At 44.6% G+C, this 72,089-nt stretch overlaps 4 protein-coding genes across 6 annotated transcripts in view; all 4 read right to left on the bottom strand.

Moving 5' to 3' along the window:
* Positions 1 to 27,886, bottom strand: part of LOC106606860 (SH3 and multiple ankyrin repeat domains protein 1-like) — a 141,265-nt gene extending 113,379 nt beyond the window's left edge. The window contains 1 exon segment of the mRNA XM_045721291.1: positions 27,800 to 27,886. The gene's annotated coding sequence lies outside the window, so the exon portion shown is untranslated.
* Positions 27,887 to 37,722: 9,836 nt separating this feature from the next.
* On the bottom strand, positions 37,723 to 50,343 carry LOC106601577 (uncharacterized). 2 transcript variants are annotated; one of them, XM_014193886.2, is made up of 10 exons: positions 50,001 to 50,343; positions 49,487 to 49,619; positions 49,073 to 49,238; positions 48,706 to 48,815; positions 48,426 to 48,589; positions 48,065 to 48,084; positions 47,685 to 47,821; positions 45,893 to 46,059; positions 44,360 to 45,640; positions 37,723 to 39,973 (listed from the first exon to the last, which is right to left on the bottom strand). In XM_014193886.2, the coding sequence occupies exons 2-10, from the start codon at positions 49,597 to 49,599 to the stop codon at positions 39,777 to 39,779; spliced, it is 2,355 nt and encodes a 784-aa protein (XP_014049361.1). In that variant the 5' UTR covers positions 49,600 to 49,619; positions 50,001 to 50,343; the 3' UTR covers positions 37,723 to 39,776. The 2 variants fall into 2 exon arrangements, with proteins under 2 accessions (XP_014049361.1, XP_014049360.1); XM_014193885.2 differs by having other exon boundaries at positions 37,723 to 45,640.
* Positions 50,344 to 51,343: 1,000 nt separating this feature from the next.
* Positions 51,344 to 53,173, bottom strand: mt (metallothionein). The gene is given in 3 exon segments (NM_001141338.1): positions 51,344 to 51,531; positions 52,779 to 52,838; positions 52,954 to 53,173. Coding segments are annotated over 3 exon segments (180 nt in total). The 5' UTR covers positions 52,979 to 53,173; the 3' UTR covers positions 51,344 to 51,436.
* A 2,463-nt stretch (positions 53,174 to 55,636) lies between these two features.
* ppp1caa (protein phosphatase 1, catalytic subunit, alpha isozyme a) lies at positions 55,637 to 67,907 on the bottom strand. Of its 2 annotated transcripts, none has more exons than XM_014203342.2 (8): positions 67,744 to 67,907; positions 67,383 to 67,493; positions 58,536 to 58,667; positions 58,060 to 58,290; positions 57,862 to 57,966; positions 57,358 to 57,581; positions 56,627 to 56,761; positions 55,637 to 56,440 (listed from the first exon to the last, which is right to left on the bottom strand). In XM_014203342.2, the coding sequence occupies exons 2-8, from the start codon at positions 67,435 to 67,437 to the stop codon at positions 56,324 to 56,326; spliced, it is 999 nt and encodes a 332-aa protein (XP_014058817.1). In that variant the 5' UTR covers positions 67,438 to 67,493; positions 67,744 to 67,907; the 3' UTR covers positions 55,637 to 56,323. The 2 variants fall into 2 exon arrangements, with proteins under 2 accessions (XP_014058817.1, XP_014058818.1); XM_014203343.2 differs by having other exon boundaries at positions 67,383 to 67,490; positions 67,744 to 67,892.
* Between the last annotated feature and the right edge of the window lie 4,182 nt (positions 67,908 to 72,089).

The raw sequence follows: 72,089 nt of genomic DNA, 5'->3' as shown, positions 1-72,089 counted from the left end.
CCCCTCCACTGTTACTATAAATACTGCCACAGCCCCTCCACTGTTACTATAAAAACTGCCACAGCACAGCCCCTCCACTGTTACTATAAATACTGCCACAGCCCCTCCACTGTTACTATAAATACTGCCACAGCCCCTCCACTGTTACTATAAATACTACCAGAGCACAGGCCCTCCACTGTTACTATAAATACTACCACAGCCCCTCCACTGTTACTATAAATACTACCACAGCCCCTCCACTGTTACTATAAATACTGCCACAGCCCCTCCACTGTTACTATAAATACGACCACAGCCCCTCCACTGTTACTATAAATACTGCCACAGCCCCTCCACTGTTACTATAAATACTGCCACAGCACAGCCCCTCCACTGTTACTATAAATACTGCCACAGCACAGCCCCTCCACTGTTACTATAAATACTGCCACAGCACAGCCCCTCCACTGTTACTATAAATACTGCCACAGCCCCTCCACTGTTACTATAAATACTACCACAGCACAGCCCCTCCACTGTTACTATAAATACTGCCACAGCCCCTCCACTGTTACTATAAATACTACCACAGCACAGCCCCTCCACTGTTACTATAAATACTGCCACAGCCCCTCCACTGTTACTATAAATACTGCCACACCACAGCCCCTCCACTGTTACTATAAATACTGCCACAGCCCCTCCACTGTTACTATAAATACTGCCACAGCCCCTCCACTGTTACTATAAATACTGCCACAGCACAGCCCCTCCACTGTTACTATAAATACCGCCACAGCCCCTCCACTGTTACTATAAATACTGCCACAGCCCCTCCACTGTTACTATAAATACTGCCACAGCCCCTCCACTGTTACTATAAATACTGCCACAGCCCCTCCACTGTTACTATAAATACTACCACAGCCCCTCCACTGTTACTATAAATACTACCACAGCCCCTCCACTGTTACTATAAATACTGCCACAGCCCCCTCCACTGTTACTATAAATACCGCCACAGCCCCTCCACTGTTACTATAAATACTGCCACAGCACAGCCCCTCCACTGTTACTATAAATACTGCCACAGCCCCTCCACTGTTACTATAAATACTGCCACAGCCCCCTCCACTGTTACTATAAATACTGCCACAGCCCCTCCACTGTTACTATAAATACTGCCACAGCACAGCCCCTCCACTGTTACTATAAATACTACCACAGCACAGCCCCTCCACTGTTACTACAAATACTGCCACAGCCCCTCCACTGTTACTATAAATACTGCCACAGCCCCTCCACTGTTACTATAAATACTGCCACAGCACAGCCCCTCCACTGTTACTATAAATACTGCCACAGCCCCTCCACTGTTACTATAAATACTACCACAGCATAGCCCCTCCACTGTTACTATAAATACTGCCACAGCCCCTCCACTGTTACTATAAAACTGCCACAGCACAGCCCCTCCACTGTTACTATAAATACTGCCACAGCCCCTCCACTGTTACTATAAATACTGCCACAGCCCCTCCACTGTTACTATAAATACTACCAGAGCACAGGCCCTCCACTGTTACTATAAATACTACCACAGCCCCTCCACTCTTACTATAAATACTACCACAGCCCCTCCACTGTTACTATAAATACTGCCACAGCCCCTCCACTGTTACTATAAATACGACCACAGCCCCTCCACTGTTACTATAAATACTGCCACAGCCCCTCCACTGTTACTATAAATACTGCCACAGCACAGCCCCTCCACTGTTACTATAAATACTGCCACAGCACAGCCCCTCCACTGTTACTATAAATACTGCCACAGCACAGCCCCTCCACTGTTAGTATAAATACTGTCACAGCCCCTCCACTGTTACTATAAATACTACCACAGCACAGCCCCTCCACTGTTACTATAAATAGTGCCACAGCCCCTCAACTGTTACTATAAATACTGCCACAGCCCCCCTCCACTGTTACTATAAATACTACCAGAGCACAGGCCCTCCACTGTTACTATAAATACTACCACAACCCCTCCACTGTTACTATAAATACTACCACAGCCCCTCCACTGTTACTATAAATACTGCCACAGCCCCTCCACTGTTACTATAAATACGACCACAGCCCCTCCACTGTTACTATAAATACTGCCACAGCCCCTCCACTGTTACTATAAATACTGCCACAGCACAGCCCCTCCACTGTTACTATAAATACTGCCACAGCACAGCCCCTCCACTGTTACTATAAATACTGCCACAGCACAGCCCCTCCACTGTTACTATAAATACTGCCACAGCCCCTCCACTGTTAATATAAATACTGCCACAGCACAGCCCCTCCACTGTTACTATAAATACTACCACAGCACAGCCCCTCCACTGTTACTATAAATACTGCCACAGCCCCTCCACTGTTACTATAAATACTGCCACAGCCCCTCCACTGTTACTATAAATACTGCCACAGCACAGCCCCTCCACTGTTACTATAAATACTGCCACAGCCCCTCCACTGTTACTATAAATACTGCCACAGCCCCCTCCACTGTTACTATAAATACCGCCACAGCACAGCCCCTCCACTGTTACTATAAATACTGCCACAGCACAGCCCCTCCACTGTTACTATAAATACTGCCACAGCCCCTCCACTGTTACTATAAATACTACCACAGCACAGCCCCTCCACTGTTACTATAAATACTACCACAGCACAGCCCCTCCACTGTTACTATAAATACTGCCACAGCACAGCCCCTCCACTTTTACTATAAATACTACCACAGCACAGCCCCTCCACTGTTACTATAAATACTGCCACAGCACAGCCCCTCCACTGTTAGTATAAATACTGCCACAGCACAGCCCCTCCACTGTTACTATAAATACTGCCACAGCACAGCCCCTCCACTGTTACTATAAATACTACCACAGCACAGCCCCTCCACTGTTACTATAAATACTGCCACAGCCCCTCCACTGTTACTATAAATACTGCCACAGCACAGCCCCTCCACTGTTACTATAAATACTACCACAGCCCCTCCACTTTTACTATAAATACTGCCACAGCCCCTCCACTGTTACTATAAATACTGCCACAGCCCCTCCACTGTTACTATAAATACTGCCATAGCCCCTCCACTGTTACTATAAATACTGCCACAGCCCCTCCACTGTTACTATAAATACTGCCACAGCCCCTCCACTGTTACTATAAATACTGCCACAGCACAGCCCCTCCACTGTTACTATAAATACTACCACAGCCCCTCCACTTTTACTATAAATACTGCCACAGCCCCTCCACTGTTACTATAAATACTGCCACAGCCCCTCCACTGTTACTATAAATACTGCCATAGCCCCTCCACTGTTACTATAAATACTGCCACAGCCCCTCCACTGTTACTATAAATACTGCCACAGCCCCTCCACTGTTACTATAAATACGACCACAGCACAGCCCCTCCACTGTTACTATAAATACTGCCACAGCCCCTCCACTGTTACTATAAATACTGCCACAGCACAGCCCCTCCACTGTTACTATAAATACTACCACAGCACAGCCCCTCCACTGTTACTATAAATACTGCCACAGCCCCTCCACTGTTACTATAAATACTGCCACAGCCCCTCCACTGTTACTATAAATACTGCCACAGCACAGCGCCTCCACTGTTACTATAAATACTGCCACAGCCCCTCCACTGTTACTATAAATACTGCCACAGCCCCTCCACTGTTACTATAAATACTGCCACAGCCCCTCCACTGTTACTATAAATACTGCCACAGCACAGCCCCTCCACTGTTACTATAAATACTGCCACAGCACAGCCCCTCCACTGTTACTACAAATACTGCCACAGCCCCTCCACTGTTACTATAAATACTACCACAGCACAGCCCCTCCACTGTTACTATAAATACTACCACAGCACAGCCCCTCCACTGTTACTATAAATACTGCCACAGCACAGCCCCTCCACTTTTACTATAAATACTACCACAGCACAGCCCCTCCACTGTTACTATAAATACTGCCACAGCACAGCCCCTCCACTGTTACTATAAATACTGCCACAGCACAGCCCCTCCACTGTTACTATAAATACTGCCACAGCACAGCCCCCTCCACTGTTACTATAAATACTGCCACAGCACAGCCCCTCCACTGTTACTATAAATACTGCCACAGCCCCTCCACTGTTACTATAAATACTGCCACAGCCCCTCCACTGTTACTATAAATACTGCCACAGCACAGCCCCTCCACTGTTACTATAAATACTACCACAGCCCCTCCACTGTTACTATAAATACTGCCACAGCCCCTCCACTGTTACTATAAATACTGCCACAGCCCCTCCACTGTTACTATAAATACTGCCATAGCCCCTCCACTGTTACTATAAATACTGCCACAGCCCCTCCACTGTTACTATAAATACTACCACAGCCCCTCCACTGTTACTATAAATACTGCCACAGCACAGCCCCTCCACTGTTACTATAAATACTACCACAGCACAGCCCCTCCACTGTTACTATAAATACTGCCACAGCCCCTCCACTGTTACTATAAATACTGCCACAGCCCCTCCACTGTTACTATAAATACTGCCACAGCACAGCGCCTCCACTGTTACTATAAATACTGCCACAGCCCCTCCACTGTTACTATAAATACTGCCACAGCCCCTCCACTGTTACTATAAATACTGCCACAGCCCCCTCCACTGTTACTATAAATACTGCCACAGCACAGCCCCTCCACTGTTACTATAAATACTGCCACAGCACAGCCCCTCCACTGTTACTATAAATACTGCCACAGCCCCTCCACTGTTACTATAAATACTGCCACAGCCCCTCCACTGTTACTATAAATACTACCACAGCACAGCCCCTCCACTGTTACTACAAATACTGCCACAGCCCCTCCACTGTTACTATAAATACTGCCACAGCCCCTCCACTGTTACTATAAATACTGCCACAGCACAGCCCCTCCACTGTTACTATAAATACTGCCATAGCCCCTCCACTGTTACTATAAATACTACCACAGCACAGCCCCTCCACTGTTACTATAAATACTGCCACAGCCCCTCCACTGTTACTATAAAAACTGCCACAGCACAGCCCCTCCACTGTTACTATAAATACTGCCACAGCCCCTCCACTGTTACTATAAATACTGCCACAGCCACTCCACTGTTACTATAAATACTACCAGAGCACAGGCCCTCCACTGTTACTATAAATACTACCACAGCCCCTCCACTGTTACTATAAATACTACCACAGCCCCTCCACTGTTACTATAAATACTGCCACAGCCCCTCCACTGTTACTATAAATACGACCACAGCCCCTCCACTGTTACTATAAATACTGCCACAGCCCCTCCACTGTTACTATAAATACTGCCACAGCACAGCCCCTCCACTGTTACTATAAATACTGCCACAGCACAGCCCCTCCACTGTTACTATAAATACTGCCACAGCCCCTCCACTGTTACTATAAATACTACCACAGCACAGCCCCTCCACTGTTACTATAAATACTGCCACAGCCCCTCCACTGTTACTATAAATACTACCACAGCACAGCCCCTCCACTGTTACTATAAATACTGCCACAGCCCCTCCACTGTTACTATAAATACTGCCACACCACAGCCCCTCCACTGTTACTATAAATACTGCCACAGCCCCTCCACTGTTACTATAAATACTGCCACAGCCCCTCCACTGTTACTATAAATACTGCCACAGCACAGCCCCTCCACTGTTACTATAAATACCGCCACAGCCCCTCCACTGTTACTATAAATACTGCCACAGCCCCTCCACTGTTACTATAAATACTGCCACAGCCCCTCCACTGTTACTATAAATACTGCCACAGCCCCTCCACTGTTACTATAAATACTACCACAGCCCCTCCACTGTTACTATAAATACTACCACAGCCCCTCCACTGGTACTATAAATACTGCCACAGCCCCCTCCACTGTTACTATAAATACTGCCACAGCCCCTCCACTGTTACTATAAATACTGCCACAGCACAGCCCCTCCACTGTTACTATAAATACTGCCACAGCCCCTCCACTGTTACTATAAATACTGCCACAGCCCCTCCACTGTTACTATAAATACTGCCACAGCCCCTCCACTGTTACTATAAATACTGCCACAGCACAGCCCCTCCACTGTTACTATAAATACTACCACAGCACAGCCCCTCCACTGTTACTACAAATACTGCCACAGCCCCTCCACTGTTACTATAAATACTGCCACAGCCCCTCCACTGTTACTATAAATACTGCCACAGCACAGCCCCTCCACTGTTACTATAAATACTGCCACAGCCCCTCCACTGTTACTATAAATACTACCACAGCACAGCCCCTCCACTGTTACTATAAATACTGCCACAGCCCCTCCACTGTTACTACAAATACTGCCACAGCCCCTCCACTGTTACTATAAAAACTGCCACAGCACAGCCCCTCCACTGTTACTATAAATACTGCCACAGCCCCTCCACTGTTACTATAAATACTACCACAGCCCCTCCACTGTTACTATAAATACTACCACAGCCCCTCCACTGTTACTATAAATACTGCCACAGCCCCTCCACTGTTACTATAAATACGACCACAGCCCCTCCACTGTTACTATAAATACTGCCACAGCCCCTCCACTGTTACTATAAATACTGCCACAGCACAGCCCCTCCACTGTTACTATAAATACTGCCACAGCACAGCCCCTCCACTGTTACTATAAATACTGCCACAGCACAGCCCCTCCACTGTTAGTATAAATACTGTCACAGCCCCTCCACTGTTACTATAAATACTACCACAGCACAGCCCCTCCACTGTTACTATAAATAGTGCCACAGCCCCTCAACTGTTACTATAAATACTGCCACAGCCCCTCCACTGTTACTATAAATACTACCAGAGCACAGGCCCTCCACTGTTACTATAAATACTACCACAGCCCCTCCACTGTTACTATAAATACTACCACAGCCCCTCCACTGTTACTATAAATACTGCCACAGCCCCTCCACTGTTACTATAAATACGACCACAGCCCCTCCACTGTTACTATAAATACTGCCACAGCCCCTCCACTGTTACTATAAATACTGCCACAGCACAGCCCCTCCACTGTTACTATAAATACTGCCACAGCACAGCCCCTCCACTGTTACTATAAATACTGCCACAGCACAGCCCCTCCACTGTTACTATAAATACTGCCACAGCCCCTCCACTGTTACTATAAATACTGCCACAGCACAGCCCCTCCACTGTTACTATAAATACTACCACAGCCCCTCCACTGTTACTATAAATACTGCCACAGCCCCTCCACTGTTACTATAAATACTACCACAGCCCCTCCACTGTTACTATAAATCCTGCCACAGCCCCTCCACTGTTACTATAAATACTGCCACAGCCCCTCCACTGTTACTATAAATACTGCCACAGCCCCTCCACTGTTACTATAAATACTGCCACAGCCCCTCCACTGTTACTATAAATACTGCCACAACCCCTCCACTGTTACTATAAATACTACCACAGCACAGCCCCTCCACTGTTACTATAAATACTGCCACAGCCCCTCCACTGTTACTATAAATACTACCACAGCACAGCCCCTCCACTGTTACTATAAATACTGCCACAGCCCCTCCACTGTTACTATAAATACTACCACAGCACAGCCCCTCCACTGTTACTATAAATACTACCACAGCCCCTCCACTGTTACTATAAATACTGCCACAGCACAGCCCCTCCACTTTTACTATAAATACTACCACAGCACAGCCCCTCCACTGTTACTATAAATACTGCCACAGCACAGCCCCTCCACTGTTAGTATAAATACTGCCACAGCACAGCCCCTCCACTGTTACTATAAATACTGCCACAGCACAGCCCCTCCACTGTTACTATAAATACTGCCACAGCCCCTCCACTGTTACTATAAATACTGCCACAGCCCCTCCACTGTTACTATAAATACTGCCACAGCCCCTCCACTGTTACTATAAATACTGCCACAGCCCTCCACTGTTACTATAAGTACTGCCACAGCCCCTCCACTGTTACTATAAATACTACCACAACCCCTCCACTGTTACTATAAATACTGCCACAGCCCCTCCACTGTTACTATAAATACTGCCACAGCCCCTCCACTGTTACTATAAATACTGCCACAGCCCCTCCACTGTTACTATAAATACTGCCACAGCCCCTCCACTGTTACTATAAATACTACCACAGCACAGCCCATCCACTGTTACTATAAATACTGCCACAGCCCCTCCACTGTTACTATAAATACTACCACAGCACAGCCCCTCCACTGTTACTATAAATACTGCCACATCCCCTCCACTGTTACTATAAATACTACCACAGCACAGCCCCTCCACTGTTACTATAAATACTACCACAGCCCCTCCACTGTTACTATAAATACTGCCACAGCCCCTCCACTGTTACTATAAATACTACCACAGCACAGCCCCTCCACTGTTACTATAAATACTACCACAGCACAGCCCCCTCCACTGTTAGTATAAATACTGTCACAGCACAGCCCCTCCACTGTTACTATAAATACTGCCACAGCACAGCCCCTCCACTGTTACAATAAATACTGCCACAGCCCCTCCACTGTTACTATAAATACTGCCACAGCCCCTCCACTGTTACTATAAATACTGCCACAGCCCCTCCACTGTTACTATAAATACTGCCACAGCCCTCCACTGTTACTATAAATACTGCCACAGCCCCTCCACTGTTACTATAAATACTGCCACAACCCCTCCACTGTTACTATAAATACTACCACAGCCCCTCCACTGTTACTATAAATACTGCCACAGCCCCTCCATTGTTACTATAAATACTGCCACAGCCCCTCCACTGTTACTATAAATACTGCCACAACCCCTCCACTGTTACTATAAATATTACCACAGCACAGCCCCTCCACTGTTACTATAAATACTGCCACAGCCCCTCCACTGTTACTATAAATACTACCACAGCACAGCCCCTCCACTGTTACTATAAATACTACCACAGCACAGCCCCTCCACTGTTACTATAAATACTGCCACAGCACAGCCCCTCCACTTTTACTATAAATACTACCACAGCACAGCCCCTCCACTGTTACTATAAATACTGCCACAGCACAGCCCCTCCACTGTTAGTATAAATACTGCCACAGCACAGCCCCTCCACTGTTACTATAAATACTGCCACAGCACAGCCCCTCCACTGTTACTATAAATACTACCACAGGCCCTCCACTGTTACTATAAATACTGCCACAGCCCCTCCACTGTTACTATAAATACTGCCACAGCCCCTCCACTGTTACTATAAATACTGCCACAGCCCCTCCACTGTTACTATAAATACTGCCACAGCCCCTCCACTGTTACTATAAATACTGCCACAACCCCTCCACTGTTACTATAAATACTACCACAGCACAGCCCCTCCACTGTTACTATAAATACTGCCACAGCCCCTCCACTGTTACTATAAATACTACCACAGCACAGCCCCTCCACTGTTACTATAAATACTGCCACAGCCCCTCCACTGTTACTATAAATACTACCACAGCACAGCCCCTCCACTGTTACTATAAATACTGCCACATCCCCTCCACTGTTACTATAAATACTACCACAGCACAGCCCCTCCACTGTTACTATAAATACTGCCACAGCACAGCCCTCCACTGTTAGTATAAATACTGCCACAGCACAGCCCCTCCACTGTTACGATAAATACTGCCACAGCACAGCCCCTCCACTGTTACTATAAATACTGCCACAGCCCCTCCAATGTTACTATAAATACTGCCACAGTCCCTCCACTGTTACTATAAATACTGCCACAGCCCCTCCACTGTTACTATAAATACTGCCACAGCCCTCCACTGTTACTATAAATACTGCCACAGCCCCTCCACTGTTACTATAAATACTACCAGAGCACAGGCCCTCCACTGTTACTATAAATACTACCACAGCCCCTCCACTGTTACTATAAATACTACCACAGCCCCTCCACTGTTACTATAAATACTGCCACAGCCCCTCCACTGTTACTATAAATACGACCACAGCCCCTCCACTGTTACTATAAATACTGCCACAGCCCCTCCACTGTTACTATAAATACTGCCACAGCACAGCCCCTCCACTGTTACTATAAATACTGCCATAGCACAGCCCCTCCACTGTTACTATAAATACTGCCACAGCACAGCCCCTCCACTGTTAGTATAAATACTGCCACAGCCCCTCCACTGTTACTATAAATACTACCACAGCACAGCCCCTCCACTGTTACTATAAATACTGCCACAGCCCCTCCACTGTTACTATAAATACTGCCACAGCACAGCCCCTCCACTGTTACTATAAATACCGCCACAGCCCCTCCACTGTTACTATAAATACTGCCACAGCCCCTCCACTGTTACTATAAATACTGCCACAGCCCCTCCACTGTTACTAGAAATACTACCACAGCCCCTCCACTGTTACTATAAATACTGCCACAGCACAGCCCCTCCACTGTTACTATAAATACTGCCACAGCACAGCCCCTCCACTGTTACTATAAATACTGCCACAGCACAGCCCCTCCACTGTTACTATAAATACTGCCACAGCCCCTCCACTGTTACTATAAATACTGCCACAGCCCCTCCACTGTTACTATAAATACTGCCACAACCCCTCCACTGTTACTATAAATATTACCACAGCACAGCCCCTCCACTGTTACTATAAATACTGCCACAGCCCCTCCACTGTTACTATAAATACTGCCACAGCCCCTCCACTGTTACTATAAATACTACCACAGCACAGCCCCTCCACTGTTACTATAAATACTGCCACAGCCCCTCCACTGTTACTATAAATACTACCACAGCACAGCCCCTCCACTGTTACTATAAATACTACCACCGCCCCTCCACTGTTACTATAAATACTACCACCGCCCCTCCACTGTTACTATAAATACTACCACAGCACAGCCCCTCCACTGTTACTATAAATACTGCCACAGCCCCTCCACTGTTACTATAAATACTGCCACAGCCCCTCCACTGTTACTATAAATACTGCCACAGCCCCTCCACTGTTACTATAAATACTACCACAGCACAGCCCCTCCACTGTTACTATAAATACTAACACAGCCCCTCCACTGTTACTATGAATACTGCCACAGCCCCTCCACTGTTACTATAAATACTGCCACAGCACAGCCCCTCCACTGTTACTATAAATACTGCCACAGCCCCTCCACTGTTACTATAAATACTTCCACAGCCCCTCCACTGTTACTATAAATACTGCCACAGCCCCTCCACTGTTACTATAAATACCACCACAGCACAGCCCCTCCACTGTTACTATAAATACTACCACAGCACAGCCCCTCCACTGTTACTATAAATACTGCCACAGCCCCTCCACTGTTACTATAAATACTACCACAGCACAGCCCCTCCACTGTTACTATAAATCCTGCCACAGCACAGCCCCTCCACTGTTACTATAAATACTACCACAGCACAGCCCATCCACTGTTACTATAAATACTGCCACAGCCCCTCCACTGTTACTATAAATACTACCACAGCACAGCCCCTCCACTGTTACTATAAATACTGCCACATCCCCTCCACTGTTACTATAAATACTACCACAGCACAGCCCCTCCACTGTTACTATAAATACTACCACAGCCCCTCCACTGTTACTATAAATACTGCCACAGCCCCTCCACTGTTACTATAAATACTACCACAGCCCCTCCACTGTTACTATAAATACTACCACAGCCCCTCCACTGTTACTATAAATACTGCCACAGCCCCTCCACTGTTACTATAAATACTACCACAGCCCCTCCACTGTTACTATAAATACTGTCACAGCCCCTCCACTGTTACTATAAATACTGCCACAGCCCCTCCACTGTTACTATAAATACTACCACAGCACAGCCCCTCCACTGTTACTATAAATACTACCACAGCACAGCCCCTCCACTGTTAGTATAAATACTGTCACAGCACAGCCCCTCCACTGTTACTATAAATACTGCCACAGCACAGCCCCTCCACTGTTACTATAAATACTGCCACAGCCCCTCCACTGTTACTATAAATACTGCCACAGCCCCTCCACTGTTACTATAAATACTGCCACAGCCCCTCCACTGTTACTATAAATACTGCCACAGCCCTCCACTGTTACTATAAATACTGCCACAGCCCCTCCACTGTTACTATAAATACTGCCACAACCCCTCCACTGTTACTATAAATACTGCCACAGCCCCTCCACTGTTACTATAAATACTGCCACAGCCCCTCCACTGTTACTATAAATACTGCCACAGCCCCTCCACTGTTACTATAAATACTGCCACAACCCCTCCACTGTTACTATAAATATTACCACAGCACAGCCCCTCCACTGTTACTATAAATACTGCCACAGCCCCTCCACTGTTACTATAAATACTACCACAGCACAGCCCATCCACTGTTACTATAAATACTGCCACAGCCCCTCCACTGTTACTATAAATACTACCACAGCACAGCCCCTCCACTGTTACTATAAATACTGCCACATCCCCTCCACTGTTACTATAAATACTACCACAGCACAGCCCCTCCACTGTTACTATAAATACTACCACAGCCCCTCCACTGTTACTATAAATACTGCCACAGCCCCTCCACTGTTACTATAAATACTACCACAGCACAGCCCCTCCACTGTTACTATAAATACTGCCACAGCCCCTCCACTGTAACTATAAATACTGCCACAGCCCCTCCACTGTTACTATAAATACTACCACAGCACAGCCCCTCCACTGTTACTATAAATACTACCACCGCCCCTCCACTGTTACTATAAATACTACCACAGCACAGCCCCTCCACTGTTACTATAAATACTGCCACAGCCCCTCCACTGTTACTATAAATACTGCCACAGCCCCTCCACTGTTACTATAAATACTGCCACAGCCCCTCCACTGTTACTATAAATACTACCACAGCACAGCCCCTCCACTGTTACTATAAATACTACCACAGCCCCTCCACTGTTACTATAAATACTGCCACAGCCCCTCCACTGTTACTATAAATACTGCCACAGCACAGCCCCTCCACTGTTACTATAAATACTGCCACAGCACAGCCCCTCCACTGTTACTATAAATACTTCCACAGCCCCTCCACTGTTACTATAAATACTGCCACAGCCCCTCCACTGTTACTATAAATACTGCCAGCAGCGAGTCTATTATTAATGCACAATGCCACCCCAACCAATCCAACACCACAAATGTATCATCACTGCTAAACTATATAAGCCTCCGCCACCACTAGTTCTTAACCCACGGCCGCATACACACACACACACACACACACACGGTCACACACAGCCACGGTCACACACACACTGACACTAGCAGCTCTGACCAAGGACAAGAGTTCACTGATGATGAGGCGGTGGGAAAGCCAATAGATTTAATGACTAACTAAATGATGATGTCATATCCTCATCTGAACATATTGGGATTTGAGGGCACCACAACTGCCAGCTGTCAGTCAGGAAGCTCCACAATAAGGTCTGACAGAGGTTCTAGTATGGAGTGACAATGGGGGCACCCCCTGTAGAGGCTGACAGAAGCTATGCTGACACGTATGTTCATCGCTGTAAAGTGTAAGTCCTGACACACACAGAGTGTACTGACTGTATGGGAAGTAGCCTAGTAGCATCGCTAGCTCCACCACAGGCCTCTATCAACTTACCTGGTAAAATAAGGGTACGCATTAAACAGGAAGAATCAAGCTGTCCTCATTGTAATGATCCATAGAGGCTGCTGATCCTGCTGTTAGTGCTCTTTACGGCCCTCCGCCCCCCTGCCTTAGGCTGTGATCACCGTCCCGGGCTGGGCCAGCTTCTCCAAGCATCTGCTTCTAGAAATAGCTCCACTTTGATGATGCAGTGGTGACTGCTGGGAAAACTCGCATCCCGCTCTTTCCCACCCCGCCTCACGATGGCACAATTAGCACTAATAAACTCCCAGCCAATCCTGGCTGCAAGGGAGACTCTGGCCAATGCCTCCCTCTAATTGCTATGAATGGGATCATTGCAATGCACCAGACGTGTGGCTGAGATAGGGTGGCTGGTATGAGTAGTGATAACTGCACCACGAGGGAGAGAGAGAGAGAGAGAGAGATAGAAAAAGAGAGGGACAGAGAGGGAAAGAGAGGGACAGAGAGGGACAGAGAGAGAGAGAGAGGGACAGAGAGAGAGAGAGAGAGAGAGAGAGAGAGAGAGAAAGAGAGAGAGAAAGAGAGAGAGAAAGAGAGAGAGATGCAGGCGAGGGGTTCCCCAGGGAGAAACAGTGACACAGACACAGGTGTGAAGCAACTAAACCCATGTCCACTCTTCCCTTAACAGAGTGGCAGACGACAGACACCATGGTGTTATTTCTGAACATAACCACCCCAGTGCTAGACAGACAGTAGTACTCATGGGTCATTTATCTTTGTGTCCGTCCCCTCTTGCAAATCCCGAATAATACATTTTCTCTGTGAACAGGCGGCAACTGTCTGCAGTTAAATCTGGCTTGAGTAAGGTGTGCTGGTCTGTGTGCTCAGTGATGACAGCTTTTGGCCTGAAAGCATCTGGTCTTTCAGGTATCTGACATTTCCACTCTCTCAATGACTTCTCAAGTTGAAGTGTCTTAAAAAACCCACCACTGGACCTGAGAAAAAGACAAGCAAAACCACAGATGGAAATGGGTAAAAGCACAGAGAGAGAGAGAGGAGGTATCAGGAATCAGGAGGAGAGAGAGGAGGTATCAGAAATCAGGAGGAGAGAGAGGAGGTATCAGAAATCAGGAGGAGAGAGAGGAGGTATCTGAAATCAGGAGGAGAGAGAGGAGGTATCAGGAATCAGGAGTAGAGAGAGGAGGTATCAGAAATCAGGAGGAGAGAGAGGATGTATCAGAAATCATGAGGAGAGAGAGGAGGTATCAGAAATCAGGAGGAGAGAGAGGAGGTATCAGGAATCAGGAGGAGAGAGAGGAGGTATCTGAAATCAGGAGGAGAGAGAGGAGGTATCGGGAATCAGGAGGAGAGAGAGGAGGTATCAGGAATCAGGAGGAGAGAGAGGAGGTATCAGGAATCAGGAGGAGAGAGAGAGGAGGTATCAGGAATCAGGAGGAGAGAGAGGGGGTATCAGAAATCATGAGGAGAGAGAGGAGGTATTAGAAATCAGGAGGAGAGAGAGGAGGTATTAGAAATCAGGAGGAGAGAGAGGAGGTATCAGGAATCAGGAGGAGAGAGAGGAGGTATCAGGAATCAGGAGGAGAGAGAGGAGGTATCAGGAATCAGGAGGAGAGAGAGGAGGTATCAGGAATCAGGAGGAGAGAGAGGAGGTATTGGGAATCAGGAGGAGAGAGAGGAGGTATCAGGAATCAGGAGGAGAGAGAGAGGAGGTATCAGGAATCAGGAGGAGAGAGAGGAGGTATTGGGAATCAGGAGGAGAGAGAGGAGGTATCAGGAATCAGGAGGAGAGAGAGAGGAGGTATCTGAAATCAGGAGGAGAGAGAGGAGGTATCAGGAATCAGGAGGAGAGAGAGAGGAGGTATCTGAAATCAGGAGGAGAGAGAGGAGGTATCGGGAATCAGGAGGAGAGAGAGGAGGTATCAGGAATCAGGAGTAGAGAGAGGAGGTATCAGGAATCAGGAGGAGAGAGAGGAGGGATCAGGAATCAGGAGGAGAGAGAGGAGGTATCAGGAATCAGGAGGAGAGAGAGGAGGTATTGGGAATCAGGAGGAGAGAGAGGAGGTATCAGGAATCAGGAGGAGAGAGAGGAGGTATCAGGAATCAGGAGGAGAGAGAGGAGGTATCAGGAATCAGGAGGAGAGAGAGGAGGTATCTGAAATCAGGAGGAGAGAGAGGAGGTATCGGGAATCAGGAGGAGAGAGAGGAGGTATCGGGAATCAGGAGGAGAGAGAGGAGGTATCAGGAATCAGGAGGAGAGAGAGGAGGTATCAGGAATCAGGAGGAGAGAGAGGAGGTATCAGGAATCAGGAGGAGAGAGAGGAGGGATCAGGAATCAGGAGGAGAGAGAGGAGGTATCAGGAATCAGGAGGAGAGAGAGGAGGTATCAGGAATCAGGAGGAGAGAGAGGAGGTATCAGGAATCAGGAGGAGAGAGAGGAGGTATCAGGAATCAGGAGGAGAGAGAGGAGGTATCATAAATCAGGAGGAGAGAGAGGAAGAGAGAAAGGACGATACTGAAGTAGGACAGAGCACAAGGGAGGCCGTCTGTCCCAGATCAGTCGTTTACCGCGGGCAGGAGGAGAAGAGAGGAAGAGAGAGAGGAGAGTAAACGAGTGGGCTAAATCTGGAGTTATGAACTATCCCCCCAGAGCAACATAGCAAATACTGAAGAGGAAATCATCCTGCATTCTCTGCACTTGAACAAATACACCAGGAGGAGAGAGAGGCAGGAGGGCAACACGGAACAATGTCTTATTGAGTGTGAGGGGGTGAGAGGCCATGAAAGGAGGGACAGACAGAACAGAGATGAAGGAAAGGAAGACCAGATGTAGTAAGCATCATGTTTCTCCTCGAAAAGACATCTGAAAGAGCATTACCTGCATTGATCTGTCTAAACAACATGGACTACAGTAAGGTAACTCAAAACCTCCTTGTTCAAGGCAGGTAAGCAGATGCCTGTAGAGAGTGAACGTAAACATTACATAAGCAAAATTACATTCAAACACATTTCTGAGAGATATTGAAACATCTGGCATCTTTAATCCATGTAAAGAGATATGATCCTCAGTGGATGTGTTAACCATGTGTTGCCGCTGTGTCAAGTCTGACACATTTCAGAACAGAGTTCAATGATTGGTATTTCCCTGCCAACGCAGGCTGAATATTAAGTCAGTGACTCAGAAAAACAGTGGCTCATCAGAAGCCTTTACAGGACCTCCACTGCCTTCATGGCAACAGAAATAGACATGACAGCCATGTCCATTAGCTGCTTGGTTACTCAGTGAATTCATCAGTCTATTGACTGCCATCTCTACATCAGTTGTTGGTCCCACTGGAGTCCCTTTGGCTACCATCCAGCTCCCTGAGGTAAACCCTTACCTACCAGCCTGGCTGAGCCTGTCCTGCCCTGCCTCCAGTCCTGAGGTGCCTCTCCTACCCTGTCTCCCTGCCTCTAGTCATGAGGTGCCTCTCCTACCCTGTCTCCCTGCCTCCAGTCCTGAGGTGCCTATCCTACCCTGTCTCCCTGCCTCCAGTCCTGAGGTGCCTATCCTACCCTGTCTCCTGTCCTGTATGCTGCCTCTGAACCAGCCTTGTCTTTCTCTACCCTTACCCTGGCCTTCCCAGTGATATTGATAGCCTTTGATAGCGTTTTATGGTCATAATCTACTCCAAACTTCAACGCAGCCAACCAGAAGAGGGTGGACTCCCCTCTCGAGCCTCCATCTTCTCAAGGGTTCTTCCTAGATTTTTGACTTGGCTACTATCGACCTGGCTTTCTCAATTGCTTGATAATTAATGGTCAGTTGGTCAAACGATCAGGTTGCAGATGAGTGAAGTCCTGGTCTGTGGGTGACTTGATCAGTATGAGCATGATGTTTGACAGTCATTGAGTCACTGTTCATCACAATATAAATGGCTCAGTTTGTCTGCCAATCAATATGAGTGTGTGTAGCTGTGTGTATAATTCATCTAGTGCTGAGTAGTGGTGTGTAGGTGGTAAGTACAGTCACACCCCTACCTGATAAGAGTATTTCAGCTTAGCATATTGACGTCATGGCATGAGAGGACCACTTGAGGAACAAAGACATTGTCAGGACGGAATTCCCACACACTGACACACAGTCAGCAGGGAGCAGCACCGACACTGGGCTCTACGTCAGGAACACTGACACACAGTCAGCAGGGAGCAGCACCGACACTGGGCTCTACATCAGGAACACTGACACACAGTCAGCAGGGAGCAGCACCGACACTGGGCTCTACGTCAGGAACACTGACACACAGTCAGCAGGGAGCAGCACCGACACTGGGCTCTACGTCAGGAACACTGACACACAGTCAGCAGGGAGCAGCACCGACACTGGGCTCTACGTCAGGAACACTGACACACAGTCAGCAGGGAGCAGCACCGACACTGGGCTCTACGTCAGGAACACTGACACACAGTCAGCAGGGAGCAGCACCGACACTGGGCTCTACGTCAGGAACACTGACACACAGTCAGCAGGGAGCAGCACCGACACTGGGCTCTACGTCAGGAACACTGACACACAGTCAGCAGGGAGCAGCACCGACACTGGGCTCTACGTCAGGAACACTGACACACAGTCAGCAGGGAGCAGCACCGACACTGGGCTCTACGTCAGGAACACTGACACACAGTCAGCAGGGAGCAGCACCGACACTGGGCTCTACGTCAGGAACACTGACACACAGTCAGCAGGGAGCAGCACCGACACTGGGCTCTACGTCAGGAACACTGACACACAGTCAGCAGGGAGCAGCACCGACACTGGGCTCTACGTCAGGAACACTGACACACAGTCAGCAGGGAGCAGCACCGACACTGGGCTCTACGTCAGGAACACTGACACACAGTCAGCAGGGAGCAGCACCGACACTGGGCTCTACGTCAGGAACACTGACACACAGTCAGCAGGGAGCAGCACCGACACTGGGCTCCACGTCAGGAACACTGACACACAGTCAGCAGGGAGCAGCACCGACACTGGGCTCTACGTCAGGAACACTGACACACAGTCAGCAGGGAGCAGCACCGACACTGGGCTCTACGTCAGGAACACTGACACACAGTCAGCAGGGAGCAGCACCGACACTGGGCTCTACGTCAGGAACACTGACACACAGTCAGCAGGGAGCAGCACCGACACTGGGCTCACGTCAGGAACACTGACACACAGTCAGCAGGGAGCAGCACCGACACTGGGCTCTACGTCAGGAACACTGACACACAGTCAGCAGGGAGCAGCACCGACACTGGGCTCTACGTCAGGAACACTGACACACAGTCAGCAGGGAGCAGCACCGACACTGGGCTCTACGTCAGGAACACTGACACACAGTCAGCAGGGAGCAGCACCGACACTGGGCTCTACGTCAGGAACACTGACACACAGTCAGCAGGGAGCAGCACCGACACTGGGCTCTACGTCAGGAACACTGACACACAGTCAGCAGGGAGCAGCACCGACACTGGGCTCTACGTCAGGAACACTGACACACAGTCAGCAGGGAGCAGCACCGACACTGGGCTCTACGTCAGGAACACTGACACACAGTCAGCAGGGAGCAGCACCGACACTGGGCTCTACGTCAGGAACACTGACACACAGTCAGCAGGGAGCAGCACCGACACTGGGCTCTACGTCAGGAACACTGACACACAGTCAGCAGGGAGCAGCACCGACACTGGGCTCTACGTCAGGAACACTGACACACAGTCAGCAGGGAGCAGCACCGACACTGGGCTCTACGTCAGGAACACTGACACACAGTCAGCAGGGAGCAGCACCGACACTGGGCTCTACGTCAGGAACACTGACACACAGTCAGCAGGGAGCAGCACCGACACTGGGCTCTACGTCAGGAACACTGACACACAGTCAGCAGGGAGCAGCACCGACACTGGGCTCTACGTCAGGAACACTGACACACAGTCAGCAGGGAGCAGCACCGACACTGGGCTCTACGTCAGGAACACTGACACACAGTCAGCAGGGAGCAGCACCGACACTGGGCTCTACGTCAGGAACACTGACACACAGTCAGCAGGGAGCAGCACCGACACTGGGCTCTACGTCAGGAACACTGACACACAGTCAGCAGGGAGCAGCACCGACACTGGGCTCTACGTCAGGAACACTGACACACAGTCAGCAGGGAGCAGCACCGACACTGGGCTCTACGTCAGGAACACTGACACACAGTCAGCAGGGAGCAGCACCGACACTGGGCTCTACGTCAGGAACACTGACACACAGTCAGCAGGGAGCAGCACCGACACTGGGCTCTACGTCAGGAACACTGACACACAGTCAGCAGGGAGCAGCACCGACACTGGGCTCTACGTCAGGAACACTGACACACAGTCAGCAGGGAGCAGCACCGACACTGGGCTCTACGTCAGGAACACTGACACACAGTCAGCAGGGAGCAGCACCGACACTGGGCTCTACGTCAGGAACACTGACACACAGTCAGCAGGGAGCAGCACCGACACTGGGCTCTACGTCAGGAACACTGACACACAGTCAGCAGGGAGCAGCACCGACACTGGGCTCTACGTCAGGAACACTGACACACAGTCAGCAGGGAGCAGCACCGACACTGGGCTCTACGTCAGGAACACTGACACACAGTCAGCAGGGAGCAGCACCGACACTGGGCTCTACGTCAGGAACACTGACACACAGTCAGCAGGGAGCAGCACCGACACTGGGCTCTACGTCAGGAACACTGACACACAGTCAGCAGGGAGCAGCACCGACACTGGGCTCTACGTCAGGAACACTGACACACAGTCAGCAGGGAGCAGCACCGACACTGGGCTCTACGTCAGGAACACTGACACACAGTCAGCAGGGAGCAGCACCGACACTGGGCTCTACGTCAGGAACACTGACACACAGTCAGCAGGGAGCAGCACCGACACTGGGCTCTACGTCAGGAACACTGACACACAGTCAGCAGGGAGCAGCACCGACACTGGGCTCTACGTCAGGAACACTGACACACAGTCAGCAGGGAGCAGCACCGACACTGGGCTCTACGTCAGGAACACTGACACACAGTCAGCAGGGAGCAGCACCGACACTGGGCTCTACGTCAGGAACACTGACACACAGTCAGCAGGGAGCAGCACCGATACTGGGCTCTACGTCAGGAACACTGACACACAGTCAGCAGGGAGCAGCACCGACACTGGGCTCTACGTCAGGAACACTGACACACAGTCAGCAGGGAGCAGCACCGACACTGGGCTCTACGTCAGGAACACTGACACACAGTCAGCAGGGAGCAGCACCGACACTGGGCTCTACGTCAGGAACACTGACACACAGTCAGCAGGGAGCAGCACCGACACTGGGCTCTACATCAGGAACACTTGAAGATATTCTCCGGAACTTTGGCGACTAAGTATTTTTAAACCTCCTGCTTTGGGCTGGATGTGTCATCACATGCATAATCTATGAGCATAATTACTGTACGAAATCCCTCGTTTGAAAGCAACAGTTTTGCTGGAAGCAGTGCTGTGCCATTTTCCCTAAGTGGGTCGGCCCCTAGCAATTCCAGTTCAACCAACGAGCTTCAGCCCCTCGCCATATGAGTGACAGCTAGCAAGATGCACATGATGCATCCACAGCAGAGCGAGAGAGAGAGGGCTATGACGTGGTGACAAATCTGCACATATGTGATGTAGTACGCAATTTTAGGGGTCCACTTTTGGCTCGTGAGTGCTACTTTCAGAACTACTGGCTAAAAAGTATACAAAAGTACAGAACACTTTTAACATTTCCATGTTAGTCATTTAGCAGATGCTCATATCCAGAGTGACTTACAGGAGTAATTAGGTTTAAGTGACTTGCTAAAGGGCACATTGACTGATTTTTCTCCTAGTCACCTCGGGGATTCGAACCAGTGACCTTTCGGTTACTGGCCCAACATTCTTCACTCCTACATGCTAGGCTACCCAGCAATACATCCTTCTAACTAACACACACTCAGAAATACACACATACTGTACAATAGTGGGAGTTGAGAGAGAAAGGCAGAGGAGAAGTTTCTACATGTTGGGCAAAGGAATGTCAGTGTCATTCCAGTTTTGTGATTTGTCAATCGCTCTCACCATTGAGGCTAATTTTAGATCTCCCTTTGTGTGCTTCTGTCTGATTATCCACTCTGTCATCCTCTCATCTCTCTCGCCACCCGCCCGCAGCTAATGTGCACATATAAAACACCAACAGAGTGTGTGTGTGTGTGTGTGTGTGTGTGTGTGTGTGTGTGTGTGTGTGGCCTGCGCATGGCGTCTGTGTCCAAATATCTTCCCTAAATCTGGTCCCAATCAATAGTTGAATCAACAGTGTAACTTTCTCTTCTGCTTTATTAAGTACAGGCTCCCTCCCTCCCTCCTTCCCTCCCTCCCTCCCTCCCTCCCTCTCAGCCTCTTGCTGCATCATCAAGGCTTGTGTGTAATTAAATGTGCCCACTACAATAACCCATCAACACCCAGTGATCAGTGTTCCCTCCAATGGCTGATATGATGGAGGAAGAACATCGGAGACAAAGACATCTATAGAAAGACTCAGATAAATACAGGGACAGAGCAGACCAACCGTGTGCTTCCATCTGAAGAAGGTCCTTATAATACAACCTTATAATAATCCTTACAATAATGCAGCCTTATTTATTATAAAAACATTTTTTACCTTTATTTAACTAAGCAAGTCAGTTAAGAACAAATTCTTATTTTCAATGACGGCTGAGGAACAGTGGGTTAACTGCCTGTTCAGGGGCAGAACGACAGATTTGTACCTTGTCAGCTCAGGGATTCAAACTGGCAACCTTTCGGTTACTAGGCCAACGCTCTAACCACTAGGCTACAACCTTATAATCCTTATAATAATACATCCTTATAATAATACATCCTTATAATAATACAGCCTTATGATAATACAGCCTTATAATAATACATCCTTATAATAATACAGCCTTACAATAATACATTGTTATAATAATACAGCCGTATAATAATACAGCTTTATAATAATACATACTTATAATAATACATCCTTATAATAATACATCCTTATAATAATACAGCCTTATGATAATACAGCCTTATAATAATACAACCTTATAATAATACAGCCTTACAATAATACATCGTTATAATAATACAGCCGTATAATAATACATTGTTATAATAATACAGCCGTATAATACAGCTTTATAATAATACATCCTTATAATAATACAGCTTTATAATAATACATCCTTATAATAATACAGCTGTATAATTATACATCCTCATGATAATACAGTCTTATAATAATACAGCCTTATAATAATCCAGCCTTATAATAATACAGCCTTATAATAATACATCCTTATAATAATACAACCTTATAATAATCCTTATAATAATGCTGCCTTATAATAATACAACCTTATAATAATCCTTATAATAATACAGCCTTATAATAATACATCCTAAAATAATCCTTATAATAATAATACAGCCTTATAATAATACAACCTTATAATAATCCTTAGAATAATACAGCCTTATAACAATACATCCTTATAATAATACATCCTTATAATAATTCTTATAATAATGCAGCCTTATGATAATACAGCCTTATAATAATACAGCCTTATAATAATCCAGTATTATAATAATACAGCCTTATAATAATACATCCTTAAAATAATACAGCCTTATAATAATACAACCTTATAATAATCCTTATAATAATACAGCCTTATGATAATACAGCCTTACAATAATACATCCTTATAATAATCAAGCCTTATAATAATACATCCTTATAATAATACAGCCGTATAATAATCCAGCCTTATAATAATACATCCTTATAATAATCCAGCCTTACAATAATAGCTTCATAATAATACATGCTTAAAATAATACAGCTTTATAATACTACATCCTTATGATAATACAGTCTTATAATAATACAACCTTACAATAATCCTTATAATAATACAGCCTTATAATAATACATCCTTATAATAATACAGCCTTATAATAATACAACCTTATAATAATCCTTATAATAATACAGCCGTATAATTATACAGCCTTTTAATAATACAGCCTTATAGTAATACAGCCTTATAATAATACAGCCTTATAATAATGCAGCCTTGTGATAATGCAGCTTTATGATAATACAGCCTTATAATAATACAGCCTTATAATAATACAGCCTTATAGTAATACAGCCTTATAGTAATACAGCCTTATAATAATACATCCTTATAATAATGCAGCCTTATGATAATGCAGCCTTATGATAATACAGCCTTATAATAATGCAGCCTTATAATAATACATCCTTATAATAATACAACCTTATAATAATACAACCTCATAATAATCCTTATAATAATCCAGCCTTATAATAATACAGCCTTATAATAATACAACCTTATAATAATCCTTATAATAAAACAGCCTTATAATAATACAACCGTATAATAATACAGCCTTATAATAATCCATCCTTATAATAATACAGCCTTATAATAATACAGCCTTATAATAATATAGCCTTATAATAATACAACTGTATAATAATACAGCCTTATAATAATACAGCTTTATAATAACCCTTATAATAATACAGCCTTATAATAATACAACCTTATAATAATACAGCCTTATAATAATATAGCCTTATAATAATACAGCCTTATAATAATACAGCCTTATAATAATACATCCTTATAATAATACAACCTTATAATAATCTTTATAACAATACAGCCTTATAATAATACATCCTTATAATAATACAACCTTATAATAATCTTTATAACAATACAGCCTTATAATAATACAGCCTTATAATATCTCACCACGTCACAATTCTTCCATATTCAGCTCTACAAACCCCACCTGTGTGTGTCTGTGTGTGTGTGTGTGTGTGTGTGTGTGTGTGTGTGTGTGTGTGTGTGTGTGTGTGTGTGTGTGTGTGTGTGTGTGTGTGTGTGTGGAGTAGGCCCCTATGGGTATATGCAGGCACATGTGGAAGTTCATTCCAATGAAAGTAGATGTGGATATATAAGTGTTTGAAGTCACAGGTGCATACGCCTTTGGATGCACAGCAAAGTGCACAGTAGTGTATGTGCATATGGATGTATGGATGTATCTAAATGTCTACGTGCATGTTGGAATACGTGGACAGGTGTATCTGTGTGGCAGATCATATGTGGTAGTTCTACCCATGTAGTGTTCCACTGGCATCATGACATCATGACTACGTGGTAGTTCTACCCATGCCGTGTTCCACTGGCATCATGACATCATGACTACGTGGTAGTTCTACCCATGTAGTGTTCCACTGGCATCATGACATCATGACTACGTGGTAGTTCTACCCATGCCGTGTTCCACTGGCATCATGACATCATGACTACGTGGTAGTTCTACCCATGTAGTGTTCCACTGGCATCATGACATCATGACTACGTGGTAGTTCTACCCATGCCGTGTTCCACTGGCATCATGACATCATGACTACGTGGTAGTTCTACCCATGCAGTGTTCCACTGGCATCATGACATCATGACTACGTGGTAGTTCTACCCATGCCGTGTTCCACTGGCATCATGACATCATGACTACGTGGTAGTTCTACCCATGCAGTGTTCCACTGGCATCATGACATCAAGACTACGTGGTAGTTCTACCCATGCCGTGTTCCACTGGCATCATGACATCATGACTACGTGGTAGTTCTACCCATGCCGTGTTCCACTGGCATCATGACATCATTGACTACGTGGTAGTTCTACCCATGCAGTGTTCCACTGGCATCATGACATCATGACTACGTGGTAGTTCTACCCATGCAGTGTTCCACTGGCATCATGACTACGTGGTAGTTCTACCCATGCAGTGTTCCACTGGCATCATGACATCATGACTACGTGGTAGTTCTACCCATGCAGTGTTCCACTGGCATCATGACATCATGACTATGTGGTAGTTCTACCCATGCCGTGTTCCACTGGCATCATGACATCATGACTACGTGGTAGTTCTACCCATGCAGTGTTCCACTGGCATCATGACATCAAGACTACGTGGTAGTTCTACCCATGCCGTGTTCCACTGGCATCATGACATCATGACTACGTGGTAGTTCTACCCATGCCGTGTTCCACTGGCATCATGACATCATTGACTACGTGGTAGTTCTACCCATGCAGTGTTCCACTGGCATCATGACATCATGACTACGTGGTAGTTCTACCCATGCAGTGTTCCACTGGCATCATGACTACGTGGTAGTTCTACCCATGCAGTGTTCCACTGGCATCATGACATCATGACTACGTGGTAGTTCTACCCATGCAGTGTTCCACTGGCATCATGACATCATGACTATGTGGTAGTTCTACCCATGCAGTGTTCCACTGGCATCATGACATCATTGACTACGTGGTAGTTCTACCCATGCAGTGTTCCACTGGCATCATGACATCATTGACTACGTGGTAGTTCTACCCATGCAGTGTTCCACTGGCATCATGACATCATGACTATGTGGTAGTTCTACCCATGCAGTGTTCCACTGGCATCATGACATCATTGACTACGTGGTAGTTCTACCCATGCAGTGTTCCACTGGCATCATGACATCATGACTATGTGGTAGTTCTACCCATGCAGTGTTCCACTGGCATCATGACATCATGACTACGTGGTAGTTCTACCCATGCAGTGTTCCACTGGCATCATGACATCATGACTACGTGGTAGTTCTACCCATGCAGTGTTCCACTGGCATCATGACATCATGACTACGTGGTAGTTCTACCCATGCAGTGTTCCACTGGCATCATGACATCATTGACTACGTGGTAGTTCTACCCATGCAGTGTTCCACTGGCATCATGACATCATTGACTACGTGGTAGTTCTACCCATGCAGTGTTCCACTGGCATCATGACATCATGACTATGTGGTAGTTCTACCCATGCAGTGTTCCACTGGCATCATGACATCATGACTACGTGGTAGTTCTACCCATGCAGTGTTCCACTGGCATCATGACATCATGACTACGTGGTAGTTCTACCCATGCAGTGTTCCACTGGCATCATGACATCATGACTACGTGGTTTCAAATGGTTGTTAGTCTTCTGATGTGAGTACCAATCACATTCACCAGCAGCCTTGACTGTGCAGCAGTCCATCACCGTCCCTGCATGGGTACAACAGCCTTCAGTAGACTAATGCATGCCAATGGATGTGGGTGGGTGTGTAAATAACACCTCGCTGATGCCTTGTACTGAACACCCCTTCCAGTGGGACTGCCTACACAAATCGCCATCTCAAGCCAATCCTACCTTCGTGTCCATCACTGAACTACATCTAGAAAAGGTCCCACTTTCTCTTTCCATCTGAGAAGGTGTGATATATGTACTGCTATCAGAGAGTATTCTGCTGCCAAAATGTCACTGTTGCCCAACTCTCCCTTCTGTCCTCTGCCTTCTCACCACCTCCTCCACCTTTATCTCTCTGTCATCTTGTTCTGTCATGTATCTTCTCTCTGCACGGTATTTGCCTGTGTATCTTCCTCTAGTCACAGCATTGATATGACTCTCCGTCAACCCACGTGACCAATGAATTAGACACATTTCACATCAACGCCGTAACTTGAATAAACACCCCGCAACCAGAACTCCCTCTAACCCTCTCCATTCTTTCCTGAGACTATCCCTGCTCTCTTCTGCTTGCCTTGCAATATTCCCCCATGCACCTCTCTCTGTCTCCCTCGGATGCAGAAAAAGAGCTTCACTTACTGTTCTTCTTCTGTTGCACTTGATTCACAGATCCCTCCTTTGGAAATGGAGAGAGTGACAGAAGTGGTGGAGGGAGGGAGGGAGGGAGGGAGGGAGGGAGGGGGGATCCACACACAAAAACAAGGAGAGAGTAGGCAGCGCAAATTAAAAATTAAAAAAGGAATGGGAGAAGTGGAAAAATCACCGCTGATAGTGAGGCCTTTGAAAATCACATTTTACGTGGTGTCCGGTTTCTGTGTGTGCTGTGGGGCGATGCATATTCTCCATGTCGGTCTTCTAGCACCAGGCAGCACAGCCCAGTAGTAACACTTCTATTTCCTCAGTCCTGAAAATGTCCCTCTCGCTCTCCCTCTCTCTCCCTCTCTCTCTTCCCCTCTAGCACGTTCAAACAGCCCAATCTCTCTCTCACTTTCATCTGGTTGGTTGGTTTACTTCCCTCGATCCCCCTCCCATACCTGTGTCTCTCTCGCTCTCTAGTGCTCTCGCCCCTCCCCCTCGTCCTCTCCTCCCAGTCTCCCTCTCTCTCGCCTCCACCAGCACCCAGATACAGGGCACACCCCTCCCTCTCTTTCTCTCTCTCTTCCCTCATCTCCCATTCTCACTCTCTCTTTGATGTTTTGAAGAGTTCTTCACTGTTAGCTGGGAATAAATTTAAAAAATGGACAGAACTGAAGACCCTACAGAACACAGACAGTGGGAACCACCAGCACCACAGACTTCACAGGGAAACAGACCCAAACTGTCAAATTAACGCGTCACACAATATCGACAGCGCAAATACAATGGATAATACAATTATCCAATTATTTTCATCATCTCAATGACTGTTTTTTCTAATCAAATTATCCCAACAGACACAGTCTGAGCAGATGCAGCAGGACTGCCGAGCGACACACATAATGAAATATGAATTAAGAATGAAAAGGATGTGTATAAGAGGATAAGGGGGGCCACTGCAGCAATGCTGATTTCCATACACAGAGACAGTGGGGAGAGACTGTATATGTCTGTGTGGGGAGGGGTAACAGTGGGGGACAGACTGTATGTGTGTGTGTGGGGAGGGGTAACAGTGGGGAGAGACTGTATGTGTGTGTGTGGGGAGGGGTAACAGTGGGGGAGAGACTATGTGTGTGTGGGGGGAGGGGTAACAGTGGGGGAGAGACTGTATATGTCTGTGTGGGGAGGGGTAACAGTGGGGGGAGAGACTGTATATGTGTGTGGGGAGGGGTAACAGTGGGGGAGAGACTGTATATGTGTGTGGGGAGGGGTAACAGTGGGGAGAGACTGTATATGTGTGTGTGGGGAGGGGTAACAGTGGGGGGAGACTGTATATGTGTGTGTGGGGAGGGGTAACAGTGGGGGGAGACTGTATATGTGTGTGTGGGGAGGGGTAACAGTGGGGAGAGACTGTATATGTGTGTGTGGGGAGGGGTAACAGTGGGGAGAGACTGTATATGTGTGTGTGGGGAGGGGTAACAGTGGGGAGAGACTGTATATGTGTGTGTGGGGAGGGGTAACAGTGGGGGTGAGACTGTATATGTCTGTGGGGGGAGGGGTAACAGTGGGGGAGAGACTGTATATGTCTGTGTGGGGAGGGGTAACAGTGGGGAGAGACTGTATATGTGTGTGTGGGGAGGGGTAACAGTGGGGGTGAGACTGTATATGTCTGTGGGGGGAGGGGTAACAGTGGGGGAGAGACTGTATATGTCTGTGTGGGGAGGGGTAACAGTGGGGGAGAGACTGTATATGTGTGTGGGGAGGGGTAACAGTGGGGGTGAGACTGTATATGTCTGTGGGGGAGGGGTAACAGTGGGGGAGAGACTGTATATGTGTGTGTGGGGAGGGGTAACAGTGGGGGAGAGACTGTATATGTGTGTGTGGGGAGGGGTAACAGTGGGGAGAGACTGTATATGTGTGTGTGGGGAGGGGTAACAGTGGGGGAGAGACTGTATATGTGTGTGTGGGGAGGGGTAACAGTGGGGAGAGACTGTATATGTGTGTGTGGGGAGGGGTAACAGTGGGGGAGAGACTGTATATGTGTGTGTGGGGAGGGGTAACAGTGGGGGAGAGACTGTATATGTGTGTGTGGGGAGGGGTAACAGTGGGGGAGAGACTGTATATGTGTGTGTGGGGAGGGGTAACAGTGGGGGAGACTGTATATGTCTGTGTGGGGAGGGGTAACAGTGGGGGAGAGACTGTATATGTCTGTGTGGGGAGGGGTAACAGTGGATGAAGGTACAGTGGGTGGAGAAGGAGCCTTCCAACTGACTAACTGAAATAAATAGCAAGTAGAAATCCCTTCCATTACGCCAATCAGGGGTGAGTGAGGCATGTCAAAGCTGATAGGGGGCTCTGACAGCAGACACGCCCCTTTCGTGGCTCAAACACACTACGCTCAGAGGGAATCAGTCAGTGGACGTCTGTGGATGTGTTCAGAACTATACATGGAGATGAAGTCCTACCTCCTAACACTCTGATATTAATATGAGTTGTGTATGTGTTGGCTTGGTTAGTATCTGGATGGACAACCACAAGAAAGAGCTGTCAGTCATTCCCATGTATCCCAGGACTATCCCAGTGCCCCAGCGGTGTGTGCCCATCAAAGCCATCTATCAAAACCATCTCACTGGCTGAAATATAATAAATATAAAAGTGACATATCAAAGTGTGACTAAACTCTGTACTTAGTGAAAAGACTGAGTGCTAAGTTCAATGTTTCCCCTGTGGGAAAAGTCCACCCCTTCACTCTAGCGAGTTACCTCATACAATATCAAGCACAATGTAAATGTGATCCATCATCTTCATCACTAAATTGAATTTGCATTGTTTTGGGTGTGTACGCACTGCCGTTGAATAATTTGCTTTCCCCTGCGTGATTGGGTGAGTCTGTGTGTTTACACAGGCAGACCAATTCTGATCTTTTTCCACTAATTGGTCAATCCCATCAGATCTTTTCACATCAGATATTTTTCAGAGCTGATCAGATTGGTCAAAAGACCAATTAGTGGAAGAAATATCAGAATTGGGCTGCCTGTCTAAACGCTGCCCCTGTCTGTGTCTATCTGTGAGAGTCTGTGTGTGGTTAGCTGAATTTAGTATACAATGAGTAGGTTTGCAAAGGGTCGGAAACTTTCCGTGAAATTTCCATGGGAAGTTAGGCCTGGGAATTTTGTTTAAATTCATCGAAAAGGTTAGCTTATAACAGTGAACCTTTTTTGTGGGATACACATAAGGCAATTCTAGGTCTTGTGGCATATTTTGGTTAAACTATCCCCAACTTGATGGAATTGCAACCCTCTGCATGCACAGTGCATTCTTCCATCACATGTACAGCTGATTCTCAAGATCTTGCACACTAATGAGAGGCTATTGAGTCCACTACTGCACTGTCTGAGCCAGGCCCTACATGCTTTCTGGTAAGTTTTGATTACAATACTGGGTGGGGTGAATATATTTTATATGACATACATGATTTTTTGTTAACTAGTAAATAGTAGCCTACAGCAAAGTGTGTTTAAATCATTTCTAACTTGTTAACAATTTCTGCTAGTTAGTTTTTGCTACCGTGTGGGTTTTAGCTTGCTTAAGCCTGCTAACTGAGGAGTGTTAATTCACCTGTTTCCATACATGTTTCATTTTAAAACATTTATCTTACAAAGGAGTTGTTTAATCTAACTGCTTAACTATTTATCTGTACATGGAATTGTATTTTTTATTTTTTTTTACAAATGTTTTTCTAATCTTTAAAGGAAAATGCCACGGGCATTATCTGATGTGTGGAGACATTTCACTGCAGGGAAAGCTGTGTACATTTGCAAATAATGTGCCAAATCATATGTGAAGAATCCAACAAAGATGCAGAATCATCTGGCCAAGTGCATAAAGTTCCCTCAGTGCTCACAACAAGCAAACTCTGACAAAAGTCCCTCTACATCTATTCAAGGTGAAAATTATTAATCTTATAGATAGCAACAGCTCATGGTCCTCCTGGAATCAGAAGTTTTTTTGACTCAATGGAGGAACGTAGTCAGAGAAATGCTGATGAATGTCTTGATCGAGCTGTGTATGCAACTGGTTCACGTCTGATGCTCACAGGCAAAATGTACTGGAAGAGATTTCTGAATGTTCTTCACCCAGCATACACCCCTCCAAGCAGACATGCTTTATCTACTAATTTGCTGGATGCAGAGTTCAACTGAGTTCAAGTGAAGGTCAAGCAAATCATAGAGAAAGCAGACTGTATTGCAATCATCTCTGATGGGTGGTCGAATGTTCGTGGGCAAGGAATAATTAACTACATCATCTCCACCCCTCAACCAGTATTATACAAGAGCACAGGCACAAGGGACAACAGACACACCGGTCTCTACATTGCTGTTGAGCAGAAGGCAGTCATCAATGACCTTGGACCACAGAAGGTATTTGCACTGGTGACAGACAATGCTGCGAACATGAAGGCTGCGTGGTCTAAAGTGGATGAGTCCTACCCACATATCACACCCATTGGCTGTGCTGCTCATGCATTGAATCTGCTCCTCAAGGACATCATGGTACTGAAAACAATCTACAAGAGAGCCAAGGAAATTGTTAGGTATGTGAAGGGTCATCAACTTATAGCAGCAATCTACCTCACCAAGCAAAGTGAGAAGAATAAGAGCACCACATTGAAGCTGCCCAGCAACACCCGTTGGGTGGTGTTGTCATCATGTTTGACAGTCTCCTGGAGAGTAAGGAGTCTCTCCAAGAAATGACCATATCACAGTCTGCCGATATGGACAGCCCCATCAAGAGGATCCTCCTGGATGATGTATTTTGGGAGCGAGTGGTAAGCAGCCTGAAACTCCTGAAACCTATAGCAGTAGCCATTGCACAGATTGAGGGAGACAGTGCCATCCTGTCTTATGTTCAGATTCTGCTTGCAGATGTAAGAGAAGAAATCCGTACTGCCCTGCCCACTTCACTGTTGCTCCAAGCAGAGGAAACTTCTGCCTGAAGCCCATACACGCCGCAGCGTACATGTTGGACCCCAAGTATGCTGGCAAGAGCATCCTGTCGGGTGCAGAGATCAACAAGGCCTATGGTGTCATCACTACCGTGTCTCGCCACCTTGGCCTTGATGAGGGCAAGGTTCTTGGCAGTCTGGCGAAGTACATTTCCAAGCAAGGGCTTTGGGATGGAGATACAATATGGCAGTCGTACCAACAATCAATCAATCAATCAATCAAATGTATTTATAAAGCCCTTCTTACATCAGCTGATGTCACAAAGTGCTGTACAGAAACCCAGCCTAAAACCCCAAACAGCAAGCAATGCAGGTGTAGAAGCATGGTGGCTAGGAAAAACTCCCTAGAAAGGCCAGAACCTAGGGAGAAACTTAGAGAGGAACCAGGCTATGAGGGGTGGCCAGTCCTCTTCTGGCTGTGCCGGGTATAGATTATAACAGAACATGGCCAAGATGTTCAAATGTTCATAGATGACCAGCAGGGTCAAATAATAATAATCACAGTGGTTGTAGAGAGTGCAACAGGTCAGCACCTCAGGAGTAAACGTCAGTTGGCTTTTCATAGCCGATCATTCAGAGTATCTTTACCGCTCCTGCTGTCTCTACAGAGTTGAAAACAGTAGGTCTGGGACAGGTAGCACGTCCGGTGAACAGGTCAGGGTTCCGTAGCCGCAGGCAGAACAGTTGAAACATATCTCATCGGCCACCTGGTGGAAGGGACTTAGTGGATCTGAGGCTCTTTCCCCTGTTGCCTCCATCATCCTCCAAATCCCACCAGCATCAGCCGCCTCAGAGCGCAACTGGTCCTTGTTTGGGAACACACACACCAAAGCACGCAACAGGTTGAACAATACAAGGGTTGAAAAATTGGTGGCCAATTGGTGGCCATCCTCAAACAGGTTGGAAAGTGACAGTGAAGGTGAGGCCTCAGTATCTGATGTTCAAGAGGTGGACATTGAGGAGGTCCAGGGAGAAGACATGGAAGCCTGAGAGGAAGACAACCAAAGCTTTAGTCTCTAGACTATCATTTTACAGATCTATGTTGAAAACGTTTTTGGGAGATGCGATGGATCATTGGGGATCATTCAATATTCCCTTTCTTTTGTTGTTCAGTGAAATCATCCCATGTGAAGAGTCAACTAATTTAATTAAAGTTCAATTCGTAACTACATTTTTATTTTTTTATTTCTATTGGAAGGATTTAATCATTTGCAGATATGTCTACTTATGATAAGGTAAAAGCTTCATGTTTCTGTCTCTATATGATATGGTAAATATATCCAATGTAAAAAACATCTACATTTAAATGGTATTAATATTAATTTGCATATATTTACGTTAATTCCCATATATTCCCGTTAATTCCCACAGAAAGTTTCCACCTCTGAATATTCCCCAAAATGTGCAACCCTAACAGTGAGTTTAATGACTATGAGGTTAAAGTACAGACTAAGTTTTAATATGAGAGTATTTTTATCATTTTTGTTTAGTCCCCCATTTTAGGGGACCAAAAGTATAGGGACAAATTCACTTATATGTGTATTAAAGTAGTCAAAAGTTAAGTATTTGGTCCCATATTCATAGCACGCAATAACTACATCAAGCTTGTGACTCTACAAACTTGTTGGATACATTTGCTGTTTGTTTTGGTTGTTTCTGATTATTTTGTGCCCAATAGAAATGAATAATAACTCATTTTGGAGTCACTTTTATTGTAAATAAGAATAGAATATGTTTCTAAACACTCCTACATTAATGTGGATGCTACCATGGTTACGGATAGCTCTGAATGAATCGTGAATAATTATGAGTGAGAAAGTTACAGACACACAAATATCCTACCCCAAGTAATTAGTATTTTGGGGGGGGGAGGTATGATATTTATGCCACTGTAACTTATATATGGGACCAAATACTACACTTTTGACTACTTTAATACACATAAGTGAATTTGTCCCAATACTTTTGGTCCTCTAAAATGGGGGGACTATTTACAAAAAGTGTTGTAATTTCTTAACGGTTCACCCGATATGGATGAAAATACCCTCAGATTAAAGCTGACAGTCTGCACTTCAACATCATAGTCATTGTATCATTTCAAATCCAAAGTGCTGGAGTACAGAGCCAAAACAACAAAATAATTGTCCCTGTTCCAATACATTTGGAGCTACCGGTATATCAATTAACTCAATCTAACAAAATAGTTGAAACCCCAAGCTCTAAGAGCAAAGAGTCTGACATTAAACTACTAACAGGAACTGTCAGAAAGAAAGATGTTCATAATAACGATAAAAGCCATATCACTGGCCGTGGAGCTGACATATTTATTCAGTCCTCTCTCTGTCCAAGCCATAATTTACACTAATGCCCTGACACCACCAGCACTGGACACTCATTTGGAGCTTCAGCCTCCTGTCACCTGGGAAATAATGTCCTGCTACACTACCTCCTTCTAAGCCCTCTGCTTTCTCTCTCCTCTCCTCCATCTCTGCCCTGCTCTCTAAATCCAGCTCTTTTCTCTGTCTGCTCTTCTCTCCTCCATCTCTCTTTTCTCTTTCTCCTCTCCAGCTGAGCTCATTTTTCAGGGTTACAAATGGGGGTGTTCTCTCTCTGTCTCTCCGCTCCACTGGCAGAGTGACTGAGCTGTACTCCTACTGTACTGTCTACCGCTGGTCTCCTCTAGACTCCAACACCAAGTCCACTCAGTCTGTCTCAGCCATCTCTAAGACTACACCACTACACTACACATGCCTACAGCTACTCTCTGCCCCTCTGACAGCCTGTAATCACCAGAGGGTGTTAAACACGGGGGCAGAGGAGCTAATGCTGCTACATACACTATATATACAAAAGTATGTGGACCCCCCTTCAAATTACTGGATTTGGCTATTTCAGCCACACCCGTTGCTGAAAATAGAGCACACAGCCATGCAATCTCCATATACAAACATTGACAGAAGAATGGCCTTACTGAAGAGCTCAGTGACTTTCAATGTGGCACCGTCATAGGATGCCACCTTTCTAACAAGTCAGAGCTTCCCCGTAAGTGCTGTTATTGTGAAGTGGAAACGTCTAGGAGCAAAACGGCTCAGCTGCTAAGTGGTAGGCCACACAAGCTCACAGATCGTGACTGGTGAGTTTTTAAGCGCGATGCCCTTAAAAATCGTCTGTTCTCAGTTGTGACACTCACTACCAAGTTCCAAACTGCCTCTGGAAGCAACATCAGCACAATAACTGTTTGTCGGGAGCTTCATGAAATGGGTTTCCATGGCCAAGCAGCCGCACACAAGCCTAAGATCACCATGCGCAATGCCAAGCGTCAGCTGGAGTGGTGTAAAGCTTGCCGCCATTGGACTCTGGATCAGTGGAAATCCGTTCTCTGGAGTGATGAATCACGCTTCACCATCTGGCAGTCCGACGGACGAAGCTGGGTTTAGCGGATGCCAGGAAAACGCAACCTGCCCCAATGCATAATGCCAACTGTAAAGGAGGAATAATGGTCTGGGGCTGTTTTCCATGGTTCAGGCTAGGACCCTTAGTTCCAGTGAAGGGAAATGTTAACGCTATAGCTTACAATGACATTCTAGATGATTCTGTGCTTCCAACTTTGTGGCAACAGTTTGGGGAAGGCCCTCTCCTGTTTCAGCATGACAATGCCCCCGTGCACAAAGCGAGGTCCATACAGAAATGGTTTGTCGAGATCAGTGTGGAAGAACTTGACTGGCCGGCACAGAGCCCTGACCTCAACTCCATCAAACACCTATGGGATGAATTGAAACGCCAACTGCGAGCCAGGTCTAATTGCCCAACATCAGTGCCCGACCTCACTAAAGCTCGTGGCTGAACGGAAGCAAGTCCCCGCAGCAATGTTCCAACGTCTAGTGGAAAGCCTTCCCAGAAGAGTGGGGCTGTCATAGCAGCAAAGGGGGACCAACTCCATATTAATGCCCATGATTTTGGAATGAGATGTTCGACGAGCACGTGTCCACATACTTGGTCATGTAGTGTATATTTAAGAGTTGAGTGGAATTGTGACGTACAGTAGAATAGGAGGAAGAGTGGCTGAGGCGTTATAGAATAATTGAAAAAGGAACATCACCGTTGTTAAAGATGGCCCGTTTCAGTTCCCTGAGCCAGTAAAGGAATCCTTCAGTGTGTGGCCTATTTTGCACATATATGGACTAGGCTGTGTTGTGTGTAGGTGAAGCTGACGGTGCATGGTGTGGATTAATACCATTTACATCACTGATTTGATGTAGGTGTCAGCAGGTACTAGCATTGATGCTAAGGGATCATTCAGAGGTTGGTGAAACACCTCAAAGGATCCAGTCTCTTAGCACACTCAGATCGCCTCTCTGTCTCTCCCTCTTTGCTGCCTGCTTCTCTGCTCTGCTTGTCCTCATTATGGAAAAGCTGTTCCACTTGGCATCACATTTAACCCCTCACTTTCCACTGAGACAAGCAAAGTGGGTCACAGGATCTGAAGCGCTAAACATGCCAATGGCAAGTACATGCTGCTGCACTTAGAGAAGAGGCTAGAAACAAGACTGAAAACTGAGTGATGGAGAAGATGGGAAACAGGCAGGAGGCTTAGTGACAAGACGTAAATGACAGTCATATACTGTATGGATAGAGAGAAAGACATTACAGACTGGAGAGGGACACACATCCAGTCAAGAAAGGAATATGAAAGCTTGTGAAAATATGTTGAGGAAATAAGGAAGTAGTTGCCTGAAGGAAGCTTTCAATCAAACCAGCATATTTTTTTTCACCCCAAAACATATGCACTGTTAGAGGTTTGGTATTTTCATAAACTACAGTATAACAAAATGGCTGAATGAACAAATAAGTCAATATAGAGTTTACAGCATTTTCTGTGGACTACAATGATGGTTGCAACCAAACAAATTCAGTCAAATAATATAATTACTGTATTTAATTAAGCAAAATGATTAAATATCTAGGCACTGTAAGCTAACATTACAAGTTGAACATAGCATGCTTCAGACGATCCACAAATCTAGAAATGGATCATGGTTCATAATACAGCTTCATGCGACACGACACAAGGGGGTTTGTTGAACCAATAAATACATGTCATACCACGAATAAATTGTGAAGACACATCCAAAGCTTAATTCAAAAAAAGAACGCATTTTTCTTTAATGATTTACATTTTACAATTCTACAGCCGACCATTAGAATGTTTACCTCTTCAAAAGGCTGATTATATATCACCACCTGAATCAACTCTAAATCTCGGTCCAGGGGAGACGTTGGGGAACCATAAATGAAATGTTAGATTTTTTTTAAAGTAAATAAACAATATGTTCTATCATGTAATATAAACAAACCTTTCATATCTGGAACAATCAATATTATATGTAAAATATTAAATTACAATAAAGCACCATTTTCAATAATAATAATAATAATAATAATAATAATACAGACATGACTGCTTCATGGTTTTATGTAAGATGATGTAGTCCTATTGAGTACCTCTGTTGGATTGCTACTGGAACGATGTCTAAATGAGGAAAGTGGAATGCTCAAATGACATTACACACGTGTAAGAGCAACGTCCATTTCAAAAATGTGAATGTCATTCATGGATGTAAAAATAATACATGCAACCACGTGGCTGACTACACATTTCTCAGATAACATTTCATTGTGATCACCATCTACACAACTAGCCTAACCAGTGTGATCCAATTAAGTAATGAGCGAGACAAGACTAAAAGCAAGATTATCAAGTAACAAGTCACTGTCCTTGTTCTAATTCACAACAGATTGCTTTGAAGTTGCTTCATAAATAATGCCATAAGCACCAAGTATTCTCAGTGTGGATAGAGGGGAGAGAAGGAAGGGAGGGAACACAAAATGTACCCACTTAGTCCAAGTTGCCCCACTAATACAGTATCATCTACCCCTTGACCTACACAAGACCAAAGAAAAAAACTCATTCTGCAGAAAACATTGCAGTCAGTCTCCCACCCACCCGGTCTCCCTCCCTCGTATACTGTGGGTGCTCTGGACAGCGGCTGCAGAGCTGCAGTTCATGTCATGCACGCCACCCCTCAGTGGAGTTGTCCTGGAATTTACAGGCCTGGAAGTCATTCTACACTACACACACTGTTGATGCACTGTGCATTTCTTAATGCACCATTGACTGCTAATCTTCACTCAAATTGGCAAGGCAGTGCACAAACATACCATGTACAGAAAAGCATGGTACCTAATATTCCTCCTCACTCCCACACACACTTGCAAGTCTATGTACTTAGTGAAACAGAGAGCAGATCCAATAAAACTGTACATTTTAGAGCTCGTAGACAGTACTTAAACCGACTGGAATCAAAGCCCTACTGCCCAAAATCACAGAAACATGATAGACACACTTGTTTTAAAACTTAAAAACACATTTTTATGTCAAAATAATCATGTTGTAGAATGTGCAAACGGTTTGTGTAGGCCTATCTTCCTGACATGTCAACTTTGTTACAGTACAATAAGAAGGCCTCCACATACCACTAACTAGAGGGTTCAATGTGCCCACCTTGAGGCTAACCTCTGCTATGACAGACTATGAAAGGACGTCATGCCAGAAAAGCATTGTGGAGACTGACTGATCTATTCACTACATATTTTCCTCTTGCAAATCACTGAACTTACACAGAAGATGGTTGTATTCACAAAATAAATAGAAGTAAAACTGTTAAGCATAAGCATTACTCAATCTCCACAGATGTCAATAAAACCTTTTCTGAGACATTCATATCATAACAGTATCCAAGAGAGGGATTAGAACAAACACCAGTAACCATTAAACAAACATAATGATAGGTAGACTGTGTAAATTGCTGTTTAAAAAACATCAGGGCAGAGATATGCTCCTCATTAACAATTCTGTACAATAATGTTGATATATTACAAGCTGCATCAAAGTCAGATGAGAAGAACAGGTATAAATCAGTCTGTATACTGGAGGTCCAGATCCACTAGCCCATCAGTAACCACTAGCCTCAGTCTTTTGGGCTTACGGTCTGAGACCGGGGTACTCAAGGAGTGGGAGGATGTGGGAGCATGGTGAGATGTTGGTGGGTGGTCTATGGGCTGGCACTGCTGTTGTGTGTCCCTCTTGCAGTGGTCATCCTGGCCTTTAAGCCCTGAAAAGCCCCCCACAGAGAAAGATGGTGAGTGTGAGAGTTGGGGTCCACATGGCTCCAGAACCAGCCTTCCCTGGGTGCCCGAAGGCTCCATGAGGCAGCGGTACGTATAGTTGGTGGGTGGTGACCCTGGGTAATCTCCCAGGCCCATGGTGACTGAGTGGTCACCAGTAAAGTTGACCACGTAAGGTGGACCTTGGTGACCATAAGAGTAGGAGAAGGAGGAGGAGGGGGGCTGCTGTTTGTTAGCTGGTGTCTGTGATCCAGAGGGAGAACTGTGTGCTACTTGGGGGCTATTGTGCTGAGACATAGAGGGAGAGAGCGAGGTGGAAAAGGTCAAGTCTGAGGAATCGTAACACAGTTTGTCAGGTGACGCCGATGTGGCATAGGAAGAGTGAGGGTTCTGGGAGTGCACAGCAGCACAGGGCTTGTCCTGATTCAAATGTTTGCCATGAGGAGACCCATAACTCTGAGGTGCTTGGCTGGGGAAAAAGAAAGGCCTTGGGAGAGTGGAGAAGTTTTTGCTGCCGAAGCTGGTTTCAGTGTATTGAGGTTTGTCAGAGGGCGGCTTCTCCAAAGTTGTCGTTGTACTTTTACTGGACGTCTGGAAATAATCTGGATGGACTTTGTCATTGGGAAGATTTGACTTGATGGGGTAGTTTGATGCATTGAGACGAACTGGATCTTTTCCTGAAATGATGCTATAACTGGGCACGCTACCTTTATGTCCGCCAGTGCTAAAACCTGAACATTTGTTACTCTGGTGGACCTTGTCAGTGTCACTGTACCTAGATTTGGCAATATGAGGTTTGGCCGCAATTTTAGGGTTGCCAGCGACAATATTAACTTTAGAAGGGGCACTATTCAAATTCTGACTTGGTTTCCCTCCTTGAAACTTCAGCACACTCTGGATCACACTAGAGCTTTTGTCATGCGTGTTGCGAAAAGCATCTCCTACATTAGGATTTAATTGTGAGCCAAACTTGTTAGAAACCACTTGAGGTGAATGGACAGACTTGACAGAGTAATTCTGGGGCCCAGTTTTGAAGGAACTTGGTACTGGCTGAGAGGTGGAAAAAGATTGAGATTTGTTGGAAGAGCTCATCAGGTGGAAGGGACCCGGAGTTTTCACTTGAGGCTGGACCTTAGAAAAATTGGAATGAGCAGAACTAGCCTTAGTACCATTGGTGCTCTGATTGAGAACATTGACTGGGGTATTTTGGGAATGGGAACCGATGGATGGAGTATTTGTATTAAACATGAATGATTCTTTCTGAGAGTAGTGGGTTTTGGCTGCTGAAGATAAGGCCTGTGTCTTAGAATCTTCTTTTGACAATTTCATCCCAGGATTTTTCATCAAAAAGCGATCCATGAAAGTGCCCTCAGCGCTGCTCAGGGATGTAAAACAAAAATTTGCATTGAGCTGTCCTCTGTCTTTGGAAGCATCCTTAACTCCACAATCCAAAGGGAGAGACTCATTTTTGGAGCACACAAGACCATTAAGAAATTGCTGATCCTCTGCATTGAAGATACTTCCTGGGCTTGGAGGGCCAAGGTATGGTGTTTCTGGGTTCCAAGCATCCGAGGGGCTATGAGAGAGGGGACTACTAAAGGGCCCGCTGGGTGGATCCATTGGACAGAGGTCTATTGGAGAGGTTTGGAGGATGTTCTGTGGATGATAGAACCCTTCAAGATTGAGACACTGGAAGTCGAGGAGATCTTCACAGCAATTAGCAAAGCTGGATTCTGTGGAAAGCATCCTTTCTGGAAAACTGAATGGTGGAGACTGAGACTGAGACTGGGATGGAATCTTTGAGGTGGAAGCAGTGTAATCAGAAGGTATGTTTTTTTCTAAGGATTGTGACTGACATAACCCTTCTGAGAGTCTAGAAAGACTGTTGTCTATCTGTAGCAGGTTATGACTAAGACAAGAAGTTCCCATCTCTCCAGTTGCAACCTTACGAGCGGTCTCTGTTTTCTGCCTTTCTTTCCGTCCCCTTCCCCTTCCCCTTCCTCCCCTATTAGTGATTTTTGGCATGGCCCTATCATTCATTGTTTCAGGAGCATAGGCCATCACATCAGAACCCACAGGTTGGGGAGAGTTAAGGGTCAAGGTTGAGAGAGATAAAGTGAGGGGGGGAGGTTCTTTTTTCAGAAGAACAGCAGAGGAATCTTTTAAAGTGTTGCACTTGATTGCACTGTTGAGTTTCTGGCAGGTGGGCGGTTGAGAAGGGCACTCTTCTTTTGGCTTAACGCATGTCATTTCCTTCTTCTCTTTTTCAGACTCTGCTTCACTCTGCTCCAACTCCTGGCTGTCCACCTCCCATACACCCTGTATTTTACGCCTCAGTTTGATCCGTGGCAAGGGTTGGTCCTCATCCTTTACTTTGTGTTCATGCAGTGCCCCACTGTCAACCAAACTACTCTCTACTCCAATACAAGTATCCTTCACTTGTTCTCCATCTTCAGCCAAGGATGGAATATCTTTCTCTTTTTCACAGATTCTAACAGGACTTGGTGTGACTTGATAGTCACATTGCAGTCCCCCCACTCCGACAGATATACCCTCACTAGAAGTTGTATGGCCCTTTTCTCCTGGTAGTTGCTTTACTCCATAAATAACCTCGTCTAGCACCTCACTTATCTCTACCTCGCTGAGCTCCCCCTGTTCCTTTTCTTTCTCTTTGGAGTCTACAGCTACAACCTCACTTTGCCTGTTCATCAAAATGGGACCTCTATCTTTCAAACTCCCCAATCTGTCTCGTCTAACTTTACGTCTCTTCCAAAATCGTACGTCATGAGTCTCCTTCCCATCTGCCTGGGCACCCTTCTCCATTTCTAAGTTTAGGATTGACACAGAATCTAAAATGGCCCTATAAGGCTCCAATTGTTGTGAATCAATAGACTTTTCTGCTTCAATAATCAAATCCTCTCCTCCTGCAGGTCTGTCCAACTCCCACACTTTGCCCCTCTTTCTCTTAAAACGAATTTTGAAGTTGAGGCTCTGCCCTTTCCCGTTCTCTTCCTTGCATGTTTGCGATGTGAGTGAATTCAGTAACTCAGTATGTGATTCTGGCTTATTCTCTCCTTCATTTACATGTTCCTTTTTAGAATCCAGTGAGATTTCATCATGTCCTACTTTGTGTTTGTCCTCATCAGATTCATTCTCCAGTACCTCTGAGTCTCGGGTCCCTCTTTTATACTTTCCTGCACTCCTCCGTGGCCGGTCTTGTTCCAGTTGATTGACTCTGGGACGCAGCATTCTGGGCGTTGCATTTTGTTTTCCTGTCCTCTTGAAGGTCTGTGTCCGAGATTGGACCCCAAACTCTGAAACGGTAGACTTAGGGTCACTATTAGACCGCAGCCCACCTCTACCTCTGTCCTCCAACACTTTGATAGCTTTGGTTTCTCTTCCTGAACACAGAGTAAGATTCTGCCTCAGCTCTGTGGAGGGTTTGAGGTCCTTGGAGGATGGCTCTGACACAGGAGAGTTGATACTCTGCTCAGAGTCAGTCTCCACAGAATTACGGAACATCCGTTTCTTCAGAGGAATGTTGGCCTGGGTGTGTGTCTGAAGATATTCTGAAGAAGGAGGGGGAGACTTGGAAAGCCTATCTTTCGCTGGGATTAAATCATCATTACTTTGTGGCGAGTGAATATGCAAGTCTTGGCCTGGACCCTCAAGTTTCATCTTACTAGCCCTTCCTTTCCCCCGTTTGGAAATTATCCCACTTTGTGTTGTTGCATGAGGCAAACTATTTGTCTGTGCATCATATATTTGTTCCCTAACCTCTTTCCCTCCATCATTATTTGCCTCTCTGCCATCTTCCATTTGCTTATGGTTGGAGGAAATTAGATCTTTCTTTCCTGTGTTCCCACTTCCTGAGCCCCCAGCCTTCTGATCCCGCTCTTTTCTTAGAATATCAGAAAGTAGAACCCTCACCTGTTTGATGACAACACCCTTCTTGTCCATAGCTATACTACTCCCCTTTTTTACCATTTCAGACACCTTCTCATTCTTACCTCCATCCTTTCTGATAATGCTGTCACAACTTTTGCTATTTTGTCCACCTGCTTTTCCATTACTCTGTTCTTCTGCATCATTTCGCCCTCTAAGCACCCTCTTATCACAGCCAACAACTTGAGATTGTACACTTTTACTAATTAGTTTTGCCCCTCTGTCAATGTCTTTTACACTCCCCCTATGCCCGTTCCCAGCCACACTAACCTGTTCCCCCCCACCAGCAGCTTCTATTTCAATGACCTTCTCACCTGCCCCTTTCTCACCATGTAATACATCGACTTTCACCACAGCAATCTGTCCCCTTCCTACATCAACTTTGTTAGCCTTAGCCTTGAAATACATTTCCCTCACCCCTTTCTTACCTTCAGCGTCTGACAACTCTCTGCCTGCTTCCTCCATGGACTTCTGCTGGGACCTGGACACTCTGGTGTCTGCCTCTCCTCCCTGTGTAGCTGATCTAGCCATCTGTTCTGCTTGCACTGGTACGCTGCTCTCTCTTCTCACAATGCCCTTTCCCTCCAATCCTGGACAGGCCCTTTCTTCTGCTACACTTCCCGGCACAGACACTCTTATCAAGCTAACTGTGACTTGCTTCAGTCCTGACATTACTGGAACATGGTCAAGTGAGGGGGAAGAGAGAGAAATGGTGCTAGGGGTGGTAGTGACAAGGGGAGTACTAATGGGTTTCTGGTGATTCCCAGGCTTCTTGGCTTTGTCCAAAGCACTTTGGCAAACTTCAACCCTTTTACCAGAGGGTTTGCTCGCCACGAGTGTCCCATCAGTCCCCGATTCTCCAATGGTTTTGATTTCCACTTTCAGATCCACTGGTTTCTGATCTGCACCCTGAGCCTTGCTGCCTTTGGGCCCGCCTCCACCAGTGTATGTTCTGTTGCTGATGTATGCCACATCATTGTTGTTGCCGCTGGTGTTATTTTCGATGGTTATGCAATTGGTTCCATGAATATCTCCGATAACATTGTGCGTGGCATCTTTTCCACTACAGCTATCCATGTGTTTCTGAGGACTTGCGCTGTTGCTTTTTCTGCAAATGGGTTTGGTGAGTTCAATGCGCTTGCTAATGATTTTGTTGTTCTTCTTGGCTCTGGAAACAGACTGGCGTGTGTGACAGTTTCTGATCATGCTCCTTGTTCTAGAAGAGATCCTTGTCTGGACAGATACTTTTTCCACCACTCGAAGGGGCTTGCCACCCAGTATCTGTCCACAAACTGCTGGTCCAGCATTCTGTTGAGAAGACAAGGAAGGGTGAAGAGTGAAAGGCTTCAGGTTTAACTCACAAGTATTGCTGCTCTTCTCTTTTTTGTCATTCTCTTTGGTTGTACAGCAGAGAGCAGATTGTTCCTTCCTCCACTTGTCTTTTGTCTCCACATGTTCAAGCTGGTGCAGCAAGGCCCTCTCTTTGCTGGTGGGGTCCTTGCAGCTCAACAAGAAGTTGAACGTGTGGCGCCGTACTCGGACCCTAAGGTTCCTCAACACCACCTCTGATAGGGATGGCATTATCAGCCGTTGCTGCTTCATTCCCGATATCCTCCTTTGCCCCTCCTGTTTCAACCTTTTGGTCTTCCTGCTCATCATCAGAGCATTTCTCTTCATCTGCTGGGTAAATGAATTCCTTGAAGGGATAGCTAAGACAGGAAGACAAAGAACTAAGAAATTCAGGCAAAACCAATAGCATAACAAATAAATTCATACTGCACCTAACATTACATTCTAGTTGCATACTGTCACTAACTGTCTTATCTGCAAAACATTTAGCAATAAAGACAGTTTATTGCTCAATGACCAATACGTAGTACCACTTGGATCTTCAGAGAATGAGAATTTCAGGCATTGTTAAAAGACAAGCGTAACGTTTGAAACGAGACACACAAACTTACCTGAATTTGAAAATGTAAATGTAGGCCGAAATGTAGGAGGACAGGGTGCTTTCCCTCTGTTAAGACGAAGGTCTGTGTCTCTGAGGCGGTACTTCTGGCCAGACAGGTCATTAGAGTCATCACAACCAGGCTGCCTCTCTCTGTGTCGGAAGTGACCCTCTCCTTTTCTAAATAATAAACAAATAGTATAATGTTACAAGTCATTATATAGTACCAGTCAAAAGTTTGGACACATTCAAGGGTTTTACTTTATTTTTACTATTTTCTACATTGTAGAATAATAGTGAAGACATCAAAACTATGAAATAACACATATGGAATCATGTAGTAAGCCAAAAAAGTGTTAAACAAATGAAAATATGTTTAATATTTGAGATTCTTCAAATAGCCACTCTTTGCCTTGATGACAGCTTTGCACACTCTTGGCATTCTCTCAACCAGCTTCATGAGGTAGACACCTGGAATGCATTTCAATTAACAGGTGTGCCTTGTTAAAAGTTAATTTGTGGAATTTCTTTCCTTCTTAAGGCGTTTGAGCCAATCAGTTGTGTTGTGACAAGGTTGGGGTGGTATACAGAAGATAGCCTTATTTGGTAAAAGACCAAATCCATATTATGGCTAGAACAGCTCAAATAAGCAAAGAGAAACAACGGCCCATCATTACTTTAGGACATGAAGGTCAGTCAATGCGGAATATGTCAAGAACTTTCAAACTATCAAGCGCTGTGATGAAACTGGCTCTCATGAGGACCGCCACAGGAATGGAAGACCCAGAGTTACCTCTGCTGCAGAGGATAAGTTTATTAGAGTTACCAGCCTCAGAAATTGCAGCCCAAATAAATGCTTCAGAGTTCAAGTAACAGACACATCTCAACATCAACTGTTCAGAGGAGACTGTGTGAATCAGGCCTTCGTGGTCAAATTGCTGCAAAGAAAACACTACCAAAAGACACCAATAAGAAGATGGCACTTGCTTGGGCCAAGAAACACAAGCAATGGACATTAGACCAGTCAAAACTTGTCCTTTGGTCTGGAGTCAAAATTAGAGATTTTTGGTTCCAGCCGCCGTGTCTTTGTGAGATGCTGTGTGGGTGAATGGATGATCTCCGCATGTGTATTTCCCACCCTAAAACATGGAGGTGGTGGTGTTATGGTGCTTTGCTGGTGACACGGTCTGTGATTTATTTAGAATTCAAGGCACACTTAACCAACATGGCTACCACAGTATTCTGCAGTGATACGCCATCCCATCTGGTTTGGGCTTAGTGGGACTGTCATTTGTTTTTCAACAGGACAATGACCCAACACACCTCCAAGCTGTGTAAGGGCTATTTTACCAAGAAGGAGAGTGATGGAGTGCTGCATCAGATGACCTGGCCTCCACAAACCCCCGACCTCAACCCAATTGAGATTGTGAAGGAAAAGCAGCTAACAAGTGTGCAGCATATGTGGGAACTCCTTCAAGACAGTTGGAAAGGCATTCCAGGTGAAGCTGGTTGAGAGAATGCCAAGAGTATGCAAAGCTGTCATCAAGGCAAAGGGTGGCTACTTTGAAGAATCTAAAATATATTTTTTGATCTGTTTAATACTTTTTTGATTACTAATGTGTTATTTCAAGGTTTTGATGTCTTCACTATTATTCTACAATGTAGAAAATAGTAAAAAATAAAGAAAAACCCTTGAATGTTTAGGTGTGTCCAAACTTTTGACTGGTACTGTATGTATGTATGTATGTATGTATAAGTTAAGCTGGTCATTGAGACAATGAGCAAATATGTCTCAATCCTCTCACCTCTCACAGGTGCAGCATTCACACATTTCATTGTCTTCTCCAAAAAAGCTGTCGCCATAGTAACAGGTGATCTCCTCCCCAGGTGCGATGGGCCTCACCACTTTTACACAGCCTCCATTCTTATCGCCAGGAACAAACTGGAGAGAAGGGGGAGGTGAGGGAAGAAACAGGGTGACATCGCTAGCCCTGGGGATGTAACACTTCCAACAATAAAACCATAATAGTACAAGCACAATACACTGACGAAGAGGATAATAACAATAATCATGTATAACAACACTTCTATAAAAAGGGAATTATGCTTAACAGGAACAAACACACAGAGCGATTAAAAATATAGAAGAGTAACATGACTAATAATATATAACACTGTTGATTACCTTACAGTTTGGTCTGCAGTCTTCACCCAGGAAACAGAAACAAGCGTATGGTTACAATACAGATATAACAACTTAAAAACACTGGAAATTGTGCCATGCGTCTGTATAATAAAAGTAATGACCATTAGCAAATCCTGTGAAGCTCTGCTGTAGGTGAGCACATTAAATAACAGGATTAAAGCATTTGATTTGATCACTCTAGATCTAATGTACGACTTGTTAGGAATAACTAATTAAGAGAAATCCCATAAGCAGATGCTCTGTCTGTGTGTTCTGTGATAGTGTATGCACAGTGGGTTTCTGTTTTAGTGTGTGTACAGTGTGGCAGACAGTAACTGGGGTTGAATCTTGAAAAACTCACCGTGGTTGATGAAAGCCGCAGGCCCAAGCCAGAGTTGTGCACAGCGCTTACGAGTGGAGTACATCACACTAAAGTCATTCACCCCTGCTCTCAGAACAGCACTGTCTGCTGGACTCAGCTCGGCTATACAACCCAACAGAACCTCCATCCTCTCACCTACAAACCTGCAGCATTCAGCATCAGAGTTAAACATGATATAAAAAAACACAGACAAGATTTATCTAATCTGCAGAGTTGCACATGACTATTGAATGAACTGTTAAAAGAAGTTGATCCTTACCAGTGCTTGGTAGAGGTTATCTTTGCTCCGTTGGTTTCTGAAGAGTATCGGTCACATGACTCAATCTGGACACCACTATCCAACAGGAAGGCACAGAGGTAGCGATACACCTGAAGAAATAATAGCTGTCAAGACCATGCATATAGCCAAGCATGTTCATGCACACAATCATGAATACCCACAGAGTGAAAACAGGTAATATTAGCTAACTACCCAAACTAATAACAAAAAATGACAGAGGCCAACAAAAGTAAATGAACAAATGAAAGAAATTATACTGACTAAAGAAAGGAAGGGGCAATCAAAAACATACTTCTAGTGCACACTGATATAACAGGGTTAACTGATCCTGCAAACACACACTTACATGCTGTTTCAGTAGTTCCAGACGGTGTGTTCCCAGTCCAGTGAAGTAGTCACAGGCCCAGTCTCCCACTGTAAGGGCCTCAAAGGTGGCCTGCAAATCATGTGTGCGTTGGAAGCGTAGCAGAGTCTCTTTGAGGTAGCCCCAACGACGGACCTCTGGGGGGGGACTGCAGGGCGACAAGAATTAGGTGTGTGCTGTTCTTTGCAATTGTGAATTAACTTTTCCACTTCTCTGTGAAGAACGCTGAAGTTGTGCCTTAACTGCCTGATGAAGACTGATTACTAGAAGCATAGAGGAACCATCAAGACCAAGCACAAGAAAAATGGTACAATGCATACATCTATGGCAAAAGTTTGTTATTTCACACACTTTTGTCAAATATAATGTAATGGATAGGAGGTTTAAAGAGATTACCTGACGTTCATTTTATGGGTGCTGAACCCCAGCAAGGGGTCCAGCACCAAGCTGGTGGCCAGATCATCCGTCTCACACAGCTCCATCACACTCATTTTACTGCATCCGTCCATCGCCTCCCACCATCAGCATGCTGAAAGGACAGGGGTCGGGGTCAAGGGACAGGGCGATGCGCTGCGACTGACAACCACCCACAACTGAGTCAAGTCGTCCTTGTATCCCCATACAAGCTAACATTAGCCCTTATGTACGGCTTCGATAAGCTAGTTCTAGCTCAAACATCAATACGGTTATATTAGAAACTAGCAAACTGACCAGCTAGCTAGCTAGCTAGCCTTCTGATTTTGATGTCTAAATTAACATCATAGCTAGCAGCTAGCTACCGCAGGACATCGCGTTAAACTGAAAGTCTAGCTAGTTAGCGTCTGACTCAGGCATAAGCAAACATGAGAAATATAACTAGCTATATTGATGTATATAAGTTAGTCTGCAGTTATATTTAGCATAACATTACCTGGGAGTATTTAACGAAAGCCGTTAGCTAGATTGTATCCGTAGTGGTTGCTAGCTAGCTGCTAGCTGGCTATGTCAGATGTCGAGTCAGCTAGCTAACGTTACGTAGCTAGCTGATCCGCCGAAACACAGCACAATTTCTTGGTGTTGCCTCGTTGATTCAACGCTGCAAATGTAATCAAATTAGCTAATCAGCTGGTTTCCACAGCAAAAGGACTGACCCGAAGGAAGGAATCTTTTTTATATTTTTGTTTGTTATTCTCGTATCAGAAGTTGGGCGAACAACCACTGAGGTATGCGAGTAACACTGCTGCAGTGAAACCGAACTAGGGCCATATCCGTTGTTTTTCATTGGCTAGTGCCAAGGTCAATTTTACGCCCGTTACAAAATCTCTCACAGGCCATTTGTCAATAGGGAGAGGATGTCCTTTAGTTCTAGTAATACTGTTGGTTGTACCTGGTCATAGTAGGTTGGGTTTCAGTTGCTTGAATGGACAGTCGTTATTTATAAATTTCAGTTTAACAGAACTTTCACGTTACACAAATTGATAACCCTCTCAAATAACACTGTTACATCGACAGAATCCATGGCTAAGGACCCCGTCTCAGCCATCTACTACATTGGTGTAAGCAGTGGGATCATGTCAGTGGTCCTTCATGGTCTTGGGGAAGTGTGCCCTTACACACACACGCTGGGTGTCTTGCACGGGACACCGAGGGGATAACGCATCAGTGTAAGCTTGTAACTACCCAGGCTTGAGGTACAAATCATTGTAGATCGAGCCCATTCCAACTACACTGAAGTTTTGGGCCAGTTTTCCAGACCTTGATTAAGCCTATACGCCTACGTTAAATACAAAGCCAATATTACGATGTTGGCCTATTAAAATGAATTTACACAGGCAGACAAATTCTGATATTTCTTCCTACCAATGGGTCAGCTCTGAAATGTGATTTGTCAAAAGACCAATTAGTGAAAAAAATATCAGAATTAGGCTGCCTGTCTAAACGCAGCCAATAGAACACAGCAAATGTCTAGGACTAGATCGAAGAAGCCAGAAAACTGGAATCACAGAGGATTGATCAAGGACAGTGGAGACCCCCCCTCATGTCCTATGAACAATATTAAATCTATGGCACCACTGAATAAGGAAGACATGCAAAGTCCCTATACCAGCAAGGGCCTGATTTTGGCCCCAGATGGTACCCACTACAAGCAGACAGATCACATGTTTACTTAGCCAGACATGTAACTTTCCAAGGAAATGGTAATATCACACATTCACATTAATGCTCACTAAAAAGCAAGGAGACAGTTTCACATGATTGAAGACATCCAAAATTGGAGTTGCAATTTATTACAATGCTCTTGTGTCATACAACAGGGATAATGTCATGTGCACAGGTAGAGGACATGGAGTCTCATGCGTCAAGCCCTCACTGACAGCAGCTTGTGTCACACGTCTTGCCCTCCTTGCACACACAACCAGAGGCGCACTTGCTGCATCCAGTCGGGCAGCAGGAACAACAACCTGGAGGAATGATAGAAGAGATTAGTACTGATTAATGACCATGACTGGTTTTCTAACAAGACCTGTGGCTGCTATATAACAGGCCTGAAGGCATTTTATCTGGGCTAAAAGTTCAGCTGAATGTTAGACATGCCACTAGTGGCAGCATCCAGAGTTTGACAGTGGATATTCCATTTTAAAACTATTTGGAAATTGCACTAAATGCTTACAATGTAAGGAAAGATACGCAACTTCGTAATTTCAGGTGAAGGATTCCTTTAAAGCAGGGTTTCCAAACTTGGATCTTGGGCCCATGTTTAGATTTTTGCCCAAGCACTACACAGCTGATTCAAATAATCAAAGCTTGATGAGTTGATTATTTGAATCCGCTGTGTAGTGTTTGGGCAAAAATCAAAGCGTGCACCCAAGGGGGGCCCCCAGGACCGAGTTCGGGAACCCATGCTTTAAGAGACACTAGGGTAGTCAATTTCGCTCTTAGGTCTCAATGGTGGGTTGCGCGTTGACACTGGGCGGATTTGATTATGCCGAGCAGCGGGGCACAGCCTATGGCCCTTGATGTGAACGGGCAAAGGCGGTGAGGGAGGAGCCGGTTCGCAAATCGAACAGTCATTAATCTGCACCGCACCGAATTTTCAAACTAGTTTTCATAGGGAAGGCAGATAGTTAGAAATTACTATTGCTCGTTAAGGCAATCGTACTCATTACTTCACGCGCATAATTACGTCACTTTGAGCCGACTTCGCCGTGGGCTTTCTCCGGGCACCTGGCTCACGCCCAGGAGGCAGCCCGGTTCTTAAACGAACGCAATAATCTTTCTCGGTGTAACGCACGCCTAGCCGGGCCCAATTTTTTTCGAATCCTCATTGGTTTGGGATGTTTAGTCTGTCGAAGACGTGGCTACCAATTGTTCACAACTGAACTGTAAAGTAAAAAAACGAGGGGGGGGGGGCGCAATCTGCACCTGTTACAGCCATTTTGACAAATTCACGACATGTACCCATTGATTCTAAGTATTTAACTTAAATGCATAATGCGCTTACTTTAACTGTCGTAGGCCTATTCCATCAACAACAAAAACATGTTTACAAAATATTGGAAGAGAATAAACACTAGCTCCATCCGTTAGCGTCGCTTTGCGTCGACGGATTGCTTTTTATCAAATTGTATAGATCACATATTTAGCAGAAGTTATTGCGGGTGTAACAATTCTTGTTCCGAGCTCAAAACAGATCAACACATGCACTTACTTTTCGTGGCACATCCGCAGTTTGTACACTTGCAGAGTCCACCGCAACTGCAGCGTCCAGCTATAAACAAAACACGTCAACTACTAAAGTAATAAGGGTCACCTTCATTGCAAATCCATCGTACCCGTTCAGGTCAATTCGGAATTTAGAGATCAATTCCATTTGGCGAACTTACTTTTTGAGCAATCACAAGGATCCATTTTCAGTTTGAATTATATCTTAGCCCAAACAATTCAACAAGGCTGACTTGACTCCGTTCCAAGTGGCGCTTTGTCTGCTATTGTTTTGAGATTTGGTTCAGCTGTTTTATATGATCGGAATTAATAGGGCAATGTGCAAAATAGAAACGTGCATTTATGCTCCGCCTATTTCTCCCTATAATACAATTTTACTATAAACGATTTCCAATAGATGAACTGCATACGTTGTTGTACACACTAGATGGCGCCCATTGAAAATGTAATCTCCAACATAAAATATGTATCACAATATGGGTAATTCAACATTGGTGGCCTATTACATTATACACAAACCATGGCTCATTTAAAGTTCCATTATGGAATATTGGCCGTTTCTTGAGACAAAAATGGCCCACTATTATGGACAGTAATATTGTCCAGGAATTACTTCTTTAGACATTAAGGGGGCCAACCTCCCGACACCCATGAGCAAAAGTTTATATTGCACATCATGCATACGAACCATACAACCAACACTCGAGAGAAACGTCCATATTGTATCATCTTTAAGACAAAAACAGACAAAGTACAAATTCACTATTTTTTATTTTCTACCCAGTAACAGAGACAGGATTTGTGATTGGTTGGAAAACAAATTACATAAAAATAAAACATTTTATTTTTATTTAACGTTTTTGATTCATTTATATTTGAGATTTTCTAGCCTGGGGCGCGTTCAGCAGGACTTCACGTTTTGATACGTTCGGATAGAAATAGTCTATGTAGAACAAACGCCTCTAACATGTAGAATACGAACGCATCAGCTCTATTCATGGAATTTCTATCTGCAACGTTCGACAACGTTTGGCAACTGAACGTGGCCTTGTATTGCCCCCAGCGACAGTGCATTAAGGAAAAACGTCCCTGATTGGTTAAAATAAAATAAACGTTTTACATTATCACAATATCTATATTGCCCTAGTCCTTGAAATAAAAGTTCAAAAGAAATACGATTGATATCGATAGTTACAGTAGATTGTTGGTGATGTCATAATGATTTTAGCAAATTAATGATCTGACCAACATTACAAGCAGAATGTTTACCCTGCTATGAACAGCGTAGGATCGGGTGACATTGGAAGTTGTGAAGTATCATTCAGGACAGCAATACTAAGACCTGCAATGATCCCCAAAACAATTTATCTTCAAGTTGAGGCATTGCTCTACCCTACTGCCTAAAGCATGTAAGCAAAGCTTGTTTCCAAAATGCATATTTTCAAAAAATTGCAGATGGTCTACATTACAGCTCTGAATCATTGTCTTAAAGCCTTGTCAGAAAACAAGCCATTGACAATTCCCGACAACTTGAAACTCCTGCCCTGTTATTTTATCAGCAAAAAAGTTATCCAACCCAAAATGTTCTCTAATATTACAGCGCTTTTAAAAACAAGCGTATTACCTTTCCATGTAACATATTGTATATCAAGCATTCAATATCCTTATCTAACAGCAAATAACACTTCCTCTGGTCAATAGATCATAACATGTCATTAAAACCAACACTCCTTGGTCTCACAATATGATCAATTTTCTTTATAAACTACAAAGCCAAAAAACCTTGAGCCATGTGCTCTTTAAAAAACATACTGCCGCCTATACACCATGAATGCACTCAGTACTGTTGGGGGCACATTGAATGTACAGTACTCCTGATCCCAGTCTTCAGTGAGATGACGCAATGGTGAGTGTTGTATGAAATGCACCACCTAGTGGAGAGGAGAGAGCACTAGAAGCAGATATGAGCTAGCTACTAAAATGTGAGAAAGAACCCAGCACAGGAAATGAGCATTAATGCTGTCTGGCAAGTTGTTACACATCTTTAAATATAAAAGAGAAGAGAAAAACATGAGCTGAGTAAGGGGTGAGGGGGGGCAGATGCAAAGTGGGGTGAGAATTGAGGTATGACATTCTTTGACTACTCAGAACCCAGAGGGAAACTGCTGAGCAAAATGGGAGACAGAATATGGGAAGGGGGGGGTGAGAACCAGAGAGATGAACATTGACTGTGTTTAAAGGATAGGAGCAAGGAGAGCACATTTTAAGGAAAGGGGATGATAGAAAATGGCTAAGCAAAAGCCCCCAAAATGCTGTACAGGAAATGGGCATTTCTTGGGAGCCAGCAACTTATGCCAACATCCCACCCTGAACAAACAAAGCTTTCGATACCGTTCAGACAAGAGAAGAGCAAGTGGGAATGACAAAGGGGGTAGAGCAGGGGTGTCAAACTCATTGCATGAAGGGCCGAATGTAACTAGGCAAGTTAGTTCTTTACAATGACGGCCTACCCTGGCCAAACACTAACCCGGAACGACACTGGGCCAATTGTGCGCCGCCCTATGGGACTCCCACTCACGGCTGGTTGTGATACAGCCTGGAATCGAACCAGGGACTGTAGTGACTCCTCTAGCACTGAGATGCAGTGCCTTAAACCTCTGCGCCACTCGGGATCCCTGAAATTCATTATTTAGTGACCTTAATTCATCCACCAAGTACAAGTGTGGAGCAAAAACCCACGGAAACCCTTTGTGGAATGAGTTCGACATGTGGGTTAGAGGAATTTAATATATAAACAAATCACAAAGCAATGGTGAGGTGAACATAGTGAACAGTGTGATGGAATATTTTAAATAAATGGTTCTTTATTAATCATTGGCTTCCAAATAAACTAAAACTCACGGATTGAAACTTTTTTATGCATCTACAAAAGAAAAAGAAAAACAGAAAAACTATTTCACATCCATGATTGCGTTTTCAAATCATTGGTTTTTGGGAGAAAAAAAATAAACGTGTCCACTTCTTGATCTTTGTGAATCCATAAACTAAAAGGGTCCATCTGCACATATCCACCTGTGCTCTCAGTGTGTGGTGTGTGCCGTTGTTACCATCTGACCATGCAGATTGACCCCATTCCATACACACACACACACCTCTCAAACAGGATGTACAAAAGCTTGTGTTGAGCATCAAAACAGTGCAGGGCCCTAACAAACAGTAAAGGCTCCCCCCCCCCCAGGTGTGCATTTACATCACTGAAAGGAAGGACCAATTTCATCTACAAAGTGACAGGAGAACAGAGCAGGGGAAAGGAAGGACATACAAACAGAATACAATAAACCTCTCTTTCAGACACACGCACAGACATACATACACTCAAACAGTTAAAAACAGTATCAGAGAAAAAGAGGACCGAACCCTAGGTACTGTCTGCTTTGTTGCTGTTTGGTGATGAGGGAAAAGGAGGGAGGTAGAGAGAGTGGGGGGGGGAGAGACAGGGGTGCTCAGGGAGGGGGGGGGATCTAGTGGGTGTTATTTCTTGGCCTTTCCGCCTTTGGCGGAATTCCGTGGCGGGGTGACGGGGCGTCCAGATCCCATTCCTCCACCTCCACCATAAGAGTAGAGCTTCTTATCCGCTGGCTTGAGAATCTGAGGAACAGAGAGGCTTTTTTTAGACAGCTATAAATATACATATACTCCTACAGACTGAACACTGCAGCACATAACAGGTAAGACAGGGGACTGGCAGACCTTAAAAATCTAGACTGACAGACAGGAACAGCCAGACTGAAGGAGAGAGAAAAGGGGCAGAGAGAAAAGCAGAGGAGTACACACCTGAAAGGAACACATGAGGGTCTCATCCACACTCATCATGGCACCGGCATTATCAAACTCTCCACAGTAGTTAGGGGCAGAGAACAGAGTAACAAGCTGTCTCTTTGCAAAGAACTCGTAACCGTCTTCTACCACCTGAGGACAGGAATGAAAGAGGTAAGAACGCAATGAAAAATAAACAGGAAAAATACCAGGAGTGGATAACCAACAACTGCAGGGCAATCAGTTCATTTCAAACAGAGGAGTTACCATCTTAAATGAACACAACCTCCATCGCCAGTAAACACACAAAATGACACGCTTTAAAGATGGAATCCGCATCAGGGGAAACAGAGCCACTGTTCACCCCAGCACCTTTGTTGTGAAACGGAGTAGTCGTCTTCGGCAGCATGGACCAAAAAAAAATTGCAGTACATATTCTGCTGTTCTATCGCGCGTGCAATGATGTCAGAGGCGGAAAAAAATAGGGTTTGTTGTTAACAGCAACTTCTTTGTTGTTGTAATATCACAAACAGATGTGGCAGTGTCACCAATTAAGGATTCCAGCTTTTAAAAAGTGCTTCAATATTTATGTAGGTTACATTGACCTTCGATCATCTGATTTCCCTGATTAATAACAAGATCCCTCTATTCTTTCCAAACCTACCATTGGTTTGACAGTGTCCCGCAAAACACTCTTCCGAGCCCCTAACCTCCATCCAAAACTCTAAACCACTGAGCTAAGCCATTACCTGATGTGCCCTGCATATAAGGTCCATGTCGTGTTTGTGCAGAAATTTGGCCACCACGTCTGCCCCGAATGTGAAAGAGACCCCGCGGTCGTTCTCGCCCCAGCCCAGGACATCTTTGTCTGGGTCGGCCCACAGCAGGTCACACAGCAGGCCCTGGTCAGGCACATCTGTGGGTCGCATCACTCTGCGCACCTGCTCCATGGACTGGAGGTCTGGAGAGAGGCCTGGACAGAACATAGCACACAGAAACATTACATCACCATACAAATGAATGATGACTGCCATGATACTGTCTTCTACCACCAAGAACAATAATATCTGAAATCACACCTTGATAACTACCACCTCTTATCAAACATATAGTGTATACACGAGTCATCTTCCACCACAAATACTTAAGGGGAGTGATTAATCCAAACGATCATGGGGCCACCAAGTGCTTATTGATAAGGCCCACAGGGGAGAGACCCACACACTCAGACCATGCAAGCATACACCACCCACCTCCATGGCAGCAGAAGATCTTCTCATCTACAATGGCAGCCACGGGTAAACAGTTGAAGCAGTCTGTGAACGTCTTCCACAGCTTGATGTTATACCGTCTCTTACCTAAAGAGGAGCAGGGGACATTACTAAAAGGCTATTCTCTGTGTGTTCCGGTCTCCTGTTGTTAAGCATGTGTTCCAGCTTCTCGGCACTTACACTCATCATAAAAGCCGTAGATACGGTTAATGGAGGCACACTCGTGGTTGCCGCGCAGCAAGAAGAAGTTCTCTGGGTATTTGACCTTGTAGGCCAGAAGCAGGCAGATGGTCTCCAGGGACTGCTTCCCTCGGTCCACGTAGTCCCCTAGGAACAGGTAGTTGCTCTCTGGGGGGAAGCCTCCATACTCAAACAGCCGCAGCAGGTCGTAGTACTGACCGTGGACGTCACCTGCAGGGGGCAGCACAGAGGTGGCCAGTCAGTCACTACCACACCTTCCCTGACTACATTAGATCTGTGTGTGTATACAGGCCGTTGGACTGAGATAGCAAAGGCAATTAGAGATTAGAATTCTACAGTAAATCAGACAATCAGTCGTGTTGTGAAACCTTGGAGCTTTCACTATCAGTTGCTACACTGACATTAATTACTATGAAACCAATTTCAGCCATCGTAACTTATCCAATATGACTCACCGCAGATCTTGAGTGGTGCCTCAAGCTCGAGCAGGATTGGCTGGCTGAGGAAGATTTCGCGAGACTTGAGGCAAAGGCCACGGATCTCGTTCTCTGTCAGCTGAACGTTCTTGCCTGGCCGAGAGCCCTTAACTGGAGGAGAGAGAAAGACAGAGCAAACAGAGTGAGGACTGACATTGCGCTTATTGGAACAAACATGCTAGGCCAAGACCATGGAAACAACACATACACAAATAGCACAGCACAGCAGAGCAGAGAAACCAATCAATATCACGGGCCCCGCTGACAGTACAACCCTGAGCATACTGCAGAGCCCAGAGCCAAGGTGAATCTGCTCACACAGCACAAGCCAAGAGGATGAACTATTTGATGTGAGAATCTCAAGGTTACAGAGCGTGAAACCTAAATGAAAAGGGGGTTGGGGTCTTTGTTTCTGAGCACTCAAGGCTAGGGGATGATGATGGCAGTGTTGAACTGAGCACTAGCAGAAGGTACAGGCCTGGCTATGTGTCTGAACAAATGTGTGCAGTGTGCACCCAGCCCCAGAAGCACGTATGAACACACCACCTGCCTGTCTGCTGATGTAACCAGGACAGAGAGGCTGCAACGGAAAGAGGCACACGCAGCGAATCTCAATGTACTCAAAGAGGGTGGAGGACAAACAAGGATCAAATACACTGCCCTTCAAATCAAAGTAGGCCTAAATCACAATTAAATAAACATATCATTGATGGCCAACTTCAGAGCTCTCTGGTTACAAGTGCACCGCATGCAGTCTGTTAGCATAGGGTAGCCTGTGAACTGACAGCAAACGTTGCTAGGCCGCCTCTGACCACAGGGCAGAGGTAAGCAGGCTAGTAGTAGCAGGCTGGTAGTAGCAGGATGGTAGTAGCAGGATGGTAGTAGCAGGATGGTAGTAGCAGGCTAGTCTGAGATGTGGTCAGGTCACAAGGGACACATGCACAGTGCTGCGCTGAGCATCTTCCTGAGGCATGCTCCTGGCTGTCCCCTAACTCTGCTCACTGGATCTCAAGAATCTTACATGTTTGTTGGGTATAGTAGCTAGTTATGACATTTACACACATTCTACCAGGAAAAGGAAAACCCACCCTGTGGCTGTGTAAGTGTTTATCAAGCAGAGGTGCAAATCCACAGTGCAACTGATATGATAAGTGTTCAATGATCAACACAGACAAGTGATCAGCTCTACTGGAGCCACAAATTGGTAAAATGTTTAATGTAGTTAACGCACCATTGTAGCTCTGGAGCAGGGAATACTCATAAGTATGTTGGCATGATTTGCAGGGCAGCTTGAGGCTTTTGTGGCACTGCAGGTCAAGTACAGGTTTAACATGATCAGCTGGATGAGGCTCCTACTTCAATCTCAACACTCCTCCCAAACTAAAACCTTCACTGTAGCTGCAAGGGATCACTACAACAGCACATCTATAGTCAAACAAATACAACAGTAGGACTGTATTATTCAGAAATCCTGTTTGCATGACAAGCTCCAGGCAAGGATATAAAGGAGCATGTAGTAAGTGTATTCAAGTGACTAATTTAAAAAAATTATTTCACCTTTATTTAACCAGGTAGGCAAGTTGAGAACAAGTTCTCATTTACAACTGCGACCTGGCCAAGATAAAGCAAAGCAGTGTGACACAGACAACAACACAGAGTTACACATGGGGTAAACAAACAAGCCAATAACACAAACAAGTCAATGATACAGTAGAAAAAAGAAAGTCTATATACAGTGTGTGCAAAAGGCATGAGGTGGTAGGCAATAAATAGGCCATAGGAGCAAATAATTACAATTTAGCAGATTAACACTGGAGTGATAAATGAGCATATGAAGATGTGCAAGTAGAGATACTGGTGTGCAAAAAGAGCAGAAAAGTTAATAAAATAAAAACAGTAAGGGGATGAGGTAGGTAGATAGACCATCTATCTGTACATTGCCCACCCTATGTACAACTGCAGCGATCGGTTAGCTGCTCAGATAGCTGATGTTTAAAGTTGGCGAGGGAAATAAAAGTCTCCAACTTCAGCGACTTTTGCAATTCGTTCCAGTCACTGGCAGCAGAGAACTGGAATGAAAGGCGGCCAAACGAGGTGCTGGCTTTGGGGGTAATCAGTGAGATATACCTGCTGGAACGTGTGCTACGGGTGAGTGTTGTTATCGTGACCAGTGAACTGAGATAAGGTGGAGCTTTACCAAGCATAGTCTTATAGATGACCTGGAGCCAGTGGGTGTGGCGACGAATATGTAGCGAGGGCCAGCCGACTAGAGCATACAGGTCGCAGTGGTGGGTGGTATAAGGTGATTTGCTAACAAAACAGATGGCACTGTGATAGACTGCATCCAGTTTGCTGAGTAGAGTATTGGAAGCTATTTTGTAGATGACGTCGCCGAAGTCGAGGATCGGTAGGATGGTCAGTTTTATGAGGGTAAGTTTGGCGGCATGAGTGAAGGAGGCTTTGTTGCGAAATAGACAGCCGATTCTAGATTTGATTTTGGATTGGAGATGTTTAATATGAGTCTGGAAGGAGAGTTTACAGTCTAGCCAGACACCTAGGTATTTGTAGTGATGTACGGGGGAACTTGTGAAAGAATGCGCATCAGGGTTATTTGTGTCACAGAATCAATTCCACCCCCTTTCCTGCACGTTCTGCTGTCTTCCCTAGGTGCAGGTGAAAAGTCCAATGCCAGTGCTCTATAAACCATCACAGGAGAACTAGGCATCAACAGAAAGCCTAATATTCAACCAGACACTTTTTGTGCTCCATCATGCACCTGGTACTGTAATTGCTGAAGCTAAATGGGGTATCGATACACTTAAAAGAGCAGAACAATAAAATTGCCCGAAACCCTTCAGTGACATTCTGCTTTACAAGCTGGGTGCAGACAGTGTTCTTTACAAAAACACACACCGGGGTTAATTGAACACTTGTCAAAGCTCTGACAGCTCAATCTGAACATTGCTGACCATGCCAAATACCAAACTAGAGAACATGCAGTTATCACACAACACAATGCCACAGATGTCTCAAAAAGAGGGAGCGTGCAATTGGTATACTGACTGCAGGACTGTCCACCAGAGCTGTTGCCAGAGAATGTAATGTTCATTTCTCTACCATAAGCCACCTCCAACGTTGTTTTAGAAAAAGTGTGAGGCCAGTTGGACGTACTGACAACTGCATACCACGTTGTGTAGGCGAGCATTTTGCTGATGTCAATGTTAGGGTATGGGCTGGCATTAGGTACGAACAAACAAACAATTGCATTTTATCGATGGCAATTTGAATGCACAGAGAAACTGTGACTCATTGTCGTGCCATTCATCCGCCGACATCACCTCATGTTTCAGCATGATAATGGACGGCCCCATGTTGCAAGGATCTGTACACAATTCCTGGAAGCTGAAAATGTCCCAGTTCTTCCACGACCTGCATACTCACCAGACAACTCACCCATCAAGCATGTTTGGGATGCTCTAGATCGACGTGTACGACAGCGTGTTCCAGTTCCCGCTAATATACAGCAACTTCACACAGCCATTGAAGAGGAGTGGAACAACATTCGGCTTGGGGATTCGAACCAGCAACTTTTCAGTTACTGGCCCAATTCTCTAACCACTAAGCTACCTGCCGCCCAACTATGCAAAGGAGATGTGTCACAAGATACTGACTGGTTTCCTGATCCATGCCCCTGCCTTTTTTGTAAGGTATTTGTGACCAACAGATGCATGTGTATTCCTAGTCATGTGAAATCCATAGATTAGGGCCTAATGAATTTATTTCAATTGACCGATTTCCTTATTTGAACTGTAAGTCAGTAAAATCTTAGAAATTGTTACATGTTGCATTTATATTTTTGTTCAGTGTTGTGCTTTCACAAAAATATATTCTGCCCTAATAAAATCACAGGCAGTGGGAGAGGGGCACACACATTTGTTCTGAAAATGGAGGATGGAAACGGACGAGGACTTCCAGGTAGGACCTCAGCAATAGATCTAAATGAGCAGTGTCATGTTTGGGCAGCAACACAGGCCTTGGCCCTAAAGAGTGAAATGTGGGTATAAATAGGGTAGTGCTGCTTGTCACTTTAAACCTGGATTAGGGTCGGCTAAGCCATGACAGAGCTTACTCTAAAGTTAGCCACATGGCCAATGGCAACAGTGAGCTTAGAGAAGGGGCGTGGGGGATGGGGAGGGGGTCAGACAAAGGGCTTTCCGCTTTACTGGTCACGGGATAGAAAATAAAAAGTTGGACAAGCACAATAGGAAAGCCGTTGGGAATCAACAGTTGGCTGGCTTCAGATTCCCCACCTGATATGGACATCCTCTTAGATGGTGACAGGAGGTGGTAGTAGCGGCCTGGACTGATCGTTCAGATGTACAGGTCAGGAGGCTGATGGTCAATCCCATTGAAACTAGTCACAACGTTACCACATTTAACTGGTTTGCAAACATTGTCACCGGGCTGGCCCATGTGTTAAGGTGTTACATGGTGCAGCTAAAGGTCGATGGTGGTCAGTGCATTCTCTGACAAACGAGTGATTAAGCAACCAGAAGGCAGTTACCTTGGCCTGTCTCTACATCATAGAAATACAGCAGGATTGGATGGACAAAAAGCCACAGGTGATGGTTTATGGACTGGCCAAGACTTCAAAACTAATTCAGAAAATGCCATACATGATGTGTTAGGTTAATTATGACAACTCTCACGACAGAGGCAAACACTCTGCCTTGTAATGAGTTGCCACACCGCAAGAGAAAAAAAAAGGTTTGCTATATATACTGCCAGTACAGCTGTTTTTCTTCTTTTTCTGAACTTGTCAGACAACCTTATCATGAACAGAGTAGAACACGGTTTCCACAACACTTCCTGCCATCAAGAGCCACAGTCAAAGTCAGAAGGGGCTAGGGCTGAGCGATATATCTAATTAATTTGAATGTGCATTTTAGCGCGAAATTCCAAACACATGCATCTCAAGAATAAAGCTGTCCCGTTTTTATGAGCATTTGTGTCTGCTTGTCTTTTTACTCCAGTGCTGTGTGCACCTTCCCATTCACACACACCAAGCCCCTCCCCCTGCCACTCACAACAACAAAGTTGTTAGACTACTTCTTTCTCTATGACAACAAGCAGTTTAAACTGGCCATTTGCATTTGAGGTTTGGTACAACAGAATCACTCATATGGACACCGAAACACATTCGAGACATTTTACTGTAGTAGAAAAGTGAACCTTCCCAATGACACCCTTTATGTCTCAAATCCCAAAATTTAGCACAGAGCAGACCCTGTCTAATCTACTAGCTGTCTAGCCTGTTTTATAAATGTGCAATGAGCATAAAAACTAACAACTAAAACATTATGAAATTTCTATTTGATCAATTAAGTAGCAAATAAGCCATTCCATGGTTTGTTAACCAAATTCAACACCCATTTAAAAATATATATACATATTTCACCTTTACTTAACCAGGTAAGCTAGTTGAGTTAAGTTCTCATTTACAACTGCGACCTGGCCAAGATAAAGCATTGACCTCCATATAAAAACACCATCTGCTGGAGAAGACAGATTTTGGGCCCAGCTATCCCTCTCGCTTCACCTCTTCCTCTCTGGTGTGACTCACAAATTTCAGTTAATTACTATAGCTCCTGCCTTGGGCCAATCAGTGACATCGTTCACCCAAGTTTCATCAAACTCGGGCCAGCGCTGTCGGAGATGGCGTTCTTACTAACGTACGAACAGAGACCGATCCACAGTCCCCTACCTGATTTCATTGTGGAAGAACGACAAAGTGGACAGGCTAGTATGTTGTTCAAACAGTTGGAGACAGACAACATGGTGGAGCCAAAGATTTTTTATAACTAACCCAAGATAGAGCACAGCCTGGCGTTTCCAACGGGAACAAATGAGTCATAGTGGGGAGAACAAGCAAGGAGTGGGCAGAGCCAAGCAAGAGCAAGAGAGGTCCTATTGGCGCGTTCTAGCATATTTCCGTTAAGGAACACCTACTCTGAAGTGTGTGTGTGTGCAACAACTCAATTTGCCCTTGCACTCCTCCTAAACAACATTTTAATTGTTTGACTTTGACAAAGGGTAAAATCTCCAAAACTTAGTCCACTCTTCATAACGGATTCTAGCTTTGAGAACAGAAAACTGTTGAGGTCAAATGTTTCATCGAGGAGAAAATGATCACGATGTCGGCAAAAATCCATCTCGTTCCATCTTGGCTCACTGCCGGCCACTGGGCTCTCTCTCATCACCATATTAGGTAGTGAGTGGAAGTGTCAATCGGATGCTTCACACTTATACATCCGATGAAATGTCTGGATTATTGTTCTATCTGTGGTGGAGCCCTACAACATGATGCACCGCTATTACCATGATGTAGAGGAGCAATAACACAGAGAAAACAGACATGTGAAAATGTCTAGGTTAACTGCAGTACCATTACATTCAATAATTGTCAAAACATAAATAAGCGATAGCCTATAAATTGATACAGTAATAATCTGTATACATCTAGATCAATAGATTTCAAAAAGGGAAGAACAAAACAGCAGATTCAGGGGTTTGAACACCTGATGTGACTTTTAAACCAGTTAGACCAGACTTGGAGAGAGACATTTAAAAAAAAAAAAATCTAACTAGACAAGTTCCAAGAGCAGCAGAATGCCCCACTTCCTGTTTTCTGAACTGTTCCCAGGCCAGCAGAAGCTCATGTCTGGCTCAGCCACTGTGCTCATTACAGCGGAAGGCCCCTGCAGATTTAGTAGCTGGAGGGGTTTATGTTGGTCTGACAGCCTCAGGTCTCCCATTACACAACATTTATCATACAGATCATAAGTTTGCTTCTGCCCCCCCATGTACACACACAGTCCCCAAGGCTCATATCTGTTACTATAGAAGCCATCATAAATCTAAGGAGTGGCCAGGACTGAGGGTAGGCAAACCTGTGTGGTATAGACAACTTCTCCCATGCACCAAACACTAACGCCTACATATTATTCAACAGTCATTAACCTCCACAATACTCCAAGAGTGGTGTGGTGGTCACAAACAGAAACACGGATAGCGGAATCGTTTTAATCCATCAATACGTCCATAAGCTGCCCATAACAAAAGACGTGTTCAGAGTAAAAACCCAAGAGAAAGAAAGACATTAGGACTGCTACTTGCAAACAACACTGTCCCTCACATTCCCCAAGTCTGCCCATATTTCTACTATTCATGCTTCGGTAGCCGATGTGAAATACCTAGTGGTGCGGGCTAGTAGTGTTCAATTACTACTAGTGCTGGCTCAGAGCTTGAAGTAGTTGTTTCCCTAGCACTTGAAGGGACACTGCTTTTGTGGAGCTATAGGTAATGATGCTTCTTGGGTGAAAGTTGGCGGTGTTCAGAGGGTCCTTGGTTCAAGTCCAGGTTGGGGCAAGGAGAGTGACGGAAGCAACACTCCATTACATTACAAATCTACTGCAATCGCAGAGAATGTAATGTGCCATAATGTTTCCACCTCTAGTGTTTACAGTGTGCACAACTTTCAGCCCTGCTATAAGCTACTTGGCCAATGAAAAACAAACCCAAATCTGGATATTCCCTTTACTTTATAATGTAGTAAAGGCCATTGGCCTTCTTTAGACAGACAGAGTCTAAAACCAGGGCACTGATGTTTCCTGTCCATGGAATTTGGAGTATCACAGTAGTACGTTATCATGGTGGAAACAGTTGCACCGAATGAAAGCCAGTGTGACCCATTGGTGCCCTTCACTCTGTGTAACCAACCACTAATGATATGGCTAAACCTACTGTAGCTTGCATTTAAACAATAAAAGCAAGTTATTACTTCAGCAAGTACGCTTTCAGCACATGATAATTGCATCCGCAGCCCTGAAAAACATGCTTAAGTATGCTTCTCCCTCATCCAGGCATGAATTGCAATGGGCCTGCTCCGACATAGAGCATCCTCCATTCAGGCTGCAAATGCATCACTTTCCTCCTTAACTAGCTTTAATGGGCATTAAAAAAACTGAAAATATGCATACTTTATGAAACAATTTGTCTTTAAGGACAATTTAGGATATGGCACATTCTTGGTTGAACATGGTGTGCGACATATTAGATTGTCCAAAAATATAAACAATTGTGGTGGTAAATTGTGCTTCAAAAATAAAGTATGCATATTTCCCTTGAATGGAGGATGTTTTATGTACAAGCCGATCCATAGGGGGACACTAGTGTATTACCGGGAATGCACATCCAACCTAGACGATGGGCGCAAGATCTGTACTATCTTCTGCCTAGGCTACAGTATAACCGGTGTGTGTTAGACATAGCTAGCTAAATACTGGCAAACAAAACCTCCTAACCGAGGTTAGTGGCTAGCTTCGCATTCATTTTTATAACAGCATACACCAGACAGAACACGGAACATATTTAACGTTAAAGTAACTAGCTAGAGTTAGTTAGCTAACACAGCACCATCGTAAAATAGTCGTGTTTGTCATCTTAATAATGATTTGCCATTAATACTAATATTACAACAAAATGGGCACTTCAGGCCGAGTGATAAAGATTGAAGCAGCAAGCCAGCCATCTCTCATTTGCCCTACTAGTTCGTAGACCTAGGTAACGTTATCTCGCACTCTAACCAGGACCCATCGTTTTCAAAGAGAACAGCTAACTTGACGTTAAGCCTACTAACTACGCTAACATACACCAGACATCATTAGAATTCCGACGCTTCTTTGAAAATACAAAAATCCAAATAACAACTGATTCGTAATTAATCAAATTAAGTGGCTTGATTCCTAGTTAAGTGCAAATCCTCACCTTCCAGAAGACGCTGTATTATGGAGTCGATGTTTAATTTGTCCGGCTCCGCCATTTTACTTATTTTTTTGTCGTGGTTCAGGCAGTCAAGACCTTCGTTTCGTGTTGCTTCTTCGATGAGACAAAAAAACAAGTACCGATCAAGTTAAACAAACAACTGGGCAGCTTATATTTTGTTATGTCAAATTGAGGGGGGGGAAAAAAATGTAATTTGGCTTTACTTTCCCTTCCGTGTTGTAGCTAGCTAGTTAGTTCAAGCTAGCTAGCCGATGTTAGTTAGCTAACAAACCAAGCTACCCGCTTTAGTTATAGCTAGCCAATAATGAATGATGCAAATATGAAATGTTAACATATAATCAACCTTTGATGTGACAATAGTCTTCCCGTGTAGAAGACAGGGCCCTTTCAGGTCTGTTTTGTGTCTTTTTGTCTTCGTATTTCAGAGTCCCCCTTTCTCTTCCCCCACTGAACTTAAAAAGGGCCGTGTTGTTCAGGGGAAGCGAGAAGAGAGGGGGTTGATACTAAGGCGAGCTTTAGATTTACTCAATGATGATTGGGTCACTGCTTGATTTTGAACCCATGTTGTCGTTTGCCATTGGATACCTTGTACATCCGTCACACACTGGTGCCCCACCTCCAGCTGTTTTACTGATGACATCAACGGTCGTCACTAGTTACCACTACTGAGGTATAAAGGACTACCACAGCCACAAAGTCAGAAACTCTGCCTATTTCTACAATGTATCTTCTTAAAATGTGATTTTAGACCTAGCCTTTACCATAACCACACTGCTAACCGTATACCCAACCCTAACCTTAAATTAAGACCGAAAAGCATGTTTTCAATGATTTTTACGATATAGCCAATTTCGACTTTGTGACTGTGCTATCTAGTGGAAACCGACGTCAATGGGGTTGGTACAGGCAAGGACTGCCACGGTGTGTCAGAAGTTAAAAGTGTAAGGCATATTTTGCATTAGTGTAGAGTCCAGGGTTTCCCAAACTCGGTCCTGGTTTTTGCCCTATCACTACACAGATTATTCAAATAATGTAGTAGGTTAGTGTGTCGTGTGTAGTGTATAACTTTGTGGGAAGGTAATATGTGGATGTTATGCAACCCTAACCCATCTCTTTCCCGACATTCCTCATTCCTTCCCATTATCTCCACAAATTCACGTTCCTCCATTACAGGTCAATATTACACAATCCTCCTCCTTAGTCGTTCTTTACCAGCTTTCCAAATCCATCCCTCACCTCACTGTGTTTCTATTCGTCAGACAGTTTCGACAGAGGTATGGGCTAAACTTTTCCTTGGGGGTGTGGGGTATGGGGTGGGACATTGTGAGTTCTGTGCCTTATGATACAGGTAGGGGTAGGGGAGGGGGGGGACTTCGACTGAATTCACAGTGAATCATAGGCTACATGTTTACTATGAATCAGAGCCTAAATGTGTGAACTCCAAATGATTCATGGTTTCATGATGGTATTGAGAGACCTCTGCTGTTATTGTTGTTCATGTCTTCAATCTATACAACCAAAAATAAACAATTTATCTTTCACTCACATATCCTTTGTTTTCATTTTTTCATGTAGTACTAGTGGGTAACACTTTATAGTCGATCTGTAGATGCTCTTCAGACTATCCGTAACATTTCAACTATCTACTAAGCCTAGCCCTAACCCCAAACTGAATCCTTATCCTAACCCTAAACTTAATAACCCTAGCCCAAGCCCTAACCCTTACCCTAACTCTTATTCTAACCCTAACCGTAACCTTAGCAAGCAGTTTCTTATCAACAGATAGTTTGTTGTCAGTATGACCATCTGTAGAGCGTCTACAGATGGACTATCCAGACTATCCAAATAAAGTATGACAGGGTAGTGAACCTCATTTTGCAGTAGCTTGGTGGTAGTTGAACTAAATTTGAATCTAGGTAGTGTTTTCAGCATTGAATTATTTTTTTGAGATGTAGCAGTGTAGCTAACTACTGGAAGTACACATTACTTTTTTGCACAAATATAATATGGGTGAAGTGGGCAATCATTTCCTTTCTTTTTCAGCATCAGGCCATAATTCTCACTTGAAACAGTTTTTATGTTTTATTGTTTTATTTATTCATTTATTTGGATCCCATTAGCTCTTGCAGAAGCAGCAGCTATTCTTCCTGGGGTCCACACAAAAACATAAAACACGACAAGTAACAAAACACTGATAAACTGACAGACAAGAACAGTCACACAAATTTAAAATACAATGAAATACAAACAATACAATTAAAGAATAATGTGTGTGTTAGATTGTGTTAATGTGTGCGTGTGTTTGTGTGAGTGTCATTTCACAGTCCCTATCGTGTCATTAGATGTTGTTTTATAAATTAGCTTTTTACTTTAGTAATAGGTTCTATTGGATAAATAACTCTCCAACCATGTGATGGCAGATGATGTAAAGCCATAGCAAGAGAGTTTCTTCAATAACAATTTATGATCAATAACATCAAAGGCTGCACTGAAATCTAACAATACTGCTCCAGCTATCATCTTATTATCCATTTCTTTTAACCAATCAACAGTCATTTGAGTCAGTGCAAGTTGAGTGCCTTCTCTATATGCATGCTGAATGTCAGTCGTTAACTTGTTCTCTGAAGAATAGCATTGTTTTTGGTCAAACACATTTCTCTCCAGTCTACTAAGAACAGGCAGCAAACTGATTGGGCAGCTGTTAGAGCCAGCAAAGGGTGCTTTACTATTTGTAGTCAGTGAAATTACTTTAGCTTCCTTCCACACCTGTGGACACACACAATCCTTAAGGCTTTGGTTAAATATATAGCAAATAGGCGTGGCAATACAGTCTGCTACCATTTTCAATATTTTCCCATCAAGGTTGTCTATACCTGGTGGTTGATCATTATTGATGGAAAACAACAGTTTTTCCAACTCTCCCACACTAACATGACCAAATTCAAAACAGCAATCCTTCTCTTTTATTATTAGATATTTTATAGATAAATATGATTGGTTCACTGTTCAGTGTTGTCATTTCACTTCTAGGTTTGACCATTTTACTAGTGAAGTAGTCATTGAAATGATTGGCCATATAGAAAGGTTTTGTTATAAATTACCTATCAACTTCAATGAACGATGGAGATGAATTGGGTTTTCTGCCCATGATATCATTTAAGGTACTCCAAGGTCTTTTTCCATTGTGTTTTATGTCATTTATCTTGGTTAGGTATTATAATTTCTTCTTCTTTTTGTTAAGTTTAGTCACAAATCTTTTCAATTTACAGTGTCAACCAGTCAGTTGAGCAGCCTGACTTGTTTGCCACCTCTCAATTGGCTACATACATACATACATACATTGGCATAGCCTTCCCTGTAGCTCAGTTGATAGAGCATGGTGTTTGCAATGCCAGGGTTGTGGGTTCGATTCCCACGGGGGGCCAGCACAGAAAAAAAAAATGTATGAAATGTATGCATTCACTACTGTAAGTTGCTCTGGATAAGAGTGTCTGCTAAATGACTAAAAAATGTAAAAAAATAAATAAAATACATTTAAAAAATATATATATGACTAACTTTACAAATACTGCATTTGGATTCACTTCCTCATACACATCGAACATACATATTTCAACAAAAGATTGCTGATAATTTTTTTGTATGATCTCTTACAAATTCCTTTAAGTCCAACCTTTGGCACTTTGGCTTTCCTTATTATTGTCACAGGGACCACGTTTACATTCACACCAATATCCCGTTATTATTCGGGATACTCAAGTATTTTGTTTTTAAACATCATACACCGTTAACAATAACCTGAAAAGGCTTGTTTCCCGGTTATAAGAAACCCGGGGTAGATACCTGGGATATGCTGATCTAAAACGGGATACTGTGACATGTTAACATTTTATCCCATTTATTGTTGTTTTTGCGGTTTGGGCAGGTTCAGTTTTGCATATCATGGGTGTTGTGTGATGCATTATGTTTTCATCTGATTATTAAACAAATCACTTCAAAAAGTAGGCTACCTGTGCAATTTTATCCACCCTAATAATTTAGCCTACTATAATCAAGTTACTGTAAGTTTCTGCTTATAATTTCCAACATTTGGTAGGCCATATTCAGCGGCGACCTGTCATTCAAGGCAGTTTTGAGCTCCACATTTTTTGCAAAATATAAGTAAATAAAAAGGCTTGCCTGTTTTGTATGTTATTTTGGCATTAATACGTGTCAGTTTGCAAACAATAAAAAAATATACATATATCATTGAGTGTAAATGTAAATTGAGTTAATAAAGCCGCATACAAACAAGGTCTCTTTTTAATATATATATTTTTTTTAAAGCAAGCTCCAAAATTCAGGTGTTTCAGCCTAGCTCAGTGCTTTCTGTTGTGGTGGGGCAAGCCAGCAGAAAATACGGAGCGTTGCACCGTGATTGGCTCAGTGTTCTGTCATTCATGGGGACACAACGTCATTGCCAAGGCTAAGGGCAGAGCTCTAAAATTCTAGCTCCTTGAGTGCTGCCATAGAGTTACATTAAAAGTGTCCATCCAAGAAGGCTCAAGGTCATTGGCCACAGATAAAATTACGTCAAATCACGTTGTATCTACAGTAGCTTTGATTGGACTGATCATGTCAACATCATACATTCAAAATCTTAGCTAGCAGTCATCATCATGAATCAAGTCACCAATCTACTGGCAAATC

The sequence above is a fragment of the Salmo salar genome, chromosome ssa06 (assembly GCF_905237065.1).
Source record: "Salmo salar chromosome ssa06, Ssal_v3.1, whole genome shotgun sequence".
NCBI classification, from domain to species: Eukaryota; Metazoa; Chordata; class Actinopteri; order Salmoniformes; family Salmonidae; genus Salmo; species Salmo salar.
Note: the sequence above shows the minus strand (reverse complement) of the source record. Positions and strands in the feature narration are given on the sequence as shown.

Coding starts and splice junctions, on each gene's coding strand:
- ppp1caa (XM_014203342.2), bottom strand. CDS start 67,437: ATGGCGGAGCCGGACAAATTAAACATCGACTCCATAATACAGCGTCTT. Junction 58,291..58,535: donor GGCACCACTCAAGATCTGCG/GTGAGTCATATT, acceptor TGCCCCCTGCAG/GTGACGTCCACGGTCAGTAC. Junction 56,441..56,626: donor CCCTCATGTGTTCCTTTCAG/GTGTGTACTCCT, acceptor TCTGTTCCTCAG/ATTCTCAAGCCAGCGGATAA.
- LOC106601577 (XM_014193885.2), bottom strand. CDS start 49,599: ATGGACGGATGCAGTAAAATGAGTGTGATGGAGCTGTGTGAGACGGAT. Junction 48,085..48,425: donor TGCGGCTTTCATCAACCACG/GTGAGTTTTTCA, acceptor TCCTGGGTGAAG/ACTGCAGACCAAACTGTAAG. Junction 46,060..47,684: donor GAATGCTGCACCTGTGAGAG/GTGAGAGGATTG, acceptor TTTATTATTTAG/AAAAGGAGAGGGTCACTTCC.